This window comes from Hyperolius riggenbachi, chromosome 2, assembly GCF_040937935.1.
Source record: "Hyperolius riggenbachi isolate aHypRig1 chromosome 2, aHypRig1.pri, whole genome shotgun sequence".
Classification (NCBI taxonomy): domain Eukaryota; kingdom Metazoa; phylum Chordata; class Amphibia; order Anura; family Hyperoliidae; genus Hyperolius; species Hyperolius riggenbachi.
Window position 1 is genome coordinate 188,284,034 of NC_090647.1, and position 72,089 is coordinate 188,356,122.

The window sequence follows — 72,089 nt, forward strand, 5'->3', positions numbered from 1 at the left end:
AGTGCTTTCCTGGCATTAGTACCAGTAAAATTGCCCTTTTACCGGTGCATGGTGAATCAGAGCCAATGTGAGTGCTGCAGGATTGACTTGATCTGGGTAACACACTTTTGCATTGAATTCATACTTATACACCAATTTGACCTGTGCCACAGTCGTACATATAGTCACCAGAAGCAAAAAGTCTCTCATGGGTTCGCTGCGGATCATCCAATTTCCAAATACTTATATAATTAACCGTTGCACTCTCCACCAATGATCTGCAATACAAAAAATGGCTCCACATAGGGTAATAATGTCCAGAACGAGAACACTTTCATTCACATCCCAGTGCTCGTGAGAGAAAAAACTGTGACGCTCTCCGTGCTTCACCACAAGGATGCCAATTGTTACAATGCTCACCACATATAATCCACCTCAGGTTTCAGGTGGGTCATGCGTTTTTAGTGATTTAAGGCCAACTACATCCCCTCTCGATTCTTCTGAAACATACAATAAATCTCCACATAGGGTAGTACATTTGTGACAAAGAAAAATCATGCTTACCCCATTTGCTCTGTGTATACACTCTGTGTGGATTCTCACTACCCGTGCTTCCTACTGTAACTGGCTGCTCATCAGATATGGCCCACCTCTGGCAGACAGGTGGATTCAACGCTTGTATGGCAATGGTAAAGATGACTGCAGTACTCCAGAGACATCCACAATTCCACTTGAATTTAAATTCAATATCAAAATCAGCTACCCCGTTGCTCTGTCCCTAGCCCTCTGGTGCATAGGTGCTTGGACCAATCAGAGAAGCACCTGTTTCTTCTTCTGCTGTTGTGAAGGGGTTTCTTTTCAACATGTAATTTAAGTTCTCTTCTCAGAGATACATTTTCAACTTCTTTTTAAAGAACTTTTCAGCACTCTGCAGTTTAAAAAGCACCATCAAAATTACAGTATTTTCTTGCTTGCTGGTGGTTTAACCCTCCTGGCGGTATGAAACATTCCGCCAGGAGGCAGCACAGCAGTTTTTTTTTTTTTTTTAAATCATGTAGCGAGCCCAACTCGTGTGAAATCCCGTGCGCAATCACGCGACACGTGGTGCAGTGCGCGCGATGCGCCTATTAAACCCTATGGGCGCCGCGCGCGGAATTGCACGATTGTTTGCACAAAATTTTCCACGCGGGACTTTGCGCGTGATAAAGAGCACAAAGCGGTGCTAACTCAGCGGTGCAAAGCTTATCACGCCTAAAGTCTTTTAGGCGTGATAACTAAGTTATCACCGCTTTGTGAATCAGGCCCAATGTGTTTTTTCGGTAGATAGATGGTTCATTAGATAATTTCCGACATGTCCGATCTTACTTTTGATCATTTTATCACTCGATTTCTCATAGAAGTGAATGGAAATTGCTAAGAAATGATGAGAATCGAATGGGAAATTGAGCGGAAAAATGAATCAAAAATCGATTGAATGGAAAATCGTCCAAAAAAAACGCATTGTGTATTCCCAGCATAAGACCCTAAAAATCATACCACTAGATAGATCTGTGGCAGCTCTGCACATTACACACCTCCCATGGATTCATCTCAGGGTTACTGCTCTGAGCTGCGGATTTTCGACCAGTGCCTGACTCGGCATTACCACTAAGGAGGTTAAGGATGGCTTCTTTTACCTGTATGGAGAGCTCCTTTGACCACATGTTGTCTGTTCACAGCAAAATCTTCCACATGCAAGAATTACACCTTAAATCAACTGCACAGCTTTATCTGCTCAATTAATAATGACATAACAATAGACTTGCCCACACCCCCCATAAAATAGTATTTGAGTACATTGTCCAATTACTTTTGTGCCCCTAAAATAAAGGGATTGTTTTAAAAAAAATGCTCACATTTTTATGCAATAGTTTTGTTCACCCAACTAAAATAAAGCCGAATGTCTGCACTTCAACTGCATCTGAGTTGTATTGTTTAAAATTCATTGTGGTAATAAATGTACAGAACCAAAATTATAAAAAAAATCTGTCTAAATATTTATGGACCTAATTATAATATACTGTATATTATATATATATATATATATATATATATATATATATATATATATATATATATATATATACTGTATACATACTGTATATATACATATATGTATATATATATATATATATATATATATATATATATATATATACATACAGTATATATATATACATATATAAATATATATATATATATATATATATATATATATATATATATATATATACACACACATTATATCGCCTATGTTTCTCAATTGTTAGATACTCATCTTCAGTTTTCACAATCTACAACACAAGGAAGTAATATCGTCTAAGCAGTCTGGCTGCCAAGGCTTTTAATGCTCAATTCTGAGAAAATATAATGCTGTGACACTCCGTCTAAACTCTGGAGAAATGCTAAGAAAATAAGTCATTGTTTTTTTTCCATTGAACTAAATGCAAAAATGTTTATATTGCTTTATTTTCCCAAGAGAAAAGAGGTGACAAAGTAAAGATATTGCAATTTCAACATGCAAATTGTTTTGTTAAGTTGTCAGGAAGTCATGAAGACAGAAGATGCAAGGATATTACTTTCGATTTCCTTATGTTTCAAAATTAATATTGTCAAGCATAAACTGCAGGTCTGTGTATCAGAGGAAATTGTCCCTATTTACTAATTTGTTTGCTTTTATTTCCATTTATGATGTTAAATGTTTATTTATTACATAGGTCGGAAGAAGACTAATGTCTAGAGAGTCAAAATGAAGTAGAATAATAAAAACCTCCTTACAAAATGAGGCTGAAAGACTCCTAAAAATTATGGTCCAATTTGCTTTAATGAGAAAAAATCCTTCCTGACTTCCTAGTGCATATGGAAATGTAAAAAATAATTTATTTAGTATTCTGCTATGTGAGTTTCTCTTTACATGTTGCTTTGATGGCAAATTGGCAATGATGCAATCCTTGTCTGAAAACTGCTATGCCTGCTAGTTAGTTTCTGTGGAAAAGAATTCTGCATCTTCTTAATCTTTATGAAAAAAGGACTTGTACTACAATTGCAGACATAAAAAGTGTTTTGAGCCAAAGGCTAAACCCTAGGTATGTTATGGTGACTCTAAAATCCACCAACTTTTTAAATGGCGGAAATGTATTATTTATATACCGTGGTTATAACACTCCTTCATTCCTTGTTTCCTTGAGTGAATATGTTTGGTTCAAATAGTCTTACTGTGCATATTATTGACATTTTGATAAAACAAATACACTCATTCAAGTGGGCTGCAGTCAAATGGTAGTAGCTCTCACCAGTAATTCATTCAAGCTAATAAACTATTCTAAATTAATTATTTTCATTTCAGGTTTGCTGTAAATTCAAAAATGAACTGTGCACAGGTTGGGCAGTTAAGCCTCCCAGCTGCCACCTACGAGCACCATGTGGGCTGCTGAATGTCAATGTTTGACACATGGCGGTGTTCTTGCGCAGCAGAGAACTGTGACAGGTCACATCTGAGCACGGCTGTGGTTGTGCTCAGATTTGACTTTAGAAAGGGGCCAGATGTACAGTGCCGGTACAGAGTCCTAACAAGCACCCCGTCGGTGCACAATACCAGATAACCAGTGGTGAATTCACAGCCTTTACCTGCTCATATGAAAGAGGCCTAAATGGGGCTCTATGCAAATTCTTAACTAAATGGACCATAACCTAAATTTAGTTGTATGCCATTGCAGAAAATATTTTGCTTGAGAGATAATTGCCCAACAAGTTATCTTCCTCCAGTGTAATTGCAGATTGCATGCACCAAACATGGGTGAGCATCTGCTCAGAGCCTCTTTATCACACACATTCCACCAGCTTCTATTGGCATCTGAGATGATCCTTTGCTTTAATGTCCATCGTCTAGGTAAAGGACGTCATTTTTCACTCTATATCCAGCATAAAAAGAGTAAAAACATTATTACCGCTCTTCTGCCAAGCACCCTCACAAATGTCACAACACCTTGCACTGCCCCTTCTTGATTGCTCTCTGTTGCTATAGTATTCAGGGAGTATTGGCAAAGCATCTCTGAGCCTTCCACCAGGGCTCCTCATTGGTGTGGAGTTTCAACTAGTGAGAATCCTTCCTGAGGAGAATTTTCATTGGTTGTCCTCTCATTCTCTAAATAAATTGTAAGTCTGACTCAGTTCCACTATTTTGACAGTTTAATTTACATTCAAAATCAATGTGTATTTATGCACGGAACATATTGGGTTAACTATGGAACTCCCTACCTCCACCCATTAGGGCAGCCCCCTCTTTCAACATCTTCCAGAAAGCCCTCAAAACTCACCTTTTCACTCTGGCCTACTACCCCTCACAAGTGCTCTAAACCTACAGCTGAACTCTGGTCCCCTACCATTCATGTCCTTACCTCTCCCTCTAGATTGTAAGCCTTTGGGCAGGGTCCTCCTCCTTTTGTGTCCTACCTGATCTTGCACCTCCATTACTGTGAACCCATGCTATGCATCTGAGTGAACCTAACTTGCCTAATCTCCATGCTCCATCCAGTGACTGACTAAGCATTACCTGGTACTCATACTATGGTGTGTGATCTGGTTTTCTTGTATTCCTGTATTGTCATATTGCTGTATGTCACCCCTAAATATTGTCTGTAACCTAAATTAATTGTCAGCGCTGCATAATATGTTGGCGCTTTATAAATACAATAAATAAATAAATAAGATGTTGTGTGCTGTAAGGAGCGAGCAGCAGCGCCAGTGCAGATGCAGTGATGCCTGACTCTGGTGACCCAGAAGAGGCTGCTGAAATGGCTTCAGGTATGAAAAGAGGGGGGCAGAGGAGAACAGGGAGAGCGGTGGGCATCAGGACAGCTCCGCCAACATACCTGCTCCCCTATTTATCCTAGTGTGTTGGGCTCTGGTATACTTTAAACATCCCCGCTGACAAAAAAAATGATTCCTTTGCTTGCAAGTTTCTGTCACTCACCACCTTCCTTGACTTCATACAGTGGTCCTCCACTGCAAGCCATATTATTGGCAGGGATGCTCATTGCAACCGTAAAATAATGGGTAACTCGTGATTAAGGGCTGTTTTGAGCAATTATGGGCTCAAAAACATAATTCGTGATCTACCTGCTTGCTGACTAGCCCTACCGCATGAACTCTGCAGCACGACTTATCCACCCCCCCCACTGACATAACTATACTTCACTTCAGATACAACCCTATATGAAACCTCCACTCTACCAACAATATTGCACTTTCTTCATTTCCAGTCTCATCTTATCTTCCTCAAATAAAAAAACGTATCTCAAATGTATCCTTATTTCTAGTACTCCCCTCAGCTATCTGTTCACCACTCATCCACATTAACCATCTTTAGGTCCAACCTGAAAATTTACTTCATCAGGCAAGCATGTAATCTCACCTAGGACACCAACTGGTCATTAGAGATGGACCGAGCCTCCGATTTTTGGTTCGCGAACATGCAAACTTTTGCGAACCGCAATAGACTTCAATAGGGAGGTGAACTTTGAAAACTAGAAACATTTATGCTGGCCACAAAAGTGATGGAAAAGATGTTTCAAGGGGGCTAACATCTGAGTTTTTGCATGGATGAGTGGGATACATGCCAAAAGTCCGGGGAAAAAAAATCTGGATTTGACGCAAAGCAGTGTTTAAAGGGCAGAAATCACATTGCATGCTAAATTGGAGGCCTAAAGTGCTTTAAAACATCTTGCATGTGTATACATCAATCAGGGAGTGTAATTGGTGTACTGCTTCACACTGACAGACCAAACTCACTGTGTAACGCACCGCACACAGCTGTTTGTGTAGTGACGGCCGTGCTGGACCACTGTGCACCATGGCGAGATTGCTCTTACGTCTTACATCTATTTTTTTCAATTACTTTTTCTGCTGGCTGTTCAGTACCTGTAACGAGAATCTGTTATGGAGTGCAAGTCTGCCATTTATTCAACTGTGTGAAACCTTCGATGGTACTTTATCAGTACCATGGTGACCATGGGTAATGGCTGGGGAATCAGGGTTCGATTCCAGTCCGGAGTGGGAGCCTGAGAAACGGCTACCACCACCACACATCCAAGTAAGGACCCATTTGCTGTATAAGTAATGTACCTGCCCTGACCGTGCTTTGCAGACCAGGCATCTGTGGGCAGATGGACCCTTGACCCAGCGCAAGACAAACCAAATCGAAAGCATTTGCCAAGAATGTGTTATGGAGGGCAAGTCTGCCATTCATTCAACTGTCTGAAACTTTTGATGGTACTTTCTCAGTACCATGGTGACCACAGGTAATGGCCGGGGAATCCTGGTTAGATTCCAGTCCGGAGTGGGAGCCTAAGAAACTGCTACCACCACTACATATCCAAGGAAGTCAGCAGGCACGCTGAGGGCAAAGGAGCAGGAATGGCTACCACCACACATCCAAGGAAGGCAGCAGGCACGCTGTCGGCAAAGGAGCAGGAACGGCTACCACACATCCAAAGAAGGCAGCAAGCATGGCATGCAAATCCCGAGGTAGTGACAAAAAAATAACAATACAAGAGGACTTTCGAGGCCCTGCAGTGTATAAGATGAATCAACTTTAAATCCTTTAACAACAATCTGTTATGGAGGGCAAGTCTGCCATCCATTCATTCAAGTGAAAGGTATGCACTGACTGCCAGGTATAATGCAATGTGCAGTCACAGATGCAGTGAAAGGTATGCAGTGACTGCAAACAGCTGTTTGTGTAGTGACGCCTGTGCTGGACTGGTGCACACCATGACGAGAGTGCAGGTGATGGCGGCTTTCAAGCCCATATATTCATGCTGAGGTAGCTCAATGACAGAACAATAGTGACTGTCCAGCTGATCGAATATGGTCTGTCCGCAATGAAGCAATGACCTTATTATCTTGGGTGTGCCCCCCCCCCCCGAGACACTCATATAGTTGGCGGTCATTGCTTCAATGTGATACGCTAGCCCCTTCACCGCGGCAAGGTAATGATCACGAAGGGGAATTGGCACATGTACATACCTTTTGTTTTGTTTTTGCAGCTGTAGTGCAGCCAGAAAAATTAGGCAGGCATGTACACACACCAGAAAAATTATTATAGCGGCTGCTGCTAGCTGCGACCTTAAAAATTCAGGAATCCGCCTGGTGTCCTGGACCCTGTTGTAGGTGGCGGAGAAAGCAGTCAAGCGGCCTGCAGGCAGAGATGCTGTGTGGGGAGCGACTTAGTCTTGGGGCAGGCAGCCAGAGATGTTGTGTGTGAGGACTGACTTAGTCTTCGGGCGGGCAGTAGCCCTCCAGGATCCATGCCTCATTCATTTTGATAAAGGTGAGGTACTGAACACTTTTGTGACATAGGTGACTTCTCTTCTCAGTGACAATGCCTCCAGCTGCGCTGAAGGTCCTTTCTGACAGGACGCTTGAGGCAGGGCAAGACAGACGTGGGATGGCAAATTGGGACAGCTCTGGCCACAGGTCATGCCTGCACACCCAGTAGTCCAAGGGTTCACCGCTGCTCACAGTGTCTACATCCACACTTAAGGCGAGGTAGTCGGCTACCTGCTGGTCCAGGCGTTGGTGGAGGGTGGATCCGGAAGGGCTAAGGCGAGGCTTTGGACTAAAGAATGTCCACATGTCTGACATCACCATGAGATCGCTGGAGCGTCCTGTCCTTGCCTGCGTGGACATGGGAGGAGGATTACTGGCAGTGGTAACTTTATTCCGTTGTGCTGTGACATCACCCTTAAATGCACTGTAAAGCATAGTTGCCAGCTTGTTCTGCATATGCTGCATCCTTTCTGCCTTCAGGTGAGTTGGTAACATCTCCGCCACTTTGTGCCTATACCGAGGGTCTAGTAGCGTGGCCACACAGTACAGCTCATTCCCCTTGAGTTTTTTTATACGGGGGTCCCTCAAAAGGCTGGACAGCATGAAAGACGCCATCTGCCCAAATTTGGATCCAGATGTAATATCCATCTCCTCTTGCTCTTCCTCAGTGACGTCAGGTAAGTTCTCTTCCTCCCCCAGCCACGAACAATACCCCGGGAACGTTGAGCAACACAAGCCCCTGTGACGCCTGCTGTGGTTGTTATTCTTTTGCCTCCTCCTCCTCCAAAAAACCCCACCTTCCTCATCATCTGAGTCTGACTCCTCTTCCCCACATGACTCTTGCTCCTCCTCCTCCCCCCTCTGTGCTGCCACAGGTGTTGAGGAATCATCTGCTTCTGCTGAGAATTGATCCCACAACTCTTCCTCCTGTTCCTGTTCACGCTCGTCCAGAGCTTGATCCATCACTCTACACACGGCACGCTCCAGGAAAAAAGCATACGGGATCAAGTCACTGATGCTGCCTTCACTGCGACTCACCATGTTTGTCACCTCCTCAAATGGCCGCTTGAGCCTGCAGGCATTTCGCATGAGAGTCAAGTTCTTTCGCGAGAACATCCCCATCTCCCCAGACTGTGTCCTTCTACTGTAGTTGTAGAGATACTGGGTGATGGCTTTCTCCTGTAGTAGCAGGCAGTCAAAAATAACCAGGGTCGAATTCCAGCGAGTCGGGCTATCGCAAATCAAGCATCTCACTGGCAAGTTGTTTCTCCAATGAATGTCAGCAAGGCGTGCCATGGCCGTGTAAGACCGCCTGAAATGCCCACACAACTTCCTGGCCTGCTTTAGGATGTCCTGTAAGCCTGAATACTTAGACACAAATCTCTAAATGATGAGATTCAGCACATGTGCCATGCAGGGAACATGTGTCAACTTTCCCAAATTCAAAGCTGAAATTAGATTGCTGCCGTTGTCACACACCACGTTGCCAATCTCCAGTTGGTTCGGGGTCAGCCACTGATCCACCTGTTTGTTAAGAGCAGCCAGGAGAGCTGCTCCAGTGTGACTCTCCGCTTTGAGGCAAGACATGTCTAAGATGTCATGACACCGTCGTACCTGGCATGCAGCATAGGCCCTGGGGAGCTGGGACTGTGTAGCTGGAGAGGAGATCGAAGCACTAGTAGAGTTGAACTGCCACTCAGCCAAGGAGGAGGAGGACGACAGCAAGGAGGATGTAGCAGGAGGAAAGGAGGTGGCAGCAGGCCTGCCTGCAAGCCGTGGAGGTGTCACAAGTTCTGCTGCACAGCCACGTACTCCCTGCTTGCCATCGGTCACCAGGTTGACCCAATTGGCTGTGTAAGTAATGTACCTGCTCTGACCGTGCTTGGCACTGGCAGACCAGGCATGGACCCTTGACCCAACGCTGTGTGCCAGAGATGACACCACTTGCCTCTCAACTTCATGGTACAGTTTGAGTATCGCCTTTTTGGAGAAATAATTGCCGCCTGGTATCTTCAACTGCGGTGTCCCAATGGCCACACATTTTTGGAAGGCCTCAGAGTCCACCAGCTGGTATGGTAACAGCTGGTGGGATAACAGTTCCGCCAAGCCAGCTGTCAGATGCCGGGCAAGGGAGTGACTGCTGACTGGCAGACATTGGCTTATTCCGCTCAAAGATTTCCCTCACGGACACCTGGCTACTGCTGTGGGCAGAGGAGCAGGAACCGCTCAAGGTGAGAGGCGGAGTGGAGGAGGTTGGCTGTGATTGTGAAGGTGCAAGGGAGAAAGCGGCTGAAGAAGATGATGCACCTGAAGGAGGAAGAGGAGAAAGAGGGAGGCTTTGCTTTTTGTGTGCTGCTTTTTGCTCAGGTGGTCTTCCCATTGCAGTTTGTGCCTTTTCAACATGTGCTTTCGTAAGGCAGTTGTCCCTACGTGGGTGTTGGCCTTTCCACGGCTCAATTTTTGGAGGCAGAGAGAACAGATGGCATTGCTCCGATCTGAGGCAGACACGCTAAAAAATTTCCAAACCGCTGAGCCCCCCTGGGGTGATGGCACTATGGTGGCCTCAGCAGCTGATGTTGAAGGGCATGTTGGCTGGCTGTACATAGGTGGCGATATATGGCACCGGACACGGCCACCAGCTGTTTCTGCCGATGAGCTCCCCCTGCTTCTTTCAGGAACTAGTCTCCTCCTACTCCTCTCTGACTCCCCCTCTGAACTGTCCCCTTGGTCATCTTGTCTCTTAGGAACCCATGTGGGATCATAATCATTCTCCCCAGCTTCGCTTGACTCAGACAACTCATAAACTGCACCAAAAGCAGGTACTTCATCCTCCTCCTCCTCACACATTACCTCCATAGTGTCGCCTAACTCAGACAAATGAGGGGGTGTAACTTGTTTAGCGCCTTGATCTCGTTGTAAAAATAATGTCTGTGAATCAGTTCATTCCCCACCAAATAACTCCTGCGAAGTGTGGAAGATGAGATGTTCTGTGTTAAATAGTCATTCACGTCCTGACAATATTGGGAGTTGATGGGACGTGCCTTCTTCTGAGCACTGTACTTTGGGCCAGGGCCGCACGAAATCATGTCAGCATGACCTCGAACAGACCTGCCAGGTGGCCTGCCTCTGGGTCTGCCCCTGCCTCTGCCTCTACCTGTTTTGTCCATATTGGGGAGGGGGGGGGGGGGTATTAAGTGAAAGGTATGCATGGACTTGACTAATACAATGTGCAGTCACACAGGTGCAGTGAAAGGTATGCAGTGACTGGTATTACAATACAATGTGCAGCTGTCACACAGGTACAGTTAACAGGTATGCTCGGAGTGGTATATTACTGTGAACAATTATGCAGTGGTGGGTATTACGATTGTGCACCTGTCTCACACACACACAGGTACAGGACAGGCACAGTGACACTGCATGCGCTCACGTAGGTAGGTGGGTGCACTGAACAACAGGTAGGTATATGCAGTGGTGGGTATTAAAAATGTACACCTGTCAAGCACACACACAGAGGTACCGGACAGGCACAGTGACACTGCGTGTACTCACGTAGGTAGGTGCACTGAACAGTGAACAGGTGCAGTGATTGGGATTACAAATGTGCAGCTGCCTGTCTAACACACAGGTAGTCACTGAATGGATGGGGCTCCAGGAGGGAGTGTAGCCTGATTGGCTACAATGTGCCTGCTAACTGTGATGTAGAGGGTCAAAGTTGACCCTAATGATGCACTATGGGAGCGAATCAAACATCCGGTTAAGTTTGCTATGCTCTGGTGAACCATTTCAGCCATCTCTGCTGCTCATTAACCATCCCACTACCACCTTGTACACAGTTTTGCATATCCAGCTATATCCATTATTCTATACACTGTAAGCTCAAATGGGTAGGGTCTCTCTTCCACCTTGTATGCTTGTATGCTTTCACAGCTATTTAATGTGGGTACTTATTTTCCCCTAATGCATTAGCTGTACTGTTCAATTGTCCTGTATCTTGTTCTGTAACGGTCCATAACTGGTACTCTATTGTATAGTACCACAGAGGATGCTGAAGCTATATAAACTAAACAAATAATATTAATGGTATGTTACAATATTTTGCCTACATATTGCACTGCTCAAATGTGTGTAATACAATTGCCCTATTTAGTATTTATAGATCTTACATATGAAAACATTTAGAACATTCACATTTTATGACATTTTAAAACTATGGTATTCAGATGTTTAAAATACAGTTGTTGTTTTTTGACAGAGCAATGAAGTGGTGTGATAATTACCCCCTTTCCTACTCTCTGGAACAAAACTACTTAAGTTTGTAAAACTCTCCTCAACCTCCTTGGCGGTAATTCTGTGTGTGACACGGGGTAAGCCGCCGGTGGGTGCTGCTCAGGCCCTGCTGGGCCGATTTATATAGTTTTTTTTTGCTACACGCAGCTAGCACTTTGCTAGCTGCGTGTGCATAACGATCGCCGCTGCTACACGCTGATTCGCCGCTATCCACCGCGCCGCACCCCCCCCAGACCCCTTTCGCTGCCTGGCCAATCAGTGCCAGGCAGCGCTGAGGGGTGGATCGGAACACCCGCAGACGTCACAACATCGATGACGTTGGTGACGTCATCGCGATCGTCGCCATGGCAATGGGGAAGTCCATACAGGGAATTCGTTCAGAACGGGATTCCCTGCAGGGTAAAAGCGCCGGTGGCGATCGGAGGGGTGGGAGGGATAGCGAAGGGAGGGGGGAAGCATGTAGCTAGCGCTAGGCTAGCTACATGCTTTAAAAAAATTTTTTTAAAAAGTGCTGCGCTGCCCCCTGGCGGATTCATTGTGCCTCCAGGGGGGTTAATTATATGTTTTGAATCTGATGCTAATTAACAGGGTCATTGGCAATGCAATTAAAGGCATTGCAAAAGATCTTGTCCTGATGCCCCATCCACTCGATGGCATCATTTTCTGTTGAGAAGGTGTCATCAAGTATTATCTCATTGAGGGGCCTAATCTCAGAAATCTCCCACTCCTTCCATGAAGGCCCAACCCTTGTATATGTACATTTTGTTAAAGAGACTCCGACCAGTACTGCAAAGTACTTCATACTGTTCTGTAGATTGCACTCTCTTCTTTCATTTGATGCCTGAATTGCCATTCTACACCAAATAGTTTTCGTTCAATTTCAATTTAAAAATCACAGCCGACATCTTGGCTATGTTATAACTTCTGGGTCATCCCTGTCTAGATGAGTAATCCTCTCTGTTAGAGAAGTGCGTCACTGAATGAAGTAGGAAGAGGAAGTGACATGCATGGTCACTGAATAAGTGAAGGAAGCAGTAAGAGGAAGTTACATGCATGGACATTGCAAGAGAAGTTCCTCCAGAGGGGCCCTAGCACGACTTTGTATGAAGTTGTCTGGCCTCATGCATTTTATAGTGGCAATTTTAGGGGGAGTTTGGATAAAACAAGTGGCTGGTAAGTGTGCTGACACACTCAATCGTTTCTGGGTATGCTTAAAGGCATACCCATGAGAGGTGCTCGGAGTCTCTTTAACTAGCACAGAATGGCACTGTCTGCTAATAGCACAGCAAGCTTTAGCAGTCTGCTTCTTAACCGATCTAAACAAACAACCACATAAACAAAACATTTACTTTTTTAAATATAAGCTGTGAAATTGTCACAGAAGCTGCTGAGGTGATTGTGTTCAGGGTACTAAAAAATTCTCAAGGTTGAACTTCTGCATGAATATGGGTTGTGTTGGTGTTCAAATTGAGCACCACATTGGGTTTGGAACCCAAACACAGGCATTCAGTACCATTTCAACACTGAATGACAGGACAGAGTTCATTTTAATTACCTTACATAAATCTTCCTTCCAAGCTGGAAGTAGAAAGTATTGGAGCTAAATGAAATGCACATATCCTGCAGTTCAGTGCTGAAATTGTGCAGAATGAGTGTGCTCAGGTTCCAAACTACATGGTGCCAAATTCAAAATCCAACACAAGTTATGGATGAGTGGTGAAATGGTTAACGGTATCTCCTTGCAACACTAAGTCCCCGGTTCAAATCCCAGCTAGGGCACTATCTGCACAGTTTTGTATGTTCTCCCCATGTCTGTGTGGGTTTACTCCAGGGACTTTGGTTTCCTCTCACATCCCCAAAACATACAGATTAGTTAATTGGCCTCCCCTAAATTGGCCCCAGACTATGATACACACACTACATGATACATTGATAGACATGTGACTATGTTAGGGACTGTGAGCCCCTCTGAGGGACAGTTAGTAACAAGACAATATACTCTGTACAGCACTGCGGAAGATGTCAGCACTATATAAATATGAAATCATAATAACGTATTTTGTGTTGTATCTTATTTCTCTTCACTCCAAATGGACAAGAATACTATTCTTTGTAAGGGCCATTGCAGAGTTAATAACAATTAACTATTAAAATAGTCCTATGAACACTCAAGAAACAAATTGCATTCATAATTCACTACTCTTACTATATTTGCTCAGTAAGATGTGCCATAGTAATAATTAGGCATGAAGAATATGTACAGTAAGTATATTAACTTTCCATCCTTGAAAGAAATCATAGGTTCACCTGAAGTGTAGATGAATATATTCAAATAACAGAGGTTAATTAAACCAGGATGGCAATGAGGAAAGAAGTCAACTCTACTAAAGCAAAGTGATTAAACAGAGTTGATTGTTATATGGTCCTAATAAATCCAATAAATAAATGTAATGAAAAATATTCAGATACAGATGAGGTTAAAATAGGGCCAGCTACATTTGCAAAGAATTCTTAACGTATGCTTAATTATAATAAATAATTTATTACTCTTCTGCTTATCATTTTTACTGTTAGGCCACATATGCTGGAAAAGTACTATACAGATAAACTTGCTTACATTTTTACAACAGTATCTAAGAAGGATTTATTTGATCCATTTCATGGTGTATCTAAAGGTAAATTACTATTATTATTGTTAATGATTTGTATAGCGCTGACATCTTCGGCAGCGCTGTACAGAGTATATAATCTTGTCACTTAACTGTTCCTCAGAGGGACTCACAATCTAATCCCTACCACAGCCATATGTCCATATATGTATCATGGTCTAGGGCCATTTTAGAGGAAGCCAATTTGCCCCACATACCATGTTTTTGGGATGTGGGAGGAAACTAGAGTGCCTGGGAAAAACCCACACAGACACGGGGAGAACATACAATTCAGACTACATACTTTTCAAAAAAGTCTTTGAAAAGTTTTCATTAATAGAAAATTAATTTAATCAAATCGAATGTAATGAGGGAATATTTCGGATTTTGCATTTGTGGATTTTTTTTTATTATTATTTTGGGTAGCAGATTGCCTAGTTTATAATGAACTAGATCTCCACATCCTATACAATAAAATGCAAGTGTCCCTGCGTCTGTCCCTGTGCCAGTGTTTTGCAAGCACTGACAGCCGTTGGGACAGGCTGCAGGGCCGGCCAGCCGAGCGGGCGGACGTGTGCGCGTGCCCGCTGTGGGTGGATGTGTGCGCCCACGCGCACGACAGGCAGGTGCGCACGCGCACTGACTAGTGGCGGTTGCAGCGTGAAGAGACCTAACCTTAATCCCCCATAAGAAACCTAACCTTAAACTTTTTTTCATACAATCTGTTGCTGATGTGCTCTTTAAAAGGGTGCCATAATGACATACAGTAGAATGTAATACATTATTCAGGATTCCCATCTTTCCATTAATTAACCTTGCTTTAACATCAGAAACACTGTTTTATCTATATATTGCTGTGTATTGGTATGTGTAACCCTCTAAAAGAGGATAATATGCTGTGTAATGTATTTCTGTGTGTAAAGTAAACTTAGAATCTAAGGCGGAAATTCCCCTTAGAAATTAGCATGGTAGAACTAAAATGGCGCATGGAGAGAGAAGCTTAAGCGCTCATATGATCGCATAGACTGGTTGCTAAGGCGATCATGTATACAAAGCAAAGGAATCTTCTAGAAGCCAGTTAGAGCACAGCGCAGGCGCAGAGGAGCAGAGCGCGTGAGACAGAGCCAGAGGGAGCTGGTTTTAACCAGTTTTCCCTCAGAGCACTCAGGGGAGTCAGGAGGCGGCAGTGAGAGGGAGAGGAGGCTGAGGAGAGAGCGTCTGCAGCAGTTACCCCATGAGGAGGGGACCCGGCGGCCACCCAGAGACCACCAGCAGAGAGAGGAGGGCTGGGGCAACAGAGGCAGACAGTTACTGGAGGCCAAGTGCCGTCTTTGCAGGCAGGATCCGGGCTAGCGCAGAAGGAGAGTAGAGATGGCCCGAACGGTTCGACCGCAAACTTATTCGCGCAAACTTCGGTGGTTCGCGAACTTTATGACGGTTTGACCCGCCTCCTATACTACATCATTAGGGTCAACTTTGACCCTGTACATCACAGTCAACAGGTACATTGTAGCCAATCAGGCTACACTCCCTCCTGGAGGCCCTCCCCTCCTTATAAAAGGCAGGCAGTGTCAGGCATTGGACTCACTCGTGTGCCTGCAGTAATTAGAGAAGGGAGAGCTGCTGCTGCTGCTGCTGCTGCTGCTGCTGCAGAGAGAGCTATAGGGAAAGCTTAGTTAGGCTCTTGTAGGCTTGTTAGCTTGCTCCTTGCCGATTCTTCTTGCTAAAAAAGCACCCCTCAACAGCTCTTTTGAGAGCTAATCTTGTTCTTGTGATCTATTTTTTTTGTGTGTGTGTGGCCCACTTGCATTATATACAGCCCTGTCAGTCAGTTGCAGCTGGCCTTTGGCCCCTTAATTCCTACTGTGCCACTACCAGGCCCAGCACATTCAGTGACTACCTGTGTATGTGACAGTCAGCTGCACATTTATAATCCCTTCCCAATCACTGCACCTGTTCACTGTTCAGTGCACCTACCTACCTACGTAAGCGCACACATTGTTAATACCACCAGTCATTGCACTTGTTCACGGTACATGTGTGTGACAGGTGCACATTCGTAATACCCATCACTGCACATATCTACCTGTTGTTTAGTGCACCCACAACCTATGTGAGTGCACGCATTGTTAATACCACCAGTCAATGTACCTGTTTACGGTACGTAAGTGTGACAGGTGAACATTTGTAATACTCATCACTGCATATACCTACCTGTTGTTCAGTGCACCCACCTACGTACGTGAGCGCACGCAGTGTGATATACCACTCCGTGCATACCTGTTAACTGCACTTGTGTGACTGCACATTGTATTAGTAAAGTCAGTGCATACCTTCCACTTCATCCCCCCCGATATGGACAAAACAGGTAGAGGCAGAGGCAGGGGCAGACCCAGAGGCAGGCCACCCGGCAGGTCTGTTCGAGGTCATGCGGATGTGATTTCGTGCAGCCCTGGACCAAAGCACAGTGCTCAGAAGAAGGCACGTCCCATCAACTCCCAAGATTGTCAGGACGTGGTTGACTATTAATACTACTAGCACCACATCCATTCCATTTGACACTTCGCAGGAGTTATTTGGTGGGGAAGGCACTGAGTCACAGCCACTACTGTTACAACAAGATGAAGGCGCTAAGCAAGTTACACCACCTCATATGTCTGTGTTAGGCGACACTATGGACGTAACGTGTGAGGAGGAGGAGGATGAAGCACCTGCTGTTGGTTCAGTTTATGAGGTGTCCGATGTAAGCGAATCTGGGCAGGATGATTATGATGATGATGATGATGATACGGATGTCACGTGGGATCCTAAGAGACAAGATGACCAAGGAGACAGTTCAGAGGGGGAGTCAGAGAGGAGTAGGAGGAGACGAGTTCCTGAAAGAAGCAGGGGGAGCTCGTTGTCAGAAACAGCTATTGGCAGTGTCCGGCGCCATGTATCTCCACCTATGTACATGCCCTTCAATGTCAGCTGCTGAGGCCACCATAGTGCCATCACCCCAGGAGGGCTCAGCGGTTTGGAAATGTTTTACTTTGTCTGCCTTAGATCAGAGCAATACCATCTGTTCTCTCTGCCTCCAAAAATTGAGCCGTGGCGAGGCTGCGTAGGGACAACTGCCTTGCGAAGGCACATGGACAAAAAGCACAAACTGCAATGGGAAGAGCACCAGAGGAAAAGCAGCACACAAAAGAAAAGCCTCCCTCCTTCTCCTCTTCCTTGTTCAGGTGCATCATCTTCAGCCTCTTTCTCCCTTGCACCTTCACAATCACAGCCACCCTCCACTCCACCTCTCACCTTGAGCGGTTCCTGCTCCTCTGCCCACCGGAGCAGTCAGGTGTCCATGAGGGCAATCTTTGAGTGGAAGAAGCCAATTTCAGCCAGTCGCCCCCTTGCCCGGCGTCTGACAGCTGGCTTGGTGGAACTGTTAGCTAGCCAGCTGTTACCATACCAGCTGGTGGACTCTGAGGCCCTCCGTAAATTTGTGGCCATTGGGACACCGCAGTGGAAGATGTGAGGCCACAGTTATTTCTCTAAAAAGGCTATACCCAAACTGTACCATGAAGTTGAGAGGCAAGTGGTGTCATCTCTGGCACACAGCATTGGGTCAAGGGTCCATCTGACCATGGATGCCTGGTCTGCCAAGCACGGTCAGGGCAGGTACATTACTTATTGGGTCAACCTGGTGACTGATGACAAGCAGGGAGTATGTGGCTGTGCAGCGGACCAACTTGTGACACCTCCACGGCTTGTAGGCAGGCCTCCTGCCACCTCCTCTCCTCCAGCTACAACCTATTCGCTGTCGTCCCCCTCCTCCTCCTTGGCTGAGAGGCAGTTCAACTCTACTGGTGCTGCGATCTCCTCTCCAGCTACACAGCCCCAGCTCCTCTGGGCCTATGCTGCATGCCAGGTACGACGGTGTCACGCCATCTTAGACATGTCTTGCCTCAAAGCAAAGAGTCACACCGGAGCAGCTTTCCTGGCTGCTCTTAACAAAAAGGTGGATCAGTGGCTGACCCCTCACCAACTGGAGATCAGCAACGTGGTGTGTGACAACGGCAGCAATCTAATTTCAGCTTTGAATTTGGGAAAGCTGACACATGTACCCTGCATGGCACATGTCCTGGATCTCATAATTCAGAGATTTGTGTCGAAGTACCCAGGCTTACAGGACGTCCTGAAGCAGGCCAGGAAGTTGTGCGGGCATTTCAGGCGATCTTACACGGCCATGGCACGCTTTTTTTCAGTGGAGAAAAAACTTGCCGGTGAGATGCTTGATTTGCAATAGCTCGACTTGCTGGAAATTGACCCTCCTGATGTTCGACCGCCTGCTACAACAGGAGAAAGCCGTCACCCAGTATCTCTACAACTACAGTAGAAGGACACACTCTGGGGAGATGGGGATGTTCTGGCCTAAGAACTTGACATTCATGCGAAATGCCTGCAGGTTCATGTGGCCGTTTGAGGAGGTGACCAACCTGGTGAGTCGCAGTGAAGGCGCCATCAGCGACTTGTTCCCATGCGCTTTCTTCCTGGAGTGTGCCATGCGTAGAGTGGTGGATCACACTGTGGAGGAGCGTGAACAGGAATAGGAACAGGAGGAAGAGTTGTGGGATCAATTCAGAACAAGATGTTTCCTCAACACCTGCGGCAGCACAGAGGGGGAGGAGAAGGAGGAGGAGGAGGAAGAGTCGTGTGGGGACGTGGAGTCAGACTCGGATGATGAGGAAGGTGTTTTTTGGAGGAGAAGGAGGCAGCAACAGAAGAACAACTGAAGCAGGCATCACAGGGGGCTTGTGCTGCTCAATGTTCCCGTGGTATTGTTCGTGGCTGGGGGGAGGAGGAGAACTTTCCTGACATCACTGAGGAAGAGCAAGAGGAGATGGATAGTACGTCTGCATCCAAATTTGTGCAGATGGCATCTTTCATGCTATCCAGCCTGTTGAGGGACCCCCATATAAAAAAAAACTCAAGGGGGATGAGCTGTACTGGGTGGCCATGCAACTAGACCCTTGGTGTAGGCACAAAGTGGCAGAGATGTTTCCAAATCACATGGAGGCAGAAAGGATGCAGCACTTGCAGAGCAAGATGGCAACTATGCTTTACAATGCGTTTAAGGGTGATGTCACAGCACAATGCAATAAAGGTACCACTGCCAGTAATCCTTCTTCCATGTCCACGCAGGCAAGGACGCTCCAGTGATCTCATGGTGATGTCGCACTTGCGGACATTCTTTAGTCCAACGCCTCACCTTAGCCCTTCCGGATCCACCCTCCACCAATGCCTGGATCGGCAGGTAGCTCACTACCTGGCCTTAAGTGTGGATGCAGACACTGTGAGCAGCGATGAACCCTTGGAATACTAGGTGCGCAGGCTTGACCTGTGGCCAGAGCTGTCCCAATTTGCCATCCAATTTCTGTCTTGCCCTGCCTCAAGCGTTCTGTCAGAAAGGACCTTCAGCGCAGCTGGAGTCATTGTCTCTGAAAAGAGAGGTGGCCTAAGTCACAAAAGTGTTCAGTGCCTCACCTTTATCAAAATAAATGAGGCAAGGATACCGGAGGGCTACTGCTCGCCCGAAGACTAAGTCAGTCCCCGCACACAGCATCTCTGCCTGCACGCCGTGTGACTGCCTGTCCCATGACTAAGTTGGTTCCCACACAGCATCTCTGCCTGCAGGCCGCTTGACTGCCTTCTCTGCCACCACCAACAGGGTCCAGAACTCCAGGTGGATTCCTGAATTTTTAATGCCGCTGCTAGCAGCGGTCGCTTTAATAATTTTTCTGGTGCGTGTACATGCCTGCCTAATTTTTCTGGCTGCACTGCAGCTGCAACAACAAAACAAAAGGCATGTACATGTGTCAATTCCCCTTCGTGATTGTAACCTTGCCGTGGTGAAGGGGCTTGCGTATCACAATAAAGCAATGACCGACGGCTATATGAGTGTCTCGGGGGGGGGGGGGGGCACACCCAAGATAATAAGGTCAATGCTTCATTGTGGACAGACCAAATTCGATCAGCTGGACAGTCACTGTTTTTCTATCATTGAGCTACCACAGCCCGACCATATGGGATTGAAAACCGCCATGGCCTGCACTCTCATCATGGTGTGCACCAGTCCAGCATGGCCATCACTACACAAACAGCTGTTTGCGGTGCGTTACACAGTGAATTTGATGTGTCAGTGTGAAGCAGTACTCTAATTACACTCCCTGATTGATGTATACACATGCAAGATGTTTTAAAGCACTTTAGGTCTCCAATTTAGCATGCGATGTGATTTCTGCCCTTAAACCACTGCTTTGCGTCAAATCCAGATTTTTCCCAGGGACTTTTGGCATGTATCCCACTCATCCATGCCCCCCTCCAGGTGTTAGACCCCTTGAAATATCTTTTCCATCACTTTTGTGGTCAGCATAAATGTTTCTAGTTTTCAAAGTTCGCATCCCCATTGTAGTCTATTGCGGTTCACGAAAGTTTGCACGAACTGAACTTTTGCGGAAGTTCACGTTCGTGGATCGCGAACCAAAAATCAGAGGTTCGAGCCATCTCTAAAGGAGAGAGAATCTGACAGGCCAGATGAGTATAGGCCTTGCGCCAGCTACAAGCCACAGTGTGTGTGTTCAGAAAAGGGCCAGTGTTCAGTGGAGGTTTGCTGAGTATAGAGACAGTTACCCCAAGTTACTGAAGAGGCATATTCTGATGAAAGTGGTGTGACTAAAAACTGCCTGTTTGATAAAGTCTTAAAGCGACAGTGACATTGTGATGGTAATCTAGTGCTGCCCAGCCAAAGCAATAGAATCTGCAACTGAGTACATTAAGTGTGTGAGCCTTTCTGTCATCAGAAAAGTTATCAGCCTCCATTAAGCCCCCTCAGAACTGACACATTTAGCCATTTGCAGTAATCCTGATTCAAAGACATTGTTCCTGTCAATCTGCTTCAAGTCATCAGTTCATAGTTTATCAGTTCATCAGTTGATGTGTTCTGCAGTGTTTACTAAAAGCTTAATGTGAAAATTGAATCAAAGTTTGATTTATGTGTTGCTTAAGTGCACGGCTTGAGAGAGAGAAAGAGAACAGCCATGGAGATAAAAAGAATCTGTCAGTGAAAGGTAACTGAGTCTGTTAATCTGTTAGCATTAAAGAATATACGTGGAGTAGGAGTTCCTCTGTATCTTGTGTTACTAAAGTGAACTTCAGTGAAAAGTGGAGTGACATCTGACAGAGATAAAGAATCAACAAAGTTGGAGTTACAAGTGCAAAATTAGAAACTTACAAAATTAGAGCTTATTCAGCCTAAAGTCCAAATAGCATAAGAAAAGAGTAATTGATGGTATAGCTAGGTGCATTGGTCAATTTTGTGCTTTTATTTTGCTTTCTTTTTTATTTCTCTAACTCTCTTTGATTATTTGATTCTTTCTTTGTATTGTTTGTTATTCTGGGATGCCCTATCCAAACAAGTGGTGCTCAAGAGTATAGTGAGTTGAGAGATACAGTATAAAGAATAATGCTGGGCATACACGGCTGCTGGGGAGGATTATCAATTGAGCCTGATGGCTCGATTGATAATATCTGACGTGTCGGATACAATTGAATAAACGAGCAGCTGATTAGCAGCCGTCCGCGGGGACAAGTGGGGATCGATACGCACGCACGGACGAGCAGGGAAGCGCCGGCATCGAGCCACTGAATTGCTCAGTAGATCTGTCGCTGCCCAAGCCCCTATACCTCAGTGATGGTACTGTGTTTTAAAGGTGTTTTATTGTAAAGTGGTTGATGCTTGTACAAGAAGACCTTCTGTAGCTCAAAATTCATCTAAAAGTTTCTGTGTAACTTAACCTATTTATTCCGCAGCTTTTACCGCTGCACCGGCTGTGAAGAGGAGAAGATTGTATTATTTTGACCTGTGATGTGCAAGGGAAGTGCATATTTGTGTAGAGAGTTACTGGTTGAGAAAAGTTACTAGTTTATCACTGTTAGGTGACAAATAAATCCTTGATAATCGCATCTGAGTCAGTGTCTGGTGGATTCCTCTCAGTCGGGGGTGAGTGCCAGCGGATAAATCGGGTTACATATGTAACCCCGCCTTTCAAGTGATACTTAGCTTAGATTGTGGCAGTAAAGGTGTCATCACCTGAGATAAACTGATACATCTGGCAAACATTGACCAAATATATACATTAATATTGTACAAAATAAGAAATTCTATTTATTATTTAGTTTCACTTTAAATCAAATATCCTGTAACTTTCATGGAATCAAAGATTCCTTATCATAATTTGTAAAATCGCTTGCTTACTTAGTCTTTATAAGTAAAACAGCCATTCCACAGTCTTTTTCATAGATATTTGCACATAGAAGTGTCATACATGTAATTAATAAGTGGTAATACCAACAGTAGAATATCAGTAATTTTACCAATATTCTACTATCCCCGATTTCCAATAGTAGAATATTGGTATTTACACAGATAGTCTTCTATCCCCCATTATAACCCTATTCTCACAACAACCCTCCCCTATCTACAAGCCCCTACTCCTAACACTATCATTCATCCACCTTCTCCTAATACTATCCTGTATGCCTCTACTCCTACCACTAAACTAATTTACCCCTGAACTGGCACCCTTTATCTTACTCTCCTCTGCTCCTTCACTTTATCCTCTGTAATTCAAGCACTGAAGCTGACATCTTGGTGCTCAGCTATGGTATAGCCTATGCTATACCATAGCTGCACCCATTTCCCTGCAGGCGCTCGTTTGTTGCCATAGCTGATCGCTTTACACTGAAACTTGATGCGGCCATATCACTGAAAACCAAACACTGGCACTCAAATTATACACTGGTGCTTGACCATAGTATTGCTGAGTACCCATTTCCACTACCCCTGCTGCAGATTATCACCAGCACACAAATTAACTCCTTGGCACTAGTATAGCTTAGTACCCATTTCCGATACACCTGCGCCTATTTTACTGCAGCCAAACTTCTGGGCCAGCTAAAGCTTGTTGCAGCAGCTGATTGCTTAAAGCCAAACTCCGTGCCCACTGGTAGTGTTGGGCGAACAGTGTTTGCCACTGTTCGGGTTCTGCAGAACATCACCCTGTTCGGGTGATGTTCGGGTTCGGCCGAACACCTGATGGTGTTCGGCCAAACTGTTCGGCCATATGGCCGAACTAAGAGCGCATGGCCGAACGTTCCCCGAACGTTCGGCTAGCGCTGTGATTGGCCGAACGGGTCACGTGTAGTGTTGGGCGAACATCTAGATGTTCGGGTTCGGGCCGAACATGGCCGCGATGTTCGGGTGTTCGAGCCGAACTCCGAACATAATGGAAGTCAATGGGGATCCGAACTTTCGTGCTTTGTAAAGCCTCCTTATATGCTACATACCCCAAATTTACAGGGTATATGCACCTTGGGAGTGGGTACAAGAGGAAAAAAAATTAGCAAAAAGAGCTTATAGTTTTTGAGAAAATCGATTTTAAAGTTTTAAAGGGAAAACTGTCTTTTAAATGCGGGAAATGTCTGTTTTCTTTGCACAGGTAACATGCTTTTTGTCGGCATGCAGTCATAAATGTAATACAAATAAGAGGTTCCAGGAAAAGGGACCAGTAACGCTAACCCAGCAGCAGCACACGTGATGGAACAGGAGGAGGGTGGCGCAGGAGGAGAAGGCCACGCTTTGAGACACAACAACCCAGGCCTTGCATGAGGACAAGAAGCGTATGGATAGCAATTTGCGTTTTGTCGCCATGCAGTCATAAATTTAATACAGATGAGAGGTTCAATAAACAGGGACCGGAAACGCTAACCCATCACAGATGTTCATTGTTCATGTTACTTGGTTGGGGTCCGGGAGTGTTGCGTAGTCGTTTCCAATCCAGGATTGATTCATTTTAATTTGAGTCAGACGGTCTGCATTTTCTGTGGAGAGGCGGATACGCCGATCTGTGACGATGCCTCCGGCAGCACTGAAACAGCGTTCCGACATAACGCTGGCTGCCGGGCAAGCCAGCACCTCTATTGCGTACATTGCCAGTTTGTGCCAGGTGTCTAGCTTCGATACCCAATAGTTGAAGGGTGCAGATGGATTGTTCAACACAGCTATGCCATCTGACATGTAGTCCTTGACCATCTTCTCCAGGCGATCGGTGTTGGAGGTGGATCTGCACGCTTGCTGTTCTGTGTGCTGCTGCATGGGTGTCAGAAAATGTTCCCACTCCAAGGACACTGCCGATACCATTCCCTTTTGGGCACTAGCTGCGGCTTGTGTTGTTTGCTGCCCTCCTGGTCGTCCTGGGTTTGCGGAAGTCAGTCTGTCGGCGTACAACTGGCTAGAGGAGGGGGAGGATGTCAATCTCCTCTTTAAAGTCTCCACAAGGGCCTGCTGGTATTCTTCCATTTTGACCTGTCGGACTCTTTCTTCAAGCAGTTTTGGAACATTGTGTTTGTACCGTGGATCCAGAAGGGTATAAACCCAGTAATTGGTGTTGTCCAGAATGCACACAATGCGTGGGTCACATTCAATGCAGTCCTAGGCCGAAGAGGTCATAGCCTAGGGTCACAAACACCTGTTTATTTGGGTTATTTCAATGGTAGTGATGGTGAAGTACATAAATCTCAGCCATGGCCGTTAGCAACGTCTGAATTTCACGAAATGTCTCATGCAGGTAGAAGACATATTGTTAGACTTGGATTCCAAAGATGGGGTCCCTACATCTCTGCAAACCAGAGTTACAGGGGTCCAAAATTGGTAAAATCCCCCATAGGCTTTCATTGCCTCCCTATTTCACTTTCCAAAATCTCACATCTTTTCAAAGGGCAATGGCTCAGCAGTACCCAATTTTCTAGCATTGTAGGGACCCTTAGGGGAAACATGACTGGTGAGTTTCGGGCCCCTAAGCCAAAGAGGTCATAGCCTAGGGTCACAAAAACCTGTTTATTTGGGCTATTTCAATGGTAGTGATGGTGACGTACATAAATCTCAGCTATGGCCGTTAGCAACGTCTGAATTTCACGAAATGTCTCATGCAGGTAGAAGACATATTGTTAGATTTGGATTCCAAAGATGGGGTCCCTACATCTCTGCAAACCAGAGTTACAGGGGTCCAAAATTGGTAAAATCCCCCATAGACTTTCATTGCCTCCCTATTTCACTTTCCAAAATCTCACATCTTTTCAAAGGGCAATGGCTCAGCAGTACCAAATTTTCTAGCATTGTAGGGACCCTTAGGGGGAACATGACTGGTGAGTTTCGGGCCCCTAGGCCAAAGAGGTCATAGCCTAGGGTCACAAAAACCTGTTTATTTGGGCTATTTCAATGGTAGTGATGGTGACGTACATAAATCTCAGCTATGGCCGTTAGCAACGTCTGAATTTCACAAAATGTCTCATGCAGGTAGAAGACATATTGTTAGACTTGGATTCCAAAGATGGGTTCCCTACATCTCTGCAAACCAGAGTTACAGGGGTCCAAAATTGGTAAAATCCCCCATAGACTTTCATTGCCTCCCTATTTCACTTTCCAAAATCTCACATCTTTTCAAAGGGCAATGGCTCAGCAGTACCAAATTTTCTAGCATTGTAGGGACCCTTAGGGGGAACATGACTGGTGAGTTTCGGGCCCCTAGGCCAAAGAGGTCATAGCCTAGGGTCACAAAAACCTGTTTATTTGGGCTATTTCAATGGTAGTGATGGTGACGTACATAAATCTCAGCTATGGCCGTTAGCAACGTCTGAATTTCACAAAATGTCTCATGCAGGTAGAAGACATATTGTTAGACTTGGATTCCAAAGATGGGGTCCCTACATCTCTGCAAACCAGAGTTACAGGGGTCCAAAATTGGTAAAATCCCCCATAGACTTTCATTGCCTCCCTATTTCACTTTCCAAAATCTCACATCTTTTCAAAGGGCAATGGCTCAGCAGTACCACATTTTCTAGCATTGTAGGGACCCTTAGGGGGAACATGACTGGTGAGTTTTGCCACTGCTGAGCCATTGCCCTTTGAAATGGTGTGAGATTTTGGAACGGTAAATAGTAGGCCCAATGAAAGCCTATGGGGGATTTTACCAATTTTGGACCCCTGTAACTCTGGTTTGCAGAGATGTAGGGACCCCATCTTTGGAATCCAAGTCTAACAATATGTCTTCTACCTGCATGAGACATTTCGTGAAATTCAGACGTTGCTAACGGCCATAGCTGAGATTTATGTACGTCACCATCACTACCATTGAAATAGCCCAAATAAACAGGTTTTTGTGACCCTAGGCTATGACCTCTTTGGCCTAGGGGCCTGAAACTCACCAGTCATGTTCCCCCTAAGGGTCCCTACAATGCTAGAAAATTTGCCACTGCTGATCAATTGCCCTTTGAAAAGATGTGAGATTTTGGAACTGTAAATAGGAGGCCCAATGAAAGCCTATGGGGGATTTTACCAATTTTGGACCCCTGTAACTCTGGTTTGCAGAGATGTAGGGACCCCATCTTTGGAATCCAAGTCTAACAATATGTCTTCTACCTGCATGAGACATTTCGTGAAATTCAGACGTTGCTAACGGCCATAGCTGAAATTTATGAACGTCACCATCACTACCATTGAAATAGCCCAAATAAACAGGTTTTTGTGACCCTAGGCTATGACCTCTTCGGCCTAGGACTGCATTGAACGCAACCCACGCATTGTGCGCATTCTGGACAACACCAATTACTGGGTTTATACCCTTCTGGATCCACGGTACAAACACAATGTTCCAAAACTGCTTGAAGAAAGAGTCCGACAGGTCAAAATGGAAGAATACCAGCAGGCCCTTGTGGAGACTTTAAAGAGGAGATTGACATCCTCCCCCTCCTCTAGCCAGTTGTACGCCGACAGACTGACTTCCGCAAACCCAGGACGACCAGGAGGGCAGCAAACAACACAAGCCGCAGCTAGTGCCCAAAAGGGAATGGTATCGGCAGTGTCCATGGAGTGGGAAAAATTTCTGACACCCATGCAGCAGCACACAGAACAGCAAGCGTGCAGATCCACCTCCAACACCGATCGCCTGGAGAAGATGGTCAAGGACTACATGTCAGATGGCATAGCTGTGTTGAACAATCCATCTGCACCCTTCAACTATTGGGTATCGAAGCTAGACACCTGGCACAAACTGGCAATGTACGCAATAGAGGTGCTGGCTTGCCCGGCAGCCAGCGTTATGTCAGAACGCTGTTTTTGTGCTGCCGGAGGCATCGTCACAGATCGGCGTATCCGCCTCTCCACAGAAAATGCAGACCGTCTGACTCAAATTAAAATGAATCAATCCTGGATTGGAAACGACTACGCAACACTCCCGGACCCCAACCAAGTAACATGAACAATGAACATCTGTGATGGGTTAGCGTTTCCGGTCCCTGTTTATTTAACCTCTCATCTGTATTACATTTATGACTGCATGGCGACAAAACGCAAATTGCTATCCGCACGCTTCTTGTCCTCATGCAAGGCCTGGGTTGTTGTGTCTCAAAGCGTGGCCTTCTCCTCCTGCGCCACCCTCCTCCTGTTCCATCACGTGTGCTGCTGCTGGGTTAGCGTTACCGGTCCCTTTTCCTGGAACCTCTTATATGTATTACATTTATGACTGCATGCCGACAAAAAGCATGTTACCTGTGCAAAGAAAACAGACATTTCCCGCATTTAAAAGACAGTTTTCCCTTTGAAACTTTAAAATCGATTTTCTCAAAAACTATAAGCTCTTTTTGCTAAAAAATTTTTCCTCTTGTACCCACTCCCAAGGTGCACATACCCTGCAAATTTGGGGTATGTAGCATGTAAGGAAGCTTTACAAAGCACGAAAGTTCGGGTCCCCATTGACTTCCATTATGTTCGGAGTTCGGGTCGAACACCCGAACATCGCGGCGATGTTCGGCGAACGTTCGCGAACCCGAACATCTAGGTGTTCGCCCAACACTACCCACTGGGTGCTTAGCTATAGTGTAGCCGAGTGACCATCTCTGTTACACCCACACCCATTTTGCTGCAGCCGATCCCTCACCTTCTCAGCCAATCTCTAAAAACTCAGGTGCCAATGTCCAAATTATACACTCAGGTCCGCTATAGCCACAATTTTACATTGCAGACTATGCAACGTCAATCTTACCAGCTGGTGGCTGGTGCCCAAATTATCAGTTACCCTACTTCGGTTATACCTTGCTGTCAGTCAGTGGATTAGTGCAGATGTTAAAGGACCACTATTGCGATAAACTTTAAAATGTAAAATACGTGTAAACACGTAATGAAACACATAAACACATAAACAAATAAAAAGTACATTTCTTTACACCACATTAATCTTCCACATTAAAATGAGCCATAAATTACTTTTCTCCCACCTTGCTGTCACTTACAGTAGGTAGCAGAAATCTGAAAGAACCGACAGGTTTTTGGTCAAGTCCATCTCTTCATGGGGGATTCTCAGCATGGCCTTTATTTTTTTTTATAAAGACACCCCTTTAAAAGGATGTATATAAAGACGCTGGCCAGTCTCCCTGCTCGCTGCACACTTTTTTAGCAGTTGGGCAGAGCATCTGCTATTCACTAAGTGCTTTTGAATATAAAGAAAACCCAGAGAATCCCCCATGAGGATATGGGCTATTCCAAAACCTGTCGGTTCTGTCAGATTTCTACTACCTACTGAAAGTGACCGCAACATAGGCGAAAAGTAATTTATGGCTCATTTTACTCTGGAAGAAATGTACTTCTTATTTGTATGTGTTTATATGTATTTTCAATTTTACAATTTTCGCGATAGTGGTTCTTTAAAGAAGAGTAACAATGATATTTACTCTGCACAGCCAATTATCTGTGTAACGTGGGTGTAGTTTCTGCACACTCTGTACTCCAAATGGACTGATGTTACTAGGGTTGCAAAGAAATCCAATTTGATCTTACTGTCTACACTGGAATTGTTTTTATCTGACTGAAAATTTAACATGAGAGTGGGATCTTCCATTATAGTGGCCCTGATTATATATACAAAATAAAATACAGTGCATATCAACACTAACATTTTGCTAAATGACACTTGCAAATGGACTTAAGTACGTTTGTTACATTCCGCAGTAATTTTCTAGTTTATATTGGCTGTCACATTGATCTCATGATTTCACTACTTAGCCAGTCACTGACCTGTAACAACAAATATGGAGATCAAAACCTCTGACTTTGGTCTTCTTCTTTGCACTGAAAGGATGCTTGCTCCAGGTCAGTAAGAAACAAAGCAGTAAAGTCGCTGGATGCATTGATGACCTAGAGAACTAGTGACTACTAAATAAAACTAGCAAAGAATATATTAGTATTTTTTCCCTTATCACAGCAAGCCCTTTATGAGAATCATTAGTCTTTAGCCTTGTGTTTTTGTTATTTTTAATTCAGAGCCTTGATTGCATCCTTGTAATATCATGTGAAGTGGGGTTATTTTGAAAAGAGTTATTACACTGAATACCTCCTACACTAGGTTCAATGTATTATTTAATAAGCTTAAACACAACTTTACAAATACAGTAACATATCTTCAAATATGTAAGTTTTAAGCCCTGTAGATAATCCCTGATTGAATCTACTTGCTGCCATATTTTACAGTCCCATTTGATTTTCACTGTTCTATATAATGAGTCAATAAAAAATAGACTCTGTGCATAGGAATACATCACATTAGTTTCAAATTACAACAATGAAGTAGTCATTTTTAAATCTGGCTGCACCATGTGATCTTTGCAAGCTTTCGCTTGAAAAATGAAAAAAAAAAAAATAAATAAAATAAAACAACTAACAACTAACTATTTTTGCAAACATAATACTCTAAAAAAATAATAAGGCTTGAGAACAGATTTTTTTTAAGCTACAGATGTCCCAATGATAACTTAAATGACAGTCACTAAGGTCAATTGTTTTGGACTTTACCTCATATTGTTAATGGACATTAATTTCATTTTATGTCTACATATCTAAAGCTTGTACATTTGTAATCACTATATTTTTATTTTGTCTATATCGTATTTTTGTAAATAATGTGTACATATATATCCAGTCCCTTCAGTCTTTACACAAAAATGTGTTAATTGAGGATAAGTGCTATGAAAAATAGTAAGACTTTCTACAGTCTTGTTTATATTTTTATTATTATTTAGTATGATGCCAATGTCTTCTGCAGTGCTTTACACAGTATATAGTCTTCTTACTAACTGTCCCCCAGTTGAGCTCACAATATAATCCCAACCATAGTCATATGCCCATCGTAGACTAGGGCCAATTCAAGGGGGAAGCCAATTAACATGTCTGTATGTTTTCAGGATGTGGGAGGAAACCAGGCTGCCCAGAGGAAACTCACAAAGCCATGGGGAGAACATACAAACTCCTTGCAGATAGTGCCTTGGTTAGGATTCGAACCAGGGACCCAGTGCTGCAAGACAAGAGCACTATCCACTATACCACCATGCTGTGTAATCTCTTTGCTTGTGTGATGATTTGCTCAGCTGCCTGTGCAGGCAGGCAGCTTTTTGACCATTGTTTTGATTTGCATGCTGCAGGACTCTGGAAAGAAGAGCTTCTGTCAGTTTTGCAGCTTGTGCTTGCAGAGGAATTTGCATACGTTGTCATGCAAATTGCCTGGCCACATTCATTGGAGGCGTGTACTATAAGTACTATGTCTTTCCCACAATGCTTCGCTGTTCATAAGGATTTCATCCTATGTAACACTCCGGGGGGGGGGGGGGGGTTCAGCCTTGCTCTCTGTTTGAACATCAGCTTAGAGTAATTCCTGAATCTGCGCTAGGCAGATTTCCCTAGTGCAGTTAGGATTGTATTATCTGTAATGCCTGTTCTGTCTTGTCTTGCCTGTTGCCATTGTCCTGTCCCTATGGTGGTTGACAGGAAATGGTTCTGATCTCTTGGAGTATAGCTGGTGCAGCGGTTGCTACCAGCTATCTCTTCTGTTCTGTCTCCTGGGATCGCACTAGCTACTTTTTGCTAGCGCTGGGGATCCTTCTGTTCTGTCTTCTGGGATCGCGCTAGCTACTTTTCGCTAGCGCTGGGGATCCTTCTGTTCTGTCTCCTGGGATCGCGCTAGCTACTTTTCACTAGCGCTGGGGATCCTTCTGTTCTGTCTCCTGGGATCGCGCTAGCTACTTTTCGCTAGCGCTGGGGATCCTTCTGTTCTGCTACTCTGTACCTGGATCGTGCTAGCCACTTTTCGCTAGTGCTGTGGATCCTATCTCTCGCTTGGCCCTGTTTTCGTGTGTCTGTCTTATCTGCTACAACTGCTTGCTGGAGGCTCGGTGAGGTAACCGTTAAGCAAGCGTTCGCGTCCTCTGTTTCATGTTTATCTGTCGATGGTTAGTTAGGCGTGCTTGTCTCTATTGTGCTTATCACGTGGAGACCGCGCATAACCGCGTGCACTGTTGCGAATGAGTGCGGTGTTCGCGGTTAGCTAGCGTTTGTTGTTTTCCCGCATCTTCTCATTGTATTATTTACTGTGCCTTTGCTACCCTCGTATTCTGTCCTGATCTGCCTTGTGTCACGTCTGGCGATCGCACCTCTCGCGATCGTGTTCCTATTTCATCTCTGCTGTTGTGTGTGCGCGATCGTGGGGTGGCGACTGGATTGGCGCACACACATACAACCTGTCCCTTTGCTCGTTCTCATTCGCAATCGCCTCTCTTGCGATTGCGTTCTGCGCTTCGTACAATTCCTGTCTGGCATTTCTGGAGGTACAGAGGATTGGTTCCTCTGCACTCCCCAGCGCCATCTGCCGACAGGAATTTCCCTCTACAGGTGCGTAGCACCTTTTGCTGGGTGCCTGCAATTACACGCTTGTGGAGGATTTCCGCCGTGTCAGCGCACGCGTTGTGCGCTGATCACGGAGAAAGTTCCACAATCGTTACAGTATGAACAGCCCAACCCAAAACCCCAGTGTAGACGGAATTTCCGATTTGTACGATTTTGTCGAATATGGCTCTTGTACCTTTAAGATATTTAAAAAACTTGAACCTGAATCAGCAGACGAATTTTTGTCTGAGTGTACAAAACTGTTAGCGAACCCTGAATTCCAATGCACCCCAGTGTCTACCTGGGCCCCCCAAATGGTTTACATTCTGTTGGGGGGTGAAATGTCAATGTGGGCTTATGATGTGTTAGATCATACCACCCTGAGTCAAAGACCCCTGGAATTCTTGGCCTTTTTAATTCACAATTGGCTGAGATTACCTCAATTACCATACCCCCTTAACGAGTTGTTGTCAGCAGCTCAATCAGCTGTTCCATCTACTCTTTCATCCATAAAGCAGCCATCCAAAGCCTCTAAGTCTAAACGTAAAAGATCTAGGAAGGCTTCCCAGCGGAAAGATCCGTTGCCCCTAGCAACCATAAATAAAGAGGTTATTTCTGTCAAGTCTGAAATGGGCAAAACCATGCAGTATGATAATGATGTTTATAATGTATCTGCTGATCAGTTTCCAGGTTTTTTGCCCCAATCCAAAGCTTATGTGGATCCTGCTATAGGTAGGATCGCACACTACATTAAAGCAATTAAAAAATCTGTTCTTGTTCCTAAACTCCACCCCTATGGAGATTATTTGGATACTGGCCTGTTTGAACCCCCATTTGCTTCCTGGGATATTGGGGCCTTGCTGGAAGAATTCGATTTTGATTGGAAAGCCTTTTGCGATTTTTACATCGCAAAAAGAGAAGATGTCTTGAATGCTTGTCTCGATTCTATGTACCTTCTGATTGATTCCGATGAATGTGACAAGGATGATGTGGATCTGGTGATCTATGTATGGCAAACGATTTTGGATGAGTTGCACACACACCAACCAATTGATTCCAATAAAGAGACATCGTTGTCGGATGATTGTTCCTGCCTTTCTGGGGTAAAGCATGAGAGTCTTGACTTTGTGCAATCTGAAATGAATGAGTATGCCGCTGTGGTTGGTTCCTGTGCGAATCCTGAAGGATTCTCTCCTGACAGTGTGCAGTTTGAATCTGTGCGATCTGATGCCTGTTTCTCGGATGTTCCTGCAGATTGTGATCGGCATGAGTCTGCCGGTTTCCTCAAGGATGTGTGGGATCCTTTGTCAGTTAGAAACAGATCTTTGAGATCTTTCGTCTGTGACCCTGCTATGGGGAAAATTTCTCGACTATGCAGCGTCAAAAGTAAAATTTGTATGCCTAATAAAGTTTATCCTGTTGATGTCGCCATTTCTTCTGCAAATGAGTCTCTGTCTCACCCTGTTCACACCTGTAAGGGCCCGTTGCCTGGGGACAGTTGCTCCAGCATTTCGGTCCTAGATGCCTTGCTGTCTGCTCCGCAGATCGCGGAGGTTTGCGCTTTAGAAGCGTCAGTTTCACAACCTAAAGTGAATTTTGATTCGCAGGTTTTGCGTTCTGATTCCTCGGATTTGACATTGTTAGCCGAATCTAAGAGTGAGACAGCGCTTCGGTTTTGCGAATCTGATGCTGAACCTTCTTTGCCTTGTTCAGAGATGCTTTCTCTGAATCTGCCCTGTACCATGAATAAAAACATGATCTCCACTTGCACTGACATTTGTGAGTCCCTTTCTTGTTTTGAGAAAAATGCTGATTCTGCACCTTGTACTCTGGATGAGTTAATATTGCCTTGTACAATGTCTCCTGCAGTGCCCCTAGAGGCTTGTCTAGGTATTGCTGCTATACTCACCTGTTTTTCTGCAGTTTTGGAGTTGCAAGCTAGTTTGACTGCTACGCAGAATTCGGGGTGCAGTGAGATTAAAGTTGGGGAGTCAGTGTGTGTTCTAGTAGATATTCCTGTACATTCCGCTCATGATGATGAGATCCAGTCTCAGTTTATAGTGGAACCTTCCCTGGGACATTTGCCCTGTCCACAAAATAAAGTTCTAGTTTTGCCCTGTAACATGGATAGTTCAGAATCCTTCTCAGAAAACTTGAAAAATTATGTTCCTGAAGTTTTGTCTGATGTTCTGGAGGTCTCCGAGTTCCTCCCAAAGGGAGTAGAACTTGTAGGAGATGTCTCCTGCCCCCCAAGTCCTTCTGAGGTGTTGCCCACTTCAGTAGGCATTGCTGTTGTGCTGACTACCTTTGCAGCTCTGGTGGAGCTTCACTCATATGTAGTCAATGATGATATTGCAGTCACAGAAATTTCTGAATTTGAGTCCGAGTCTTCTTTTGAAAGTCCAGTGCTTGAGACCATTGCTCGTGATGATTCTCTGCCCGGTCCTGGTTTTGGTTTCCTCGTGTCGGACTCTGAGGTTGGCAGTTCCCCGACATGTCCTGAGGTTTCTCCTGTGCTGGTGTACCCCAGTGTGCTCTGTGACCCAGAAAGCCCAAGTGTGCCTCGGTTACCAGCGTACTCAGATGCTTCCTCGGTGGAGACATGCTCTGATATGGCCTGCCTGCTTGCATGCCCAGAAGTGGTCCCTGAAAGTCTTGATCTTGATGGGGGTCCTCGTAATTCTGAATCCGGAATTGTCATTGGTTCCATGGGGGTTCTTGGTAATTCTCCATGTGAGCCTGGTGACTGTTCTGCCCTCTTGGGATCTCTGTGGAGCTTCAAAAGGTTCTGGGAGATTCCGGGAGAAATTTTGCTTGGTACCCTGGATAAGATCAACGGTGGCTTTTGTGTTGTAAGGGACACTTCGAACAGGTGTTGTGGCAGGTTTGGTATTTTTGGGCGCTCCTTGGAAGGTGGTGGGTATTGTCTGGAGGGTGTCGATGGCTTCTTCTCTGGTGTTCACAGTCCTGATGGGTGTTATACTGAGACTGGTAGTACTGATGGGCATGTTTCGGTGGCTTCTGTTTCCGATGAGGTCGGTTTCGGGTGGACTGACTCTGGAATAGGACCTTGTCGGGCTGTCCTGACCTGATAGCAGTTTTGAGGGTCGTCTGGAATTCGACCCTGGAGGGGGGGGGGTACTGTGATGATTTGCTCAGCTGCCTGTGCAGGCAGGCAGCTTTTTGACCATTGTTTTGATTTGCATGCTGCAGGACTCTGGAAAGAAGAGCTTCTGTCAGTTTTGCAGCTTGTGCTTGCAGAGGAATTTGCATACGTTGTCATGCAAATTGCCTGGCCACATTCATTGGAGGCGTGTACTATAAGTACTATGTCTTTCCCACAATGCTTCGCTGTTCATAAGGATTTCGTCCTATGTAACACTCCGGGTGGGGTGTCAGCCTTGCTCTCTGTTTAAACATCAGCTTAGAGTAATTCCTGAATCTGCGCTAGGCAGATTTCCCTAGTGCAGTTAGGATTGTATTATCTGTATTGCCTGTTCTGTCTTGTCTTGCCTGTTGCCATTGTCCTGTCCCTATGGTGGTTGACAGGAAATGGTTCTGATCTCTGTTCTTGGAGTATAGCTGGTGCAGCGGTTGCTACCAGCTATCTCTTCTGTTCTGTCTCCTGGGATCGCACTAGCTACTTTTTGCTAGCGCTGGGGATCCTTCTGTTCTGTCTCCTGGGATCGCGTTAGCTACTTTTCGCTAGTGCTGGGGATCCTTCTGTTCTGTCTCCTGGGATCGCGCTAGCTACTTTTCGCTAGCGCTGGGGATCCTTCTGTTTTGCTACTCTGTACCTGGATCGCGCTAGCCACTTTTTGCTAGTGCTGTGGATCCTATCTCTCGCTTGGCCCTGTTTTCGTGTGTCTGTCTTATCTGCTACAACCGCTTGCTGGAGGCTCGGTGAGGTAACCGTTAAGCAAGCGTTCGCGTCCTCTGTTTCATGTTTGTCTGTCGATGGTTAGTTAGGCGTGCTTGTCTCTATTGTGCTTATCACGTGGAGACCGTGCATAACCGCGTGCACTGTTGCGAATGAGTGCGGTGTTCATGGTTAGCTAGCGTTTGTTGTTTTCCCGCATCTTCTCATTGTATTATTTACTGTGTCTTTGCTACCCTCGTATTCTGTCCTGATCTGCCTTGTGTCACGTCTGGCGATCGCACCTCTCGCGATCGCGTTCCTATTTCATATCTGCTGTTGTGTGTGCGCGATCGCGGGGTGGCGACTGGATTGGCGCACACACATACAACCTGTCCCTTTGCTCGTTCTCATTCGCAATCGCCTCTCTTGCGATTGCGTTCTGCGCTTCGTACAATTCCTGTCTGGCATTTCTGGAGGTACAGAGGATTGGTTCCTCTGCACTCCCCAGCGCCATCTGCCGACAGGAATTTCCCTCTACAGGTGCGTAGCACCTTTTGCTGGGTGCCTGCAATTACACGCTTGTGGAGGATTTCCGCCGTGTCAGCGCACGCGTTGTGCGCTGATCACGGAGAAAGTTCCACAATCGTTACAGCTTGTTTCTCATGACTAACAAGTTGCAACACATTTAACCCACCATTGATTTTTTTAATAAGCTAGAAGATACTGGTAGTACTAATATTATTAATGTTATCAAAGGGATGTGGGTGAATCAGGCATTTGCGAGAATCACTATAAATGATGTAATATAGCAGTTTGTACGGGCCTATTACCGGATGTCTACCATCTCCTCCATCTATCTTTCAGCCTTTTCTTTCCCTAACTGTTAGCCCACATAGACAGTAGAACAAGATGTTTTCAGAATTATTGTAATTATATCTTTTTCCGGAGAACACTTTTTACATGCTGTCTATTTTCGCTTATATTCTGTCTTCAGATTTTTTTTTTAATCTAACCCAATAACTGTGTGGGCATTTATACAAAATGTTTTAAATGTCAAAGTTTGCAAAACATCACCCAACCAGAAGGTTCACAAGCAGCATCAGCTGCTAAATTTGCTGTAAGTACCTTTGAAACTGTTTTGATGTTGATGTGCACTGTTATATCAGTTTGTGATTGCTTTGGAAAAGTATGGGCACAAGGAGATAATCCAGACTTGTTCAGGAGAACAATACAATTCTTGTTGTCAGGGACGCCTCTAGCCATTTTGTCACTACAGACAAGAAAACCAGTGCCCCCCCCCCATGAAAATAATTATAAAGCAGCAGTGTTTCACCGGTCTCTTTTAGCCCCCTTTACATTCCTAGTGGTTTGGGTCACCCACGCTGCTTGGTTACTCCGGAAATAATCGTAATTGTAAAGCGTTTCACCAGAAAAATAATCGTCGCCTGGTCGATCAGGTGACCCTGGGGGAGAAAATAGGTAGAGAGTGGGATGAGAGGAGGGTGAGATGATGGAAAGTGGGAGTCACAGGAGGGAGAATGAATAGGAGAAATATGTCTTGCCATGGGGGTCCTGTTTGGCAGGGGCATACAAGGAAATTAGAAAGCAGGAAGAGAGGAGGGAGGGTGATGGAGTATATGGGAAGCAGAGACTGAAGCAGAGCAATCAGGAGGGCAGCCAGAGACACAGAACTTTCAGCAGCACGTCATCTTATGTGAATAGTGCTGTACAGTGCTTCACTGCCTCTGCTCCTGTCACTGCAGATCAATATCCTATCTTGGACAGTATGACAACTAGCTGTTCTGCTCTACTGATTAATCAGCATGTACTGTAAGTGACAACCTATATGCTGATAATCAGAACGATTACTAATTTATGCTGGGCAGCCAGGGTTTGCATTGTTCAGGATGAAGATAATGATGATTGCAGTAACAGGAGCAGAGGTCCCAACATCCAGATTCACTCACTTTCTCCCTGGTAATTAGCGGCAGACTGCAGACAGGTAACGGTTCATCTCTCCCCACTCCTCTGTGTCACGGCTCTGTCTCTGTTCCTCAGTGAAAGCTGTGCATGTGTGTGAAGGCTTCCTGCTGCCTCACACACAGGTCCGGTCCCTCCATTCACTGCAGTGCAGTGTGGCTGGTAGCTCGAGTTTTTGGGGACGCAGGGACGCAGGGACATGGGAAAGGTCAGGCAGTGTGAATAGACAGCATGTCACCCTAACTCTGCTGGAAAGGGGGCAGAATTAGAGGTGGGGCCGCAGCTCACTAAACACAGTGGCCACTGATGTGAAGAGGGGGCAGCCTTAGAGGTGAAGGTGTGGAGCAAAGCTCTGTTTCTCCCTCTATTGGCCGGGGGAGGAGGGGGAGTGTCTGGAGGTGGGGCGGTGATCTCCCTCATCGCTTGAGTCTTCTTCTCTGCATTCAAGTAAATATGTTTACATACATACCCAGCAACCTCAAGTGGCTGCTTGTAGAGCCTGCTGGTTCAGACGCTCCGCCTTGTTATCTTTTATATTTACATTATTTGACCCCATGATGTTTACAACCTGTTACATTATGTCTCGGCCATTGCGGATGCATGCCTGTATGCGCGCACAATCCCAATGGATCTTTTATCCTGTCTGGGCAGTTGTTGGCACTTCAGCACAGCGGGCGCATGCGTATGGGTGTGCGCATTAGTATGCAGCACGGCTGCGTCAGTACACGTGCATGCATGCGCATACACGTGAGCGTTAATTCAAACACTGGTTTTGAATTCACTACTTAAGAAGTCTGCTGACAGTGCTCCAATGCTGTTGCTTCTGAGCAGCTTGCGCTAGTGTTACCTGCTATAGCCTTCAGTTTTATATTGCTTTCCTGTTCCCAAAACGTTTGCTGACCTTTGCTCGATCTTGACCTCGCTTGATTCCCGCCTGCCTCGCCCTCTGCTTGTTTATTAATTATGCCTGATTGCTTCCTGCCTCGACCTCTGCTTGAATATAGACCTTGCCTGTTTGCCGCCTGCCTGGCCCCTGCTTCTCACACGATTATGACTGCTTGTTATTGGCTTCCTTTCAAGTCTCTCTACGGTGTCTGTTGTTCTCTGAACCACTGTTAGGGTCTCTCTGAGTGCAACCTGGTGAACGATAGGCAGCTGAAAGTCTATTGTTCCTTGCGGGGCGCTCTGGTGAACACCTGTGGGCACTTAGACTCTGTGCTTAGAGAGATGCTCACCTCAGTGGGGAAGTCAACAATGCACCTGAAGAACCCGCATCACCATAACACATCCCGAGTCCCCATTTCTTATTTAGTGGACACTTTCCTGTTCTAATAAAACACTTATCCCATTTAGCTTTTAGACCTGAATATGCACTATTATATGCAGTATATTGCCTGCTATCTATGCATGCTGTTTATAGTGTGGCTGTATGTGTGGCTACCTATTTGGATTATAAGAGAAGAGCTACCAATGAGTGTCTGAGTGAGCGAACATTGACAGAGTGGTAAGGGAACTATGTGGGAGACACAATGACTGAAAGGAAAGGGAACCAGATAAAGAACAGTGATGTGAGGTTAAAGAGGAGCCAATGGAGTTACAATGATTTGAGGTGTAGAAGGAGCAGATAAGGATATAGTAACTGGGAAGAAAGTGAAATACATGGGGCACAATGACTGGGGGGGGGAGGGGTATGGTTGAGCAGAAAGGGGCACCAGGATTTAGAAAAAAGAACCAGAGTGATTGGACAGTTGAATAGATGAGGTAGAGTGAAAGGAAGGGAGTGAAAGCCAGATAAAGACACAGTGACTTGAAGAAAGAAAGGTGGAAGAAAGGGGTACAAGGAATAGATGGAGGACATGGAGAAAATTGTGACACACTTTGGGGACTAGGGGACACATTGACGAGGGTGGAGGGAAAAAGAGAGCAAATTGAAACACTGTGACTTAGGCCTGCGGGAATTACGCTAGAATGAACTCATTAGGGTTGATTCACATAGCTTGATTATTTTTCACCTTAACTGTAAGGAGAGCTAATGCAGGAGATAAACAGATAATGAGAGATAATTCATAAGATAAATGGATAAGGAGAGATACATCATGAGTTAAGTATCCAGCCGGATTTGGATATCTGGATAGAAAACCGGAAGTGACCCCTCTCTCTCTCTCTCTCTCTCTCTCTCTCTCTCTCTCTCTCCCTCTCTCTCTCTCAGGGATTTTAGCCATTGAAGGTGATTTTGGCTTCTGCTCGATATCTAAACTAACTATTTGCCCGGATTTCAAATTTAAAAAATATCCGAATTGCTATTCAAAGTTCGGATAGTGTAAAAAGTTCGGATTATCTGGGTAGTTCGGATATCTGAAATCTTGCTGAGGACCACTGGAGATAAGCCATATGTTAAGTCAGTTAAGAAAAGATCAATTGTGAGATAATAAGTAAGGTAAGATAATTCAGCAGAAAAGCTTGGTGAATCTGCTCCATTCTCTCCAGTCACAAAGGGGTACTGTCAGTTTGCTAATCATCAAACGTAAGTTGATTATCAGTACCCAAATTTACCAAATTGGTGAGCTTCAGCTTACTTATTCACTTTAATTGATACAAACTGCACTAGAAAGTGGCCAATAGACTTTCATTGTGGCTGAGTAGAGTAAAGTAGAATAGGGATCTGTGGCAAGCAGTGCTTAAGCATCTTGCTACCAACTGAGCGCCCTTTACAAAGGGTACACAGCTGTCACTTTTCAGCTGCAGCACTGTTTAAAAATGATGCTCAATAACTGCGCCTGCCCACCCCCCAAGCCGCTAATATTCAAAGGGATTTAGCAGTATACTGTAGCCAGGTCTCATGGGTAGTGACAGAGCAGTCAATTGGCCCTCTGCAAGTCACATGATTGCAGTGATCAGTGCTCTGCATGAGGGCATTGTTTAGCTAATCACTGGATAACTGGATAACTGGATAACACCAGCATCCCAAAATGCTACCAATGTAGCACATTTGCGAAAAAAGATTTTTTAAAATTTTATTTTACCCCATTCTTCCAATCAAAAAAGACAAGTACCCATTACCAAATACACTATAGGTCTAGTTTTTAGATGGGGTAATCTGTGTGTATTTTCAGAGGTCTTTGCCCTTTTGCACACCCATAGATGACGTATGGTTCAAAAAAAATCTGCTTTGCATTTTCTGTCTATAAAAAAATGAAAAATGCACCCCCATTTTTTTAACAATGTAACCAAAGCATAAGTATTTAGTATTGCCATGCATAGAAAAAGTAGATAAATATGTGTTAGGATGTCCTTCTGTGCATTATGTGCTTTCAAAGTAGCCTATTTGAAGGGGTTTTTTTTTTTTTTTTACATTTTACCCCATTCTTCCAAATAAAAAGAAACAGATGGCCAAATCCCTAATTATATCACTTTCCAAATATCCCTTATTGGAAATATATACACAAATGTAGTGTTTCTACACTCCAGATTCATAAAAAAACAGTTTTAGGGGAAAAAAATATTGATTCCCCCTTTACAATATATTTCTTGCTACAAAATGATTTCTTACTTTAAAATGAAAAACTGAAAATAAAATAAAATTTAGCTGTTTTGCATTTGTTTTTTTTTGTATAATGTGTGGGATTAAATATATTAAAATAGAAAAAAGTCCTATTCGACTCCCTCCCCCACCCCCCCAAAAAATAAAAAAAATACCATGATAGTCTGTGTCAGACAAGCTACAGCTGAACTATGAGCTGTAAAAGTGTAACACTGCCAAAAGCAATAAAAAAAGGGCTCTGGTACTGGGAGCTGCATTCACTAATGGTAGCAACGTGGTTAAAAAAGCACCATTGTCCACTGTTGTCTAGTTCTACCTATGGTGTTACGCTCAAAGTGGAAAATGTTTACGGATCTAAAAATGGGTAATCAGGCTTGTCATCAATATGTAAAGGAGCTGACTGCATATTTTGACAATTTGAAAAGCAGTTTTAATGCTACAGCAATGATGGCTTGTTTCTAATGATCAGCTGACATAGGCCCACTAGCATATATATATATATATATATATATATATATATATATATATATATATATATATATATGATTTTAAGCTTCTAAACAGAAGAAATGAAGCAATAACGTGTCGTAGTTCGCATCTACGCATTGTAGTTCGTAGGTGAAGTTTCAAAACTACACTTACGCATTTACGCGTAGCGAAGTACCGTTACATGTAGTTTACGCCCGCTACTGGTAGATAACTTTTGTATTGCTAAGTAAACGACGAATGCGCTAATCGCGTCTATTTTTCCACGTACGATTGTATGCGTACAAAATTACGCATTGGAAAGGGGAATGTATGCATAGAAGTGTTCCCAGTATAAGCATTCAAAGAGGAATTAATGCGGATTTTTTTTTCCGCATAAGCGTCCACATATAATACGCTTCAAACTACGCATAATTGCGCATTTTAAGGCGTAGTCTACGAAATCATATGACGCGAATATTTGATTTCGAAGCCGTAGTTTGGCGTAGCGTAATTACGTAAAACTACGCGTAGTTCCAGCGTAGCGAAGTTGGCTGACTACAACCATCCCTGAATAACCTAATGTTTTAATATGGCTCTGCACACATGCATCCTTGAAAATACTAGAAACTGACAAAAGTAAGGCCAAATCCTCCTCAAAAATATGCATATGCACACAGGTTCAGAAATGTGATTTCTAGGCAGCATTGCTCTCCAGAGGGCATGATTTTCATAAATGGAGCTTAGAAGATGACAGGGAATCCATGGCGATGTAAAAGAGCTAGCCTATAATTGTGGAGAAAAAGAACATTTTAGTTTTAGTTCAAATTGAATTGATTTTGTAAAGTGCTTTCATGGGTTAGGTTAAAGGTCTGCCCTATTAATAAAGAGAAGTGTAGACACAGAAATTAAATAAAAGTGAAATCTCACAGTACCACTGAATACAAATTATTATAAATATCTCTGTTAGCCAAAGATCTCCGCACATGGATGTTTTATATGTTGAGTGCAGTCACAGTATGCAGTGCTGAACTTGATGTCCTGACGTAAGACTGAAACATCACACTTGGCTGGTCTAGGAGTGCTAGTGCAAGTTTACATAAATGTATTTTAGATAGCTCATAGATGTATTATTTTTGTACACTTTTGAAGATACAAACAACAAGTCCTCTGTATGGATGATGGGCTGTCACACTGCACTTATACTGATAGGCAACAAGCTGAAATCTGTGCCTGTCTCTGCATGACGAGTAATGTGTTGTGAAGCTGCCAACCAAACTATTTCTATAGAGTTAAATTAACTCTGTAAATGTGGTCATGTGTACATTGTCATAAGGTGAACACTTGCAAAGATAATCTTACACATTTAAACAAAAGTAAATTATTTATTTTAAACATTCTTAAATGTGAATACCCTAACACATTAATAAATCAGACTTAATGGGCATTATAATAATTACCATAATCACATTAACTAGAGATTACTGATCCCTAGAATATCCCTGGAATATCATAGCTATTTACAACCCTATTATAATATCTGTCAAAAGACAATTATTAGATATCCTATTTTAGAGCAATAGGCAAATGTATAGAGTCCTGAAACTTACCTATAGAGAGCTTTTTATAGAAGCCAGGAAAGTGAGATGGAGCAACTAGTAGTTTTTTTTGAGTAATATTTCACTCAACCTGTCATTAAGAACAAGACAAGCGAAAACTATAATCAATAACTCAAAATAAGTTAAGGTGAACATGCGGTTTTGTTGTTGAATCGACCCTGTTAAAAGCAGGGGGCTCTCGGGTAGTACCGTTCTAAATTTGTATATACATACATGACCCAATGCTCTCACGATTAGTATATTCATATAAGAATTCCACATATTATCCCTTGATATCACCCTCCCTATTAAAACCTTAAATCGGCTTACAAATTGGAGTGCTCCTCGGTCCTCGCTTCCATCCACATCACACTCATCATTGCACACAGCCAATGGAAAGCTAATAGCTTCACTGCTGCCTGTGCCTGTACACTGCTTGGATATGTGTAATGATCGCTGCTGCAGCAGCTATTACTGGAAGTATTAGTGCTGCAGCTCAGGCAGTTCTGATCTATTTCCATGCAAGTTGCATAGCTTTGTCTGTCTTTCCCTGCTGTCAGCTTGTGACTGATTATCATTCACCTGTGTGGGAATCTGCATGTCTGCTCCCATTGGATGACCTCAGTATAAAGATCTGCTTCCTGCAGGGTTTCCTTGGGTTTTCATAGCTTCAGCTTAAGCCTGCCTTGCTGTCGCTTTAGCCCCCGATCGTGTTTCTTGTTAAAGATACTTTGCTGGTCTTTGCATCATATATTGGTTCATTGCCAATATATATGCATACCAGCACGTTTATTATTTTCCTTGTATTTGTGTTACGTTGATATATCAGTGTTGCTGATATATACGTACACGAACTGTTTATTTCCTGTGTTCAGTTAGTCAGTTTTCCAGCACGTTTTGGTAGTTTGCGCGTACCGTGAACACCCGTGCTGAGCTAGTTATCCTGTTCCTGGTCCTGTTTGTGGATTGCGTTCATCTCTGCGAAGAGATAACGAATCCTTCTGAATCCTGTTCTGTTCCTGTTTGTGGATTGCGTTCATCTCTGCGAAGAGATAACGAATCCTTCTGAATCCTGTTCTGTTACCGTTTGTGGATTGCGTTCATCTCTGCGAAGAGATAGCGAATCCTTCTGAGTCCTGTCCCCTGTATTACTCCAGTCTTAGTCAGCGTTCCTGCTTATGTCATATATCGGTTCATTGCCGATATATACATATGTTAGTCAGACGTTACAAATAGTTTCATTGATAGCTGTAATTGTAATACGCTAGGAATACATACTTATTGTATATTTATCTGTGTTACGTTCATCTATCTTTATCCTGCTATTTTCTGACTGTCCTGTCCTGTCTTTGTGAGGCACGCCATCGCCGCATCGCATTGGCTGCCTCATTCCCGTCTGTCTGGTTTTGGACGCTTGCTGTCGCTAAGTAGCCGCTAGCTAGCAAGCGTTCATTCTGTCTACCTGTCCTGATCTCCTCAGTTCTGGTTTGTGCGCTCAGCGCTACTTTGCGCTGAGACGTTATAACGAAAGCATTGTTTGTGGCTGTCAGATCTGCACCGGCTCTGTGCGCCACAATCTCCTATTGGAGTCAGTCCTCCCCTCCACTATACTAGGGATAGCCTGTTTCCTTGTGCTAGTGTGTGTACCTCCTCCACGCCAGCTCATGCGTTGCATGCTGACTGTGGAGAATACACCACCAAGCCTCACATTATGAAAACCCCATTACCAATCCCCATTGTGGGGGGGATTCCCAGAAAGTATGACACTGTTAATTATGGTTCCTGTTCCTTTAAAAAATTTGAAGAACTTAGCTCTGAAACAGAAAATGAGTTTTTCTCTGAATGTGCCAGGTTCCTGACCAATCCTGATCTCCAAGCGACTCCTGTTTCAACCTGGGCACTCCAACTAAGTTATATTTTGTTTAAAGGGGAATTATTCCAGTGGGCATTTGATGTTCTCAATCATTCCGATTTGAAAGAGAGACCACTGGAATTTCTAGCGTTTGTGATCCATAACTGGTTGCGCATAGATCCATTGCCTTTTCCTCTAAATGAACTCCTGGCAGCAGGCCAATCAGCTGCTCCTTCAATTGCTTGCAAGAATGAGCAGCAAGCAGAAAGTGTTACTGATAATTTTCCTGCAGCTTTGAATAAATCACCAAAAACCGCAAGGTCAAAGGCAAAACGCAAACGTTCTAAGAAACGTGTCCAATCTGCAGAATCGTTATCCTTAGCGACTGAGACCTATAATGAGATTCTGCCATTAACAGATAATGAAATGCAATTGTCTTTCAGGGGAGTTAAATGGACTTATGAAACTACTAATGAACTTTCCTCCCTGGCTAGGGAAAATAAAGATTTTTGTTTAAAAGAATTATCTGAGTATGATTATGATGAGATATTACAGAGTATTGAACAAATCAACTTATTTGTGAACCAAGGGAAGCTTGCATACACTACAGTTCAACACTTGCTACAGGTATTGGAAATTCTTAAGAATAAGGAATCTGCCAATCACCTGCTAATTAACCCTATACATGTGCCTGCCACAATCATATCTGCAGACTGTGATCAGCCTAAATGTTTCGCTGTTAAGTATGCATGGGATCCTCCATTCGAGAGGGGAGAGATGGAAGCCCTGGTCTGTGAATGGAAGAATGATTCAAGTTCATTTTGTCAATTTTACAGTGCAAAAAGTGAAATGGTATTGAACGCATGCATTAAGTCAGCCTATAACCTAATAGAGGCTGGTGTGTGTGGGTATGACTGTGTGGCTCCCTTGATTGATGTGTGGGAACTGATTTTGGATGATTTTTATGTGACTCCGAATTCGCAAATTTGGCGTTCTGACCCGCCTGCTTCAGCACCTTTGGCTGATTCAGCAGGTGATTCGGAGCTCTTTTTGTGTGAAATTGAAGTTCCTGCAATTCCACCCTGTACCATGGATAACTCAGTGTTACTTCCCAGTAAAACAGAAGCCACTGATACATTCTTAACCTTGCCCTGCGCAAATTTCTCAGCAGAGAATCCAGAGGTCCTGCTGACTTCCGAGTCCAGCCTAGCCAGTACTCATGACTCTTTGTTTAGTGAAACAGACACCAGAAAAATCTTGCCTGTCTCTGCAAACACTTCTGCAGAAATTACCTGTGTTAATAAAGTTCAACTCCTGTCTGATCCAGCAGATGCCAATAGATGCACTACATCAGTTTCCGAGTCCCAGCAATCCTGTCTAGTAAACTCAGAACCCCAGCATCTGAATTTTCCAATTTTACAAATGAATGCTGATTCAGATGCGCAAACATTGTGTCTTGATCTTCCTGTTTCTACACCTCGCTCTAGTTTCGTGAATAGCTCAGAGCATCTGCTATGTGAACCTGAAATCGCAGAATTATTACCTTGTTCAGAAAATTTTCCAATAAATTTGCCCTGTACCATGAATTGTGCAGTAGATCTCTCCAATGAAACTCAGGTCACAGAATCATTATGCTGTCCAGCAGGTGCTTCCATGGTTTTGCCCTGCAATATGGACTGTTCAGTGATCCCGTCCAGTGAAGCTGTGGTCGCAGAGTCTTATGCTTCACCCAGTATTTTGGATACTTTAAACCCTCTAGCAGAGGAGGCTGAAGCACTGCTTACCTCAGTTGGTGTTGCAGTAATATTCACTTGTCTAGCAGCTGTTTTGGAATTACAGTCTGCTCTAATAAAACTTGATGAATTTCTGCCCAGCAAAGCAGAAGCCATTGAAATATTGTCCTCGTCAGCAAGTGTGTTAGATACCTTGCCCTGTACACAGTCTGATTTAACCAATGTTGAGTCCCTCTCCAGTGTTGTAACAGCCGAGGAACTCCAGCCCTGTCCTCTGAATGTTTCAGAAGTCTTGCCCTGTAACATGGATAATTCTGATTCTCTGGTCAAAATAATAGAAATCTCAGAATTTCAGTCCGGTCTGATGAGTGTTTCTGAAACCCAGCCCTGTATCCTGAAAGATTCTAGTTCTCTGGCCGCTGTGGCAGAGGTTCCAGAGTCCCCTTCCTGTCCAGGGAATTCCTCAGTTTTGCCTAGTCCAGTGGGGGCTGCTGCAATACTGACTTGTTCTGCAGCGCCTCATGAGCTCCAATCCAGTGTATTAAATGAGTCTCTGTCCAGTCCAGAGGTAGTTGTGGAGTCCCTATCTGGTTCAGTGCATACATCAGAAGATTTGTCCTGTCTTGTTAGTGCCCCTGAATCTGATTTGTTACTGACTTTGCTGGAATCAGCGACATCTAAGTCTGATCCTGCATTCTCGTGTAAAAATCCAGTAGTTGCGAAGTCTAGTCATGATGATTTTTTTTTGGCCAGTCCTGGTTTTGGTCCTGTCTTGGCTGACCCTGAGGCTCACAGTTCCTTGACATGCCCAGAGGTTTCTCTTGTGCCAGTGTGCCCAGATGTTCTTTGTGTGCCAGAATGCCCAAGTGTGTTTAAGGTGTTAGCGTGCTCTGATGCTTCCTTAGTGGGAACATGTTCTGATGTTGCCAGTCTGCCTGCATGCCCAGAGATGGTTCTGGTCCCTGAAAGCCCTGATATTGATGTTTGTCCTTGTGGCCCTGACTCGGGAATTGCCCTAGGTTCCATAGGGGTTCTTGATAGTTCTCCATGTGAGCCTAAGGGGCGTTCTGACCTATGGGGATCTCTTTGGAGCTTCAAGGTGTTCTGGGAGGTCTCTGAGAAAACCTGTCCTGGTACCTTGGACTGGTTCAACAGTGGGTTTTGTGTTGGTAAAGACAGTACCGGTGGGCATTGCAAAGGCTTTGGCGTTTCTGAACGGTTCCTGGAAGGCGGTGGGTATCGCTCAGGGAATTTCGGAGGGCTTTCTTCTGGAAATCATGGTTCTGATGGGTGTCACACTGGGGCTTGTGGTACTGATGGGCGTGGTTCTGTAGGTTCTGGTTCTGATGGGTCCAGTCTTGTGGGGACTGATTCTGGAATTCGGTCTTGCCGGGCTGTCCCGGTCATCATGAATTATCAGTCAGACTGTTTTGTTGGGAATTTCGGTTTTGAAAAGCGTCTGGAATCCACTTTTAAAGGCGGGGGTACTGTAATGATCGCTGCTGCAGCAGCTATTACTGGAAGTATTAGTGCTGCAGCTCAGGCAGTTCTGATCTATTTCCATGCAAGTTGCATAGCTTTGTCTGTCTTTCCCTGCTGTCAGCTTGTGACTGATTATCATTCACCTGTGTGGGAATCTGCATGTCTGCTCCCATTGGATGACCTCAGTATAAAGATCTGCTTCCTGCAGGGTTTCCTTGGGTTTTCATAGCTTCAGCTTAAGCCTGCCTTGCTGTCGCTTTAGCCCCCGATCGTGTTTCTTGTTAAAGATACTTTGCTGGTCTTTGCATCATATATTGGTTCATTGCCAATATATATGCATACCAGCACGTTTATTATTTTCCTTGTATTTGTGTTACGTTGATATATCAGTGTTGCTGATATATACGTACACGAACTGTTTATTTCCTGTGTTCAGTTAGTCAGTTTTCCAGCACGTTTTGGTAGTTTGCGCGTACCGTGAACACCCGTGCTGAGCTAGTTATCCTGTTCCTGGTCCTGTTTGTGGATTGCGTTCATCTCTGCGAAGAGATAACGAATCCTTCTGAATCCTGTTCTGTTCCTGTTTGTGGATTGCGTTCATCTCTGCGAAGAGATAACGAATCCTTCTGAATCCTGTTCTGTTACCGTTTGTGGATTGCGTTCATCTCTGCGAAGAGATAGCGAATCCTTCTGAGTCCTGTCCCCTGTATTACTCCAGTCTTAGTCAGCGTTCCTGCTTATGTCATATATCGGTTCATTGCCGATATATACATATGTTAGTCAGACGTTACAAATAGTTTCATTGATAGCTGTAATTGTAATACGCTAGGAATACATACTTATTGTATATTTATCTGTGTTACGTTCATCTATCTTTATCCTGCTATTTTCTGACTGTCCTGTCCTGTCTTTGTGAGGCACGCCATCGCCGCATCGCATTGGCTGCCTCATTCCCGTCTGTCTGGTTTTGGACGCTTGCTGTCGCTAAGTAGCCGCTAGCTAGCAAGCGTTCATTCTGTCTACCTGTCCTGATCTCCTCAGTTCTGGTTTGTGCGCTCAGCGCTACTTTGCGCTGAGACGTTATAACGAAAGCATTGTTTGTGGCTGTCAGATCTGCACCGGCTCTGTGCGCCACAATCTCCTATTGGAGTCAGTCCTCCCCTCCACTATACTAGGGATAGCCTGTTTCCTTGTGCTAGTGTGTGTACCTCCTCCACGCCAGCTCATGCGTTGCATGCTGACTGTGGAGAATACACCACCAAGCCTCACAATATGGCTAACAGATCAAAAGTTCCCTTATTTATACCACAATGGATTCATCTTGTGCCACATGGTTTTAATAGGGACAGTGATTTCAAGGAATAATGTTCGGAATTTGAAATGAATATACTCTAACGATAAAAGTTGATAAATCGTGAGAGCATTCGAGCGTTTCTGTATATACAAATACTATTATAAGTTTCCCCTCTAGCGATGATCAATGAAATGCAAATACTATTATTATTGTATTTAATGCACATAGTTCTAAGTTGGTGCAGAATAATGCACATTTTTATGTAAATATACACAGCTCAAAAAAAAAGACCAGTTGGACCCACCTTGGAATGATTTGATTATTCCATTTTCAAGCTGCATACACTTGCATAAAAATCATCAACCATCCCCTTATGCTTTCAAATAACAAAAAAAAAAAAAAAGAAAAAGAAAAACATTTTGTTTATACATTGTTTGTTGATAAAACTTTTTTTTATAATAGATGAAACATTTTTTTTTTTTACTCTCCAGGGTTTTCCACTGTTAATTAAGAGGGATAGAGTATTATACCATCAGCCACACAATTTCATACCTGAGGCAGTCATTCTAGAGCATTTCCTTTTGAAAAAAATCTGTAACATTACCCAAAAATCTGTTCACAAAATACGGTGCTTCTAGAAAAAGTGGACTTTCTTTCCCCAACGCAAAACAGATCGCCAGAATATACCTTCTGTTTCCTTTTCTGTAAAGAGATTGACTATTTGGGGTTGATTCATTAAGTTGCACTGCTAAAGTGAAGACAAGACAAATAACATTTATAATTTATATTGTGCTTTTCTCCTGGCGGACTCAAAGCGCCAGAGCAGCAGCCACTATACTGCTCTATAGGCAGTAGCAGTGTTAGGGAGACTTGCCAAAGGTCTCCTACTGAAATAGGTGCTGGCTTACTGAACAGGCAGAGCCGAGATTCAAACCCTGGTCTCCCGTGTCAGAGGCAGAGCCCTTAACCATTACACTATCCAGCCACCAGTGAAGAGGGTGAGTTGTGCACATGCTACACATGGTAGTGGGGCACAGTGTGTGTTGGTAACTTACGCATTCTCCATTCAAATGGCAGCCACTCCACTCATTCTGCCCCAAACCCCTTTGGGCCCAGTGGCTTCATAGGACGTGATCTCCGCACTTTGATTGGCCCAATAGGCTGCCTGTCATTTGACAGACAGCCTATTGGGTCAATCAAAGTGTGGGGATTGTGTCCTATGAAGCAACTGGACCCGGTCGGGCTCAGGGCGGGATGAGTGGAGCAGCTGTTATGTGAACGGAGCATGCATAAGTTACCAGCACACGCTGTGCTGCACTACTGCACGTAGCGTACACACAACTCGCACTCCTCACATTAAGCTGCACTGCTTTAGAGTTCTACCCTTCCTTGATTGGGACCCTTTGCACATTTTCCCCAGTTTTCTTATAGAAGCAAAAAGCCATCATGAATGTATCAGATAATTACATATGACTTATAGTAAATTACTAGCATCATTATTTTCTCTGTAACAATGGTTATGGATATGTGTGACAGGTTATCTTGATGTTTTTGAGTAAGGTACTGTATATTACAGCTAAAACCATATTGAAAGTTACTTTGTGTTACATTATACATGTTGCATCTACATACCTAAATTGATTGATATTTCTTCTAAGAGAGTTTACTAAGAATTACATCATTTGCATACATGCATCATCTTTAATATTACAAGCATCATCAACATTAACAATTAAAATTATTGTTCTCCTTTAATATATTTCACGGTTGCTTTTGTTGTTTTGTGTATAAAATATGCATGATGTGCAATGCCTAATATAAATATTATGTCTGCATTTTTACTTTCAAAATTAAATCAAGTGTTGGAATGAAACCGTGTTGCTAAATTGGTGTCTTTTAGTCATTTCGTTAAAAGCTTGGCTTTGCCTTCTGTCACTGAGTTATCCCCAGCTGCAGTCTTTCTCTGGTATATTCTAAATTTGCCAATTCTGCAATGACTGTGCAGAAGATTTGTGTAGAGGATCTTTTTTTTTCTTTATGCTTGATTTCATATTTTTATGTAGAAGTTGGGGACGTTAAGAGAAGAGAATTCGTTAGCATTCATAATATTTATCAAGAAAGGGGTATTTATCATTATCATATTTATTTTCCTGTTTCCATCTAATATGAACTGCATTTCTTAGCACTACAGTTTATTTTATCCAGGGAGGCTTCTTCTCAACTTAAATTCAATTAAAAACGTTAAATTGTATAATTGAAGAAACACAATAAAACTTGTTTAAAAAACATTGTGAAAGTTTCTATATTTGAAATGATCAGCTGCATCTAGAACAGGAATTTTCTTCCCCAAGTCAGATTTGCAAAGGGGGGATTTATTTTAAAAAAATGACCTATCAAAGTGGCATTATATTCCTAAAACTAAAATTTCAGTAACTACTCTTCTGTAAAATAAAAATTTGAAAGGATTCCCAAGCCTTTCCTGTGTCTAAAAATGTGTATGTTTACTGTAGAGAGCAATAGAGGCTCCAGCATCTCTGATCACCAGCAAAGGCAAATGTAGTCATTGCTGGCTGTCTGCATGTGTCTTCATTCATCTCTGTCTCCTCCCGCTGCTTAATAAACACATCACCCTGGCAACAGCTCAGTCACTTTAGCAGAAAAGGAGGGGAGCAGAGTGAAAACCTAAGCATAGGGAAGATTCTTGCCTTTGCCGAAGGGCCAGAATTAAGCTATTGTGTACTGATAACTGCAGTACAAATAAACATTTTAGACACATGAAAGGCGTGGGAAACCTTTCAAGTGTAATTTTATGTGACTGGGAGTATTTACTGACATTTCAGTTTTAAGAGTATAATACCACTTTAATAATAATGGGTCCCTGTAATAAACAATGACGAGGCAGCTGCGGTGAACAGCGCTACCACCACAGCTGCCTCCGTCTCCCTGCCGGATAGTTTGCCCGTGCCTTGAGCGTCTAGCACGCAGAAGACGGGTCTTTCTGCCGCACACAAGGTTGCTTTGTTGCGTGCGCGCGCGCACAGACAGGACCTTTATGCGGGGAGGAGATGCATCAGCTGACCGGCCGGTTGGCTGACGTCAAAGGAGACGATCGCCGCTCCCCATTGGCTGACAGGGGTGGGCGTGCCCGAAGGGTCTCCTCTGCTTCTTAAGCTGGGCGGAATCACTCGCAACTTGTCTGCTGTTGCGAATACTTCGTGTTAGTGCTCAGACCTTTTGATAGCTTAATATTAACATTAAAAAACTGTATATTATCTGTGTATGACTCTGGCTTGTTCTGACTTCCCTCCTGCTTTACGATTCTGTACTTCTGCCCATCTGATCTTGCTGCCGACTCTGCCTGTTAAACCTTCTTGTCTTTGCCTCCTGATTTTGTACTGTATCTGTCTGTCTGTTACCAACTCGATTAGTCTGACCACTCTACTCTCACCAGAGAGCACTTGTCTCTGGTGAGGGGCTCTGTACTGTTAGTACCCACCAGCTCCTCTGGTGAGGTGTTGCTACACCTATCAGTACTTACTGTTGCACCAAGCACTATACCTTGCAATTAGCTATCCCATCTGTTGCTTGCTATACTTGCATTATTGCCGATTCTGCAGATCACCACATAATCAGGTATAGTGTCTGGGTTATTGGTGATACTGCAGATCACCTAATAACCAGACACCTGTTATTTGCTGACACCAATCATTACAGTCCCACAGATATCCAATTTTTCTCATTTAACTACTTGAGTGTTAAAGTGAACCTTAAGTGTAAAAAATAAATTGAGTTTTACTCACCTGGGGCTTACCTCAGCCCTCTGCAGCTGATCGGTGCCCATGACGAGTCGCTCTGATGCTCCGGGTCCCGCTGGCGGCCACTTCTGGTTTTGCCGCCAGGACCCGTCAGGCTGGGAAACGTGGCTGATACTACGTGTTCCCAGCCAAAATAGCACCCCTATGGCCACATAGGGGTGCTATTTTGGCTGGGAACGCATAGAAACGTCCGCCTTCCCAGCCTGACGGGTCCTGACGGCGAAACCGGAAGTGGCCGCCAGCGGGACCCGGAGCATCAGAGCGACTCGTCGTAGGCACCGATCAGCTGCAGGGGGCTGAGGTAAGCCCCAGGTGAGTAAAACTTAATTTATTTTTTACACTTAAGGTTCACTTTAAACCCCCCCTAGTGACCAGGCTATTTTTTACTAAAATGGCCACTGCAGCTTTAAGGCCAAGCTGCAGGGCTGCACAACTCAGCACACAAGTGACCCCCCCCCCCCAACAAAGATCTCTGTTGGTGGGGTCTGATCTCTCCAAAGTTGTTTATTTTATTTTAATAAATATTTTTTATTATTTTTTTTAAATAATTTTTTTAAATTTCTTTTGCCCTGCTCCCTCCTTCCCTCCCCCCGCCAGCCAATCAGCATGATCGGCTGTCCCCAGTACAGATGGCATTTCGCCATCTAACAGTCTCACGGCTCAGAGACTGGAGGCGGGGCAGAGCTCTGCCCCCCAAGCAGGAGATGCACGTGCAGCCTGCACGCGATCTCCTGCTAGTCCCATAGAAGACCGTTCATGCCAATCGGCATGGAGCGGTCCTGGGGCTGCTGCACTGCTCACGCCAATTGCCGTGGAGCAGTCATCAAGGAGTTAAAGAAGGACTAAGGGTGTTGCAGACCATTCATCTAGTCGCAAAGTATTAAAAATGATATTTGGTCGCATACCCGGATATCCACGGATACCGGTCGGATATCCGAAGATACCATGGAGATGACGTCCATGACGTCATTGAGCCAATCAGAGGGCTCCCAGCTTAAGCCCAAGCAACCAATCACAGAGGGGACCCTTGGCCAGTCCCTCCTGTATATAAGGAGGGGGGCCATGATGAGAATCTCGTCCTTGTTTTGTGACTGCCACTGAGAGACAACTTCAGTGTGTTTGGCTAAGCAAGTGCATAATCAGACGTTTAAACCCAGCATTTTTACACATAAACACCTTCACTACACTACTATTATATTGTGTTGTAGTTAGCTAGTCTGTGTAATTTGTTAGTGTCAGTCAGTCAGACTTTGAGCTGCAGCAGCTGCCTGCTAATTAGGTCCTGTGTCTGTGTGTGCTGTGCACAGTCCAGGCCTCCTGCTGCTGGCTGGCCTGCTATTAGCCTTAGCTAGCTAGTAGTTACAGTATAGGTATGTAGGATTACTGTGTTATTGTGTAGTTACTGGCTGCAGTGCCTTAGTTGTTAGAGAGTCAGTGGTACTGTGTTAGCTAGCTACTACAGATTATTGTAGTCAGGGCTGGCGCTACCATTAAGGCAAAGGAGGCAGCTGCCCCAGGGCCCCAGAGCTTGTAGGGGCCCCCAGTGGCTACAAGAGGAAAACATTTTTTTCAAAATCGGCCTTATAGTTTTTGAGAAAATCGATTTTAAAGTTTCAAAGGAAAAAAAAACACATTTAAAAACCTGCCGAATTTATTGGTTAATAGCAAATCCACCTTAAATGCTAGAAACCCTAAATTTGCAGGGTATGTTAAGGAGATCATTAGGAATAAGAAGAAAAAACAATTTTTCAAAAAGACCTTATAGTTTTTGAGAAAATCGATTTTAAAGTTTCGAAGGAAAAAAAGTATACTTTTAAATGCGGTAAATGTCACTTTTAGTAGCAAACCTAACGGTAGTGTAATTTTACATGCATCAAACGAAAGCGCAATAAATTTCCTGACGGGGTTTCCAGGGGGTCTATACGCAGCCGCAGCACTTTGGCCAGGGATCGCTATACAGCCGCAATATGGCTGTATGAAGATCCCTGGCATGTTTTCCTATTTTCCCAATTTTTTTTTTTTTTATGTTTAGAGTGTGGGAATTAAAAAAAAAATTGTGGGGTCCCCCCTCCTGAAACTTTTTAACCCCTTGTCCCCCATGCAGGCTGGGATAGCCAGAATGTGGAGCTCCGACCGATTGGGGCTTCACACCCTGACTATACCAGCTGCAAAAAAGGTCTCTTAATGCCGATTTTTGTTCCGGGGTATATGTTAGGGGGGGCCCCCCAGGTTTATTTTGCCCTGGGGCCCCATTGTTGCTTAAACCGGCCCTGATTGTAGTGCTGCTGTGCTGCTGACTGAGCAGTGAGCATTGTCAGTGTGTCTTGTTCTACTCTGCTGTTTGTCACTCTGCGCTGATTCAAAGTCCAAGCCCCATATTAATAAAGGACAAGTACCCCACATCATCTGTGACTCACATCACATTATCTTGTACTATGTCTGGCACTGGCAGCGGGGGGAGGGTCAGCAAGGCCAAGAGGAAAGGGAGCAACATCACGGCCTCCGTCAGCAGTTCTGCCGCATCAGTCTCCATTCTGCCGCTACCCACTGGCCGTCCAGCTGTTAGGGGGAGTCAAGCTGCAGAGACGCAGCAGCGTGTAGCGGCCATTTTCAAGCAGGGTCAGTGGTGCAAATTGGAGGAGAAAGACTGTGCCTGTGATGCAGCTGATGGTGGATGACGAGCAGGCCACCACCAGCCCTACAAAGCACATTCTGGATGCAATGGGCTTTGTGTAAGAGTCTGAGATGGTGAAAGTAATTGTTGGGGGGGAGTCCACCATCCATGATGTGTCAGCAGAAGAGGAGTTTGGGGCGGGCTCATCATCCCTGCAGTTCTTCGAGGAGGGGGAGTTTGATGTTGATGATGACAAGATGAAGGACCAGGACTACCATCTACAGGAGGGGGATCATGTCAGCTCTGACTCTGAGGAGGAGAATGATTCAGTGGGTCTGGCTCCACAGCCTGCTGCTCCATCTGCTACTTCTACCACCAGCAGCACCACTCAACCCCAGGCCCCAACCACCGAGAGAAAAGCAGCAGCAGCATCCCATTCTGAGCGACGTAAGGGGCAGGGCAAATTGCAATCCCCAATATGGCAGTTTTTTCATCTGCTCTCACTTTAAAGCAAGTTTGTAACTTGTAATGTGTGCCATGTGAAGATGAGCAGAGGGTCTAACCCAGGCATGGGCAAACTTGGCCCTCAAGCTGTTATGGAACTACAAGTCCCACAATGCATTTGCCTTTATGAGGCATGCCTGTGGCTGTCAGACTCCAGCAATGCATTGTGGGACTTGTAGTTCCTTAACAGCTGGAGGGCCAAGTTTTCCCATGCCTGGTCTAACCCCTCCAACTATGGCACCTCCAGCTTCATCAACCATCTGGCCAATAAGCACAAACCAGAGCACGAGGAATTCAAGAGGCTGAAGGAAGCTGGCACTGGCCCTTGCAGTGGTCAGAGCACCATAACCCACTTTGCCACTCCTGCTGACACTGAGGCCTGTTCAGGCAGCCAGTTCTCCTCAGTGGTCTCCTCTGTTCCCTCCTCAGCTTCCCGTGCAAGCCAAAAATGCCACCATCACCACCAGACCCTGCTGAGTGAGTCGTTCGTGGTCAGGGCTCAGCTTCCCAGCAGCCGTCGCATACGCCAGCTGAGCGGCTTGCTTACACAGGCCATGTCCTCCCAGCTCCTCCCGTACTCATTTGTGCAGGAGGGGAGCCAGATGTGTGTGCTCCTGCAGAGAGCCAGATTGGCCTGGATCATGCGGTGGGTCAGCGGGTCCATGTAACCATGGACTCCTGGAGCAGCAGGTTCGGGACAGGCTGCTGTCGTTCACGGCACACTGGGTCAGTTTGGTGGAAGGGGGTGAGGAGGGGACAGCAGCATCATCACCCCAGTGGGTGATGCCTCCCCGCAGCAGGGTCAGGGGAAGAGCAGCAGGTTCCACCTCTGATCCGGTTCCATCCTCCGGCAACCCCGCCGCCAAAAACCCTTGCCTCAGCAGCAGCGTGAAGGCCCACCACTGCCAAGCGCTGCTGCAGATGGTCACCCTGGGGAAGAACAAACTTACGGCAGACCACATCCTGGCCAAGCTCCGAGAGCAGGAGAGGAGTTGGCTGACCCCCAGAGGCCTGAAAGTCGGAGAGGTGGTGGCCGACAATGGGGCAAACCTGGTTGCTGCCATCCACCAGGGAAACCTCACCCACATCCCCTTTCTGGCCCACGTCCTGAGCCTGGTGTGCAGAAATTCCTGCACACCTACCAGGGGATGGACACTCTTTTGGGAGCGGCAAGGAAAACTGTGGGTCATTTTCGCCGCTCGGGTGGTGCCACAGCGTCCCTGGAAGCTGTGCAGCTGGAGCTGAACCTCCCACGGCACCGGCTCATCATAGACGTTCCAACACACTGGAATTCCACCCTGGCAATGTTGGAAAGTCTGGTTGAAGAGAGGCGAGCTGTCAACCACTACCTGGCCAAAGCCACCATGGAGGCCAACTTGTCCGGGACCGGTACCACCCACCTCCTGGACATCATCCGCCCTGCTGAGTGGGGAAAAATGCAGCTGGTGTGCTTGGTGCTGGCACCCTTCCTGGAAGCCACCAACATGGTCAGCTGGGACCATGCATCGCTGTGTGAGTGGGTGACCATGGTGTGCATGCTGGACAAGGCCCTCGATGCTCTGCTGGAAGTGGGAGAGGCAGCCTTGATCCAGCAGGAGCAGCAGCAACAACCTTCACAGTCCACCTCTGTGTGGCAGGAGGAGGAGGTTGAGGACTTGCAGGACTTGGAGGAGTTGGAGGTCCCTGACCTTGAAGAAGAGGGTGCACAGCGGAGTGCAGCTGCAGCGGTGCGGGGGTGGAGAGAGCAGGAGGAGGATCAGGAATCAGAGGAGGAGGACAGCACTGGGGGTGATGAAGATGAGTATGTTTCAGCAGAGATGGCAGCCCTCTTCCCCATGGCAGCGCACATGCTGCAGTGCCTGCGCAAAGACCCAAGGGTGAAGCAGATGCGTGCTCGGGAGGACATCTGGATCACCCTGATGCTGGACCCGCGGCTGAAGGGGAAGCTGGCTCAGTTCCTGCCTGTAGGAGGAGACTCTGTGCACCGAATGACAGACTTGCAGCGGATTTTGGTTCAGCGCTTGGAGGAAGCCTTCCCCCAGCCTCCCACCCCCCCTGCTGTCACAGTCCAGCCAGCACAGCAGCAGTTGCCTGCATCCAGCAGCAGCAGGTGCCCAACAAACCTGCTGTCTCTGACAAAGGAGCTCTATGCCACTCCAGTACCACTGCCTACAGAGGAGGTGCCTGCAGCAGCATCCGGCTATCAAAGCTAGAACCAGCACCTGACCCGAATGGTGGCCAACTACATGGGGTTCTTCAGCAGGCTTGACACCGACACCCCTGTGGACCCCTTGGATTACTGGGTCAAGCACCTGGATATCTGGAGTGAGCTGCCGCAGTACACCCTGGAAGTGCTGTCCTGCCCGCCTTTCAGCGTGCTGTCAGAAAGGTGCTTCAGTGCGGCCGGTGGCATGGTCACCGAAAAGCGCTCGTCTGTCCACCCAGTCTGTGGACGGACTGACTTTTTTAAGAATGAACCAGGCTTGGGCGGTTGGTGAGTTCCTGGCCCCTGTTGTTGGCAAGATGGGGAAATGAAGTGGCTGAGTGGGAATCACTATGCCTGCCTCACAACCCTTTACCACCACAACCTCCTGGCTCCATCTTCATTGATAAGCCAGGTTCAATTTTTTTTTTACAGCCGTGGTACTACCAACACTAGGTGCCATGATGATTATCTGAACACAATTGCTGTGTAATTTTTTTGTAGGGGTCTGTGCTGTCCAAGTTGTGGGGAGGCCCCAACTGTGGCAGTACAACCGCTTCCTGGAACCTCTCCTTTTTTAATGTTTTACCTGTGCCATGGTACCAACATTAGGTGCCATAGCGATTCTCTGAACACAATTGCTGTGTAATTTTTTTGGAGGTGTCTGTGCTGTCCAAGTTGTGGGGAGGCGCCAACTGCGGCAGTATGACCGCTTCCTGGAACCTCTCCTTTGTAATGTTTCACCTGTGCCGTGGTACCCATGGTGATTATCTTAACACAATTGCTGTGTAATTTTTTGGAGGTGTTTGGGCTGATAACTGTGCTGTCCCAGTTGTGCGGTTGGACTTTGGACACAATGTGGGCTGCACGACCGCTGTCTAGAACCTAGTCCTGATGTTAATTGACAGCCATTTTTTTGGGGGGGGGGGGGGCGGGATTTTAAGTCCCCACATCATCAATTAGTGTTCCCCTTTAAAAATACATAATGCTACATTCCTCATTTACCCTAAAAAATGATTTAAAAGCAATTTAAAGGCCACTTCCGGTTTTCTATCCGGATATCCGAATCCGCTTGGATACTGAGGTTGAATAGCCGATTCGGATCGGAAAATTGTGATCTTGGATATCCGACCCGGATAGGATATCGGGGTATCCAGATCCGAATCGGATCCGGATTTTGAAAAGGGGTATCCGAGCAGCACTACAAAGGACCATGTCCAATTCCAGGTGATAAGTAGCTTGCTGGGTATAAGTTACTTATCACCTGGTAATCGCACAGGAGTTACCCGCTAATCCAATTGCTGGTCCTACCTATGCAGGCTGAGCGAGAAAAAAAAAAGCCTCAGTCAGGCAAATAATAGACATAATAGACAGCCTGTTAACACAGGCTGTTAACAATATGTCTGCTTCCATAAATCAGGAAGTAGAAAAACTGCAGATGTATTATATGATTTGTATCAGTTGTAACAAAGAAATGTGTTTTGTTTAAACGTTATTATGCTGTTTGTGCATCTTTTAGAGCAGAGAGGATGTTCTGAGTTCATGTCTGCTTTAATTGCACGGAGCTGCTCTCTGCTCCGTAACTACAGGCATCTCCAATCACTGCGCTCTGCAACACTGGACTGCCTGCACTATTGATTAATCATTCTAATCAGCATATATGCTGATCAGAATAATTAATTAATAATGCAAGTGCCACAGTAGTGAGTATATACACACTGATAGCAGACATCTGTAGTGCTAGGGAGAGTAGCTCTGCCAGTTTACATGTGCTCTGCTGTCTTCCGCATCCCGGGACTCCTAGCATAGTTGTTAGAGGAGCCAGAAGGAGTGGCGGAGATCAGTGATGCAGGGCTGCAAAGATGGAAATCAAATAGCCTTGATTTATTTACATGCCTAGCCTTCTGAAGCAGTGCAACTGGTGGGAAAAATTGTGTGGTGAAGGTTCTCAAGCTTATCTTGCTTGGGAGCCAGCCACCCTACCCTCAAGGTGCCCTAGGCACTGGCCTAAGTGGCCAGTGCAGAAATCTGGCCATGCATGGCAGGTGCTAATCTGTAATTGGATTTTAGAACTTGTCACTCAGCACTTAATGCTGGTGCGTTAAGGGGTTTGTTTGGGCCCATAATTTCTGCTAAGGTAAGGGCAGGTTGTAGATGTATTTTGGCTTACTGGATTTGCAGGTTATTTTCAGTGCTATTTTAGATTAAGGGCTCTTTCACACTAAGACGTTGCGTTTGATGCAACATTAAGGTCGCATAACGTGCCCCTAACGCAACACATGTTAGTTTTGAAGTTGGACGTTATATTGAACTGCGTTATGCGTCTCTTGTTGTGTACTTTTCGTCGCATACTGATAGAAAGAAAATGGCACATGCGTCACATTTGTGCTGCTGTGCGTTAGTCTACGTTATGAACTTCCCTAACGTGCGACCTTAACGTTTCACTGTGAAAGAGCCCTTAAACTAGGAACCAAACAACTATCTCTACTGTTTTTCTCCCTTAAAGAGACACTGAAGCGAAAAATTTTTTATGATATAATGATTTGTATATGTAGTACAGCTAAGAAATAAAATATTAAGATCAGATACATCAGTCTAATTGTTTCCAGTAGAGGAAGAGTTAAGAAACTCCAGTTGTTATCTCTATGCAAAAAAGCCATTAAGCTCTACGACTTTCAAAGTCCTGGAGAGGGCTGTTTTCTGACTTTTATTATCTCAACTGTTATTGAACTATGTACTTTTTCTCTGCCAGAGGAGAGGTCATTAGTTCACAGACTGCTCTGAAAGAATCATTTTGAATGCTGAGTGTTGTATACTCTGCACATATTATAGAATGATGCAATGTTAGAAAAAACACTATATACCCGAAAATAAAAATATGAGAATATTTTATTTGCTGCTAATCTTCAAGTAATTATTCATAGTACACAACCAATTCATTATATCATATTTTTTCTTTCGCTTCAGTTTCTCTTTAATAGGAAATGCTGTGGAAACCTGATTTGGAAACAGCATCACATGTAGATACAAATACCTTCTGAAACACACACACACACACACACACACACACACACACACACACACACACACACACACACACACACACACACACACACACACACACACACACACACACACACACACACACACACACACACACACACACACACACACACACACACACATACACACACACACACACATATATATATATATATATATATATATATATATATATATATATATATATATATATATATATATATGATTTTTTTTTTTTTTGGTTACATGCTAGAATGTGCCTGTCTTTGTATGTATGTACCAACTTCACAGCTTGTGCGGATTAGTGCTTAGATATGATTTACTGAATTCAACAAATTCAAAAGATTTATTTTCCTCTAGATACTTAACTCATTTGAATGCTAGCAGATTGGCTCAAACTATTACTGGGGTTGTCACTTCCAGTCTCCTTTTCTCTAGCGAATCTGGCATGAAATGTAACTATTATATAGTTTTGCTCTGCTGGCTAGACACCAATACAAGGAGTGATAATAGCAAGGGTACACAATCTGATTTTAAATTAACCTCATCATCCTTTTATTTTTCCTTTTCCTTTATTTTGTAGGAGACTATTTAAGCCAAAAAAAAAAGCTCATTTTAGAATGTCACTTCACAAAAAGGTACAGAGTTTCAAAAGAAAAAGGACAAAAAGAATACATAAGTAAACATACAAAGCTTATTTTAATATGTAATGTCATTGTGAAGCAGGTGTTAATTATAAGCTGTTAATAGCTAAATAAAACATAATAAGAGAGCAATTAGGATGTTTAAAGCATGTATGTATTAAATAAGATCATGAAAAGATAAAAAGTGATGCTCACATGCAGGGGTGGAACATGTGACCTTCACATTTTTAATGCATGCAATGCAACTAAAACATTACTAAATAAAAAAAAAAAAAATATTTATCCATAACCGATCATACTGTACTGTATAAGGGTTCTTTTTTTTGTTTGTTTTTTTAGTTTAATTTGTGAAGCACAGTGAATACTAGTCTAAAATATACATTTTACTGCGCAAAGATAGTACTCTGTCAAATTCCATTCATACAGATTACCTAATAATAGAAGATACCAATTCAAAATGTTCAACGGATAGATGCCAAATGTAAATGCATAATTTGTTTTTGCACTTTATTTAACCAAATGGATAGCTTAGCAGATATTGTTAATCTGATTGTTCATTGTAAATATGAAGATTAAAAAAAAATCACAAAGAGAGAGTACTTTTTGGGGGTCAAACCTGGTTTAACCTCCTTGCCGGTCTAAAAAATCTGGCAAGGAGGCAGCGCCGCACTTTTTTAAAAAATTTTTTTAAATCATGTAGCGAGCCCAGGGCTCGCTACATGATAGCCGCTGAGCGGCGGCATCCCCCCACCCACTCCGATCACCTTCGGCGATCAGAGTATGCAGGAAATCCCGTTGAGAACGGGATTTCCTGCAGGGCTTCCCCGGTCGCCATGGTGATGGGGCGGGATGACGTCACTGACGTCATGGACGTCGGGACGTCACAGGGAATCCCGATCCACCCCTCAGCGCTGCCTGGCACTGATTGGCCAGGCTGCGCAGGGGTCTGGGGCGGGGGGGGGGGGACTCAGCACGGCGGGTAGCGGCAAATCGGCGGCGAGCGGCGGCAATCGCATACTACACGCAGCTAGCAAAGTGCTAGCTGCATGTAGGAAAAAAATTATGCAAATCGGCCCAGCGGGGCCTGAGAAATCCTCCTGCGCAGGTTACCCCGAGCTGAGCTCGCCATTGACAGACGTTTTCATGCATTGTTTCATGGTAAGTTCACTTTTTTTTTTCTTTGTTTGAAGAATATTTAGCAATGTTGAAAGGTGTAAATATCTCTGTGTTTTGTTCTTTGCTTTTTATTTATTGCTCACAGATTTTTTTTTGAATATTTTCATTATTATATAAAAAAGCACTACACACATACACACACACACAAAAACACACACACACACTCTTGAAATATATTGTTCCGTAATTTATTACCAGTCAACAGTAACATAAAGAGTGAAAAGCAAGGGTAAAGCTCATATACTTGATCATTCCTTTTGGTATTTTTCTCTACTTTTTGATTTGAATGTAAGAGCAAGTGAAAGGGTTTTCTGTTTAATACTTTTACACTACTAGTTCATCACTTTTTCCTTCTTTAAAGAGAAGCTGTTAGGTATAGGGTCTCAGAGAAAAATAACACATATATCAGTAGCTGAATATTGGCTGTACTCACATTACATATGCATTTCACTGTCCACGTTTGGATTTCACAGAATTTTTTATATAGTATTTGCAGAGAATGATGCTCCTGACAGCTCATGGCAGGTTCCATGTTTGTCTGTCTCCTATGAAGCCAATTGTGATGTCATATCCTCCCTGCTTCCTGATGATTCCACTCACAAAAAAGATCGTAATGTACAACACTACTGTGCAGTGAATATTAATTAGCCATGTGGCTAGGAACAATAGCGGACTCATGCAGTATACTCTAACGGAACATATGCCCTGTGATTTTTCAGTGCTGGCTGCTGACTGCTGTTACAATCTGCTGTAACATGAGCCTGTAAGGTCTCACTGAGAAAGCAGCCTTAGGGCGTGATAGGGAAATGAAGGGGGATGACCCAAGGTACTGCAGTGGGAAGAAGAGGCAGCCCCAGAATGCTTTGCAGTATCTGTTATTTGGCCTGAGTCCTCCTTAGGAGCTTGGGAATAAAGAGCCTTGCTGTTCAGCACACATCATAGTAAGAGAGATTTTTAATTTCAGTATTGCCTTTTTGGCTTCCTTCTAAGCTGTTTAACACAGGAGAATAGAGGTTTAAATTAGCTTTTGCAGCCTGACAGTTACTCTTTAATGTATTTCCATAAAATATACTTTTTACAATTTTCAAACTTTAAAAAAAAAGAAAATGTCTGTTCTTACATTTATACATTTTATGAAGACAAGGGGCTATATGCAATTCACATTTTCACCTGAGTTTTCTCCTAGGTGATATCTTCAAACTTGTTGATAAAGTGCCTTTTAAATTACCAGCCAGCAAAAAAAATACTCAAAATAATTTTGATAGTACTTCTTCGCCTTCTTTGTGGTACTTTTTCCATTGCAAAGTGCTGAAAAGTTAATCTCAATTGAAGATGAAAAATGATCTCCTTGGAGAAAACTCAGGTGAAAAAGTGAATTGCATATGGCCCATGGAGAGACAATTTTGAAAACTACAGAAAAAATAGAGAAAATAATGATGGGTGACTTTTCCACAGTACGGTTACCCAGACGAATAACTGATCTTCCCACAATCAATTGCACATGTACACATTTGCAAATATACAAATCCTGATGTAAACACCCATTTCTGAACAGGTTGAACTCCATCTCTGTTCAACATTCTGACCCAGATGACCTTAGTTTCAAGGTAATGCTGGGCATATTGGAACAAAAGGTTTCCACGGGCAAAGGCACACTATAGTTGGTGAATGCACACAGTTAAGCAAATCCAGACACACATGTAAGTTTACAAATGGGTTTACTGAGGGTGTAATTCATTCCTAGAGAATAATCTTATTTTCTCACTTTTACATATAGGCTCCTTTCATGCAGATTTTAAAACTTTAAAGTTAATTCTCTCCCTGTTATTGTGCTCAATTGATCCTGGAGATAATTATATTTTAAAAGAAATTTCAGCTAAAGATTCTGTTCACTTTTTCTTTATTCTTTTTCTTTTTTTTCCTTCTTCTTTCTTTTGTGGCTGGATGGTGTAATGGTTAAGGGCTCTGCCTCTGACACAGGAGACCAGGGTTCGAATCTCGGCTCTTCCTGTTCAGTAAGCCAGCACCTATTCAGTAGGAGACCTTGGGCAAGACTACCTAACACTTCTACTGCCTATAGAGCGTGTCCTAGTGGCTGCAGCTCTGGCGCTTTGAGTCCGCCAGGAGAAAAGCGCAATATAAATGTTCTGTGTTTGTTTGTTTTGTTAGTTTTGCAATTGTGTGTTACTTGTACAATGTTATTGACAGAAGATCTGGCACAGTTTAACAGTTTAATCATACTGTGATAAAGTGCAAAATGCATACATGCAGTTCATCAGCAATAAGTGATATACAATGTGATTACATTAAGTACTTAATGGTATGCTGTGATATTACTGGAAAGTGGAGGTGACAATGGGTACTGGGGGTGCACATCCTGACAATCGTTTTGCAGGACTTTCTTCTTCCAAAGGTCCAAACTTGCCCCTTTTCTTTGGAAAGAACCAAGAAGGTGGTGGTGGCAGCATCATGATCTGGGGGTGCTTCTCTTCAGCAGGGACAGGGAAGCTGGTCAGAGTTGATGGGAAGATGGATGGAGCCAAATACAGGGCAATCTTGGAAGAAAACCTCTTGGAGTCTGCAAAAGCCGGACACTGGGGTGAAGGTTCACCTTCCAGAAGGACAACAACCCTAAATATAAAGCCACGGCAACAATGGAATGGTTTAAAACAAAACATATCCATGTGTTAGAATGGCCCAGTCAAAGTCCAGATTAAATCCAATCGAGAATCTGTGGCAAGATCTGAAAACTGTTGTTCACAATCGCTATCCATCTAATCTGACTGAGCTGGAGCTGTTTTGCAAAGAAGAATGGGCAAGGATTTCAGTCTCTAGATTTGCAAAGCTGGTAGAGACATACCCTAAAAGACTGGCAGCTGTAATTGCAGCAAAAGGTGTTTCTACAAAGTATTGGCTCAGGGGGCTGAATAATTACGCACACCCCACTTTGCAGTTATTGATTTGTAAAAAATGTTTGGAATCATGTATGATTTTTGTTCCACTTCTCACGTGTACACCACTTTGTATTGGTCTTTCACATGGAATTCCAATAAAATTGATTCATGTTTGTGGCAGTAATGTGACAAAATGTGGAAAACTTCAAGGGAGCCAAATACTTTTGCAAGCCACTGTATGTCTGTGTGTGTACCGCTGCACTGTGGTGTGTGTGGGTGTGTGTGTGGGGGGAGGGGGGGGGGGCTGGTGGTTGTGCATGCGTGGGTTATGGCCGCATGCATGTGAGGGTTATGGGCCTGGTTGCACCAGTGTTCAGAGCCCTTTATCAAATCAGCTTAACCACCCTGGCGTTCTGATAAGATCGCCAGGGAGGCTGCGGGAGGGTTTTTTTTAAATTAAAAAAAAACTATTTCATGCAGCCAACTGAAAGTTGGCTGCATGAAAGCCCACTAGATGGCGCTCCGGAGGCGTTCTTCCGATCGCCTCCGGCGGCCAGAATAAACAAGGAAGGCCGCAATGAGCGGCCTTCCTTGTTTTGCTTACACCGTCGCCATAGCGACGAGCGGAGTGACGTCTTGGACGTCAGCCGACGTCCTGACGTCAGACGCATCCGATCCAGCCCTTAGCGCTGGCCGGAACTTTTTGTTCCGGCTGCGCAGGGCTCAGGCGGCTGGGGGGACCCTCTTTCGCCGCTGCTCGCGGCGAATCGCCGCAGAGCGGCGGCGATCGGGCAGCACACGCGGCTGGCAAAGTGCCGGCTGCGTGTGCTGCACTTTATTTGGGGCAAATCGGCCCAGCAGGGCCTGAGCGGCAGGCTCCGGCGGTACTGGACGAGCTGAGCTCGTCCATACCGCCCAGCTGGTTAAATGACTAGCTTTATTATAAAAGGACTGACTGACATTCATGTACATTCACTTTTTAAGTACTAAGGTGAACAATAGTATAGTTGTGGTAGAATAATAGTGGTGGTGGCAGCATGATAGGGAAGCTCTTTCTCCACCAGTTCTTTAACTTAAATCCTTATAGTTATGATCGTGCCTAGTAGAACTAATGGAGAAGCATGTGATTTATTTGACTGATAGATTTGCAAAGCTTTGATTTGCTGTGACCACAGTGATTACATTCTGCTTTGGCACATGATCTAGCAAATCAGAGACTTATGCTGGGCATACATGGCTCGTTTGTGTGCCGGTAGCGGCTCGATGCCGGCGCGTCACCGCTCGTCCCCGCAGGCGCTTTCTAATCAGCACTTTGTTTTTACTATTGTTCTGCCCGCCGGTATCGATCGCGGAATCGAACCGGCGGGCAATGGGACCTGTCAGAAATTATCAATCGAGCCATTAGCGGCTCGATTGATAAGAAGTATTGAGCCGTGTATGCCCAGCATTACATCTCTATCACCTGACAAAATTGATCACATGCTTCTCCATGAGCTCTCCTAGACATGGCCATCACCACTTATTTATTTATTTAAGTATTTATATAGCGCCGACATATTACGCAGCACTGTACAGAGTATATTGTTTTGTCACTTACTGTCCCTCAGAGAGGCTCACAATCTAGTCCCTATCATAGTCATAGGTATGTATCGTGTAGTGCATGTATGGTCTAGAGCCAATTTTTTTGGGGGGAAGCCAATAAACTTATCTGTATGTTTTTGGGATGTGGGAGGAAACCGGGGTGCCCGGAAGAAACCTACGCAGACACGGGGAGAACATACAAACTCCTTGCAGATGTTGACCTGGCTGGGATTCGAACCGGGGACCCAGCGCTTGCAAGACGAGAGCGCTAACCACTATGCTACCATGCTGCCCCACTTAGAGGATTTAGTATTTTGTGCTTGTGAAAAACTCTAAAATCTAAAATATGGTTGTACACATACATCATGAATATGTATGGATCATATATTCAGGGCCGGATTTAAGCCAAGGCCACAGCCTAGGGCACCACAGGATCAAGGGGCAGGTGGGCAGCAGGCTACACTAGGGGAGGGAAGGGTCACCTGGCTACTTATACTGGTGGAAGGGGTGGTCATCAGGCTAACTTTATAAAAGGAGTGAGGATCATCTGGTTTCTTATTCTAGTGGGAAAATGGGGAGGTGTCATCAGGCTAAACTGGAGGAGCGGGGAAAGAGTTATCTGGCTTCCCATAGTGTAGATGTGGGAAGGAAGAGTCATATGGCTGTCGATAATAGCGGGAATGGTCAACCGGTTACTTAAACTTGAGGGAGAGGGAAAGGTCTTCTGGATACCTAAATTGGAGGTGGGGAGGGGACATCTGGTTACCTATACTAAAGGGGGGCGGCTGCTGACAGTGGTAAAGAGTTCAAACCCGGCCCTGCATATATTCATTACACTGTTCAGTTATTCTGCCTGCCCTCTATAAATAATTCTGGGGCTGCATTGTGAGTTGTGTTGTATAGTGACAGCATAACTACTGGGTGCAAATATTCAGGAATGGCTAACAATGAAGACATTCATATCATGTATATGAACTCAAAGACATATACATGGAAATAACCTGTTCACAGATTACATTTGATAAATGTAGCTTATGTACTGGAATGCATCTATTACAGAATTATTCATATTGCATATACTTTATATCCACAATGGAAAAATGTAGTTAGATCAAGAAAATTAAGCAGGTATTTTTTAGAAAGACCTTAAACTATGGGCACACACAACACACACACTCACACAGTTTCCTAAAAATATATGGTTTTACTGAAATGTAAGGGGAACAAATGTAATACACTGAATAAGTCACTGCAATTTAATTAATAGAATGATAATCTTCAAAATACAAAGCCGCATTTCTGAATGAACAGGCATCTTACTTAGAGAATGTACATGAGATGACTTGGCATATAGTTGAATGAATGCCAAAGCACTGAATCAAACTTTTCTCAAAGGTTTATACCAATATTAGCTATTTAACTAAAAAAAAAATATTTAAACACACAGTGACCTTTGACGCAGAGAGCAAAAACAATACTGCGGCTGTTAAAATGGAGGACTGAAGTTGTTTTTTTTTTTTTAAGAATCCAGTGTTTTTCTTACTTAGCAGTAGCAAGTACCCTCTGCTGTTGGGTTAATATCTGCCTCCTAGTCCTAATTGGACATGCCTGAATGAATTGAGGTTGAATGAGACGTCAAGGAGACTTTACCTTCAGAGTTTCAGAAAGTAGTGATACTTCTCTTGAATTGGGAGCAATCACCTTTAACCACTTTGCATCTAGACCAGGCATGGGCAAACTTGGCCCTCCAGCTGTTACAGAACTACAAGTCCCACAATGCATTTGCCTTATGGAGTCATGACTGTGGCTGTAAGACTCCTGCAATGCATTGTGGGACTTGTAGTTCCTTAACAGCTGGAGGGCCAAGTTTGCCCATGCCTGATCTAGACCTTGTATCACCCTTATGGACAAGAGCAGTTTTGATGTTTTAGCTATGTCCCTATTTAATCAGCAATAACGTAATCCCTACTTTTGACACCTAAATAAAGTTGTACTGTGTGGCTAAAGAAAGGAGTGAGGAGGATGTGTAGCTCCACTGAAAACAGATAATGTATGATGCTTCCGTCATTGCACTCTGCATCTCACAGCAGGCGTGGGCCCCCTTTAGCCGTCCGGGGCTCCCGCAATGATGGGGGTTGCTGGGGCTATTGTTACACTCTGAAAATGAGTAAGAAATAGAAGGATTTAAGTATTGTAGTATTAGACAAAATAATGGATATAGAAAAAACAAAAGTGTATTTTATATTTTATATTTTTACCCTAGTTAAACGGTATAAAAGCAAGAATGAAATGGATATTGTAATGTGTGTTTTTTTTTCTTTCTATTAATATTCATTACACAGGGCATATTGAAAGCATAGCATTCTGATATGCCATAAATTGATTGAAATTCATAAATGAAATGTGACTTCCTAAACACATTCCCAAGCTTTTCAGAGCATGAATAAAACAATGCACATAAATGACACAGAGCTTAAATAAGGGTTAATATTTTTGATAAGACCTAATGCTTCAGAAGCTTATTGACGCTGAATACTGTTAATATTCAAGCAGAATATCTTACACCCTGCCACTGTGAGTTAGATAGTCTCTGATGCTTTTCTGCACACCTTACTGCATACCCTGAATCTTTGGTTCTGTCTAGTAAAGTATGTTCATGCTTCCGTGCATCGGGTGCTTAGTGGGTGTTTATGTGCTGCTATGATTGGTGCCTCAATTCTGTCTTCTAGTCCTTGACTACTACCATAATGTCTAGTTCATTGGCCAGTACCTGTCTCTCATGGATATGCTGCTATAGTGAAAAGGGTGCAATAGTTTTTTTATGGATAGGATAGATATGAATATGCATGAGAGTAGTGGTATATAAGACACTGAGCACCAGTCCTGCCCATAGCCACTGATAAGTCGGGTGATGAAATGCGCTGAACGTGGCTTAATGGGCAGGAAGTGTCCGGTGCATATGGAGCAGAGGAAACATCCTCATATACTATAAGCCTGATTTTTATCTAACTTTATGAGTAGTGCTACCTTTTTTACTTAATAAAGCTATTGGTTTTACATTATGGCAGTTTAATGTAGTTGGTAGATAGGATAACTGCACTGTTTGCCAGCTGGAAGGAACCTGATTGAGGTGGAAAGGGTGACCACCATCTGAAAGAGAGCCATTTCTTGCCAGGATTGTGCTTTGCAGGTTGCAATGGCTGTCTGTGGGTCAGGGCAGCTGTGGGAGAAGGTGAGTATGACTCCTGGTGGTGTCAGGCACAGGTGCTTTGTGGGTGAACCCATATGATACACAGTGGCATATTATATGACCAACTGGTGCTGGAGGCCCTCATGTGAGAAGCAGCCTGTTTTATTTGTCCGTTATCCATTTATTTGGATGTTTTATTTCTATTGTCTGCATAAGAGGGATAAAACCAGATGCATCCAAGGAAGCGATTGGAAGCTTGGCGTGCTAGTGGGATTCAGGACATACTTGTGGGGCTGTCTGTAGGTCAGGGCAGCTACCTCAAAAGGTGAGCGACGTTCCTAATGGTGGCAGATTCACAGTTGAAGCCGTGATACTCTTCAATATATCACAGGGGACTTGTATGTAATGTAGTGCTTCCTGAAACTGGGAATACAATCTATGCAATATGTTTTTCTTTTGAAGCTTAATGCAGTGGAAAATTAACAGAATCAGAATCAATTTATTTCGCCAAATAAGTTTGCACTTACAAGGAATTTG